General features: G+C 39.2%; 5 protein-coding genes across 6 annotated transcripts; all 5 read right to left on the reverse strand.

Annotated features, from left to right (window-relative positions):
- Nucleotides 1–6,551: 6,551 nt before the first annotated feature.
- Nucleotides 6,552–32,092, reverse strand: LOC121633023 (anthrax toxin receptor 1-like). The gene is made up of 12 exons (XM_041974882.1): nt 32,074–32,092; nt 31,192–31,270; nt 12,986–13,057; nt 11,938–12,009; nt 10,369–10,450; nt 10,242–10,272; nt 10,081–10,154; nt 9,895–9,963; nt 9,446–9,526; nt 8,497–8,557; nt 7,029–7,127; nt 6,552–6,625 (listed from the first exon to the last, which is right to left on the reverse strand). Exons 1-12 carry the CDS (start codon nt 32,090–32,092, stop codon nt 6,552–6,554), a joined length of 813 nt encoding a protein of 270 aa, XP_041830816.1.
- A 4,524-nt stretch (nt 32,093–36,616) lies between these two features.
- On the reverse strand, nt 36,617–39,850 carry rbp3 (retinol binding protein 3). Its single transcript, XM_041973053.1, has 4 exons — nt 38,556–39,850; nt 38,236–38,426; nt 37,963–38,105; nt 36,617–37,450 (listed from the first exon to the last, which is right to left on the reverse strand). The coding sequence occupies exons 1-4, from the start codon at nt 39,747–39,749 to the stop codon at nt 37,125–37,127; spliced, it is 1,854 nt and encodes a 617-aa protein (XP_041828987.1). The 5' UTR covers nt 39,750–39,850; the 3' UTR covers nt 36,617–37,124.
- Nucleotides 39,851–40,935: 1,085 nt separating this feature from the next.
- Nucleotides 40,936–43,602, reverse strand: LOC121633024 (retinol-binding protein 3-like). Its single transcript, XM_041974883.1, has one exon. The coding sequence runs from the start codon at nt 43,600–43,602 to the stop codon at nt 40,936–40,938; it is 2,667 nt and encodes an 888-aa protein (XP_041830817.1).
- Nucleotides 43,603–46,981: 3,379 nt separating this feature from the next.
- On the reverse strand, nt 46,982–49,178 carry gdf2 (growth differentiation factor 2). The gene is made up of 2 exons (XM_041974966.1): nt 48,693–49,178; nt 46,982–48,393 (listed from the first exon to the last, which is right to left on the reverse strand). Exons 1-2 carry the CDS (start codon nt 49,036–49,038, stop codon nt 47,477–47,479), a joined length of 1,263 nt encoding a protein of 420 aa, XP_041830900.1. The 5' UTR covers nt 49,039–49,178; the 3' UTR covers nt 46,982–47,476.
- Nucleotides 49,179–51,164: 1,986 nt separating this feature from the next.
- Nucleotides 51,165–55,501, reverse strand: gdf10b (growth differentiation factor 10b). 2 transcript variants are annotated; one of them, XM_041973051.1, is made up of 4 exons: nt 55,060–55,501; nt 53,133–54,037; nt 52,777–52,926; nt 51,165–52,486 (listed from the first exon to the last, which is right to left on the reverse strand). In XM_041973051.1, the coding sequence occupies exons 1-4, from the start codon at nt 55,346–55,348 to the stop codon at nt 52,484–52,486; spliced, it is 1,347 nt and encodes a 448-aa protein (XP_041828985.1). In that variant the 5' UTR covers nt 55,349–55,501; the 3' UTR covers nt 51,165–52,483. The 2 variants fall into 2 exon arrangements, with proteins under 2 accessions (XP_041828985.1, XP_041828984.1); XM_041973050.1 differs by having other exon boundaries at nt 51,165–52,926.
- Between the last annotated feature and the right edge of the window lie 16,088 nt (nt 55,502–71,589).

The raw sequence follows: 71,589 nt of genomic DNA on the forward strand, positions 1-71,589 counted from the left end.
GACAAGGGTAGTGTGACCGAACTGTGGAGGGGCAAGGAAGCACTATGGTCTAGTTTGACCAAAAGAGCCAAGAGTCCAAGCTAGGTAGCGCTCGGAGACTGAAGCCAAGGATCGGGGGCAAGGGGGGGGGGGGGGGGTGTAGGCAACGTGCTGATGTATCTGAGTACTGCTGGTGTATGAATTGACATGTCGGCCATGTTGGCAGATAATCTGACCAAGGGTTAGCATGTAGATGATAAATAGAATGGCCTAAGAACAGAACCTTGTGGCACACCTTGTTTGATGAAAGCTGGGAGGTGGGGTGGGGGTTCTGTAATCCAACATCCTAAACTCCCATTGCTACAATGTGGTTAAGTTGCATCAAAAATAATTTCAGTTCTTGTATATTTTTTATTAACCTAGCAACTTATTTATCATGGTTGTTTGCATAATGTTTTTACAGAACTGCTGTCGTTAAATGTGTTGTAGCAGACCTGAAATTGAGAGACTGGATAAGTGGTCTTCCCCCTAAAATAAGCCAAATAATCTTGCTTCCTCACTAGGACTTATTACAGAACATTTCTATAGCTGGTTACTGGTTTGTATATTGGCTCAAAATTAGCTGGGCTCTTTCATTAACATAAGGTTAGATGCATTTTCCTTTTTTTTCTAATGTAAAACATGCTTATGTTTTGGACAAAATTAAAATACTTTCTTAAACAATGATGGTTTTATTGCTAAAAAATATTCTTGTTTCAGTACAGACTGATCTAATTCCAGCTTGGCTATAGAATTCATGTTTGGGTCTCAGTCTCAGTGGTCGTGTGATTGCAGAATTTACTCAACTGCCTTTAAGGGAGATGGGTGTCCATGAGCCACGTAGTTTGACTGTTCTCTATCTATCTTGGGGCAAAGATGTGGGGGATTGACTTAGCCGCTGAAAGCTATTTAGAGGAAATGAATGAGTATATGTTCCTATTAACAGGCTGTGGTTGGTTAAAATGATAATGGAACCAGGTGACATGTTTATTTGGTCATCATTGAGCAAACAATGCTACAAATTTCAAGAGTAACCAAATCTGCATCTGTGTGTGTTTCCTCATGCAATATGGGAACATTTAGTGGGCCAGTGTCAGGAACTTGGATGAAGTTTGGGGAGGGGATGCAGGGGTTTGTTGGCTTGTTGGTATTTATTTTCAGCTTTGATCGATTGACTAAAATTCTCATGTTGTTTACAGCACAAGACCTCCCCATCCACAGCTGGAGACTTGTCTTCTTAATCATGGTTTGACTTATTTCTAATGTACATGGTTTGGCTTAGTGGCAAGAGGCAGCTAATTGTAATGGTATGTCAGATTGAGGTCCATATATCATGTTTCTTCATGAATATGACGTCACATGGCCTGAGGGAGAACAGCTTCAAAGAGAATACTTCTTGTTGGTTGGATGGGGCTCTTCTGTGGCTCCACTCCATAAGCTCCATCTTTTATTTGCTTTAGCTGCTCAAAATGAGAGTGAATTACATTCTGACTAAATGTCACACACATTCACACACATCTGGTTCTTTTAAGTTGGAATCATGTTTTAATATTGCCTTTCCCCACACTGAAATTTTATTTTCCTGCATTTTATCTATTTTATTTTAGCATCTTTGTTCCATTTTTATTTCATTAATTACATTTCTTTTAATCTTTTTAATCTTTTTTTAATGCACTTGTATTGCTTTCTGCACCCTGCTAAAATGTTTTATGTAAAGCACTTTGAATTGTCTTGTACATGAAATGTGCTATACAAATAAATTTGCCTTACCTTGCCTTGCCTATTATAAGCTCCGTTGTCTGAGCGAGGCAACGAAAACTCAGAGATAAATGTACTGCGAAAGGATGCTTTTTTTTTTTTTACTTTTACAAGAGATGAAACAAGAGACATCATGGTAGAGAAACTGCCCCTCTAACCAAGCTCTGGGGGATTTAGGGGGTCTTTTTTAGGTGGGAAACTGATCCAATCCCTGTGGTTTGGTTCTTCCAAAAAAGAGGGGGATGATAAATGAGATAAAGGGGGTTGCTTTTCTAAGCAAAACTACAGACTTCTAGGAAAAGAGAGGAGGTTGGAGAAGGCAGAAGAAGGGAGAACAGTGGAAGCCACATATGATAAAAGTAGAAATTGTATTAAAGATAATGAATTGCTGCTGATGAAGGAGAGGCCATCATTCGTGCTCACTTAGAGATAAATCACCCTAAAACAAAACACAGATATGGAGGAAATGTGACAGGATCAGTCTTTGGGTTCAACATTTCAGTCCACACACAGCAAATCCAGATCAGATTATTTAGTCCAAGGATGTCCATCTCTGGTCCTTGAGGGCCACAATCCTGCAGGTTTTTGATGTGTCCCTGCTCCAAAACCACCTGACTCAAATTGACGAGTGATTGCGCAAAACTTAATAGGCTGTTGGATCTATTTCATTTGAGTCAGGTGTGCTGAAACAGGAAACATTGGAAAATCTGCAAGACAGCCCTCCAGGACCGACTTTGGTCACCCCTGATTTAGTCTGAAGCCTTTCCCTCTGAAGTTCAGTTTATTTGATGGGAACAATGTCAGCTTAACCAGGGTTCACACCAAATAACATCACCAAACTGCCTGCAAACTCTGAGGTGTTACTTTAGAAGTGAGGATGTAATTTGAAGCAAGAAGAAACAACCACAAACCACAAGGGATGATGATCAGAAAGGGACAGATTTTCCAGCTCAGAGCCAAGTCACAAAGACCGATGCTCTCATTCAGTTGCTTCTTCTTGGGCTGCAGAATCTGAGTTACTGTTGACCTTCTGAAATCTCCCACCTGACACCTGGCAGCAGGACGTGCTGACAAAAAAAAGTCCACCAGACTGGACATTTAAGCTGCTTTTGGTGAGTTGCAAGACTTCTGGACCCAAATGAGCCAAACAGAAAAGTTTTCCACAGTGATCAAATAGCAGAAACAATAAATCAGTGGGTGTGATTTTGTAACAAACACAGAGGTTGGATGAAGCTGAAGAACCTGAAATGGAAAAAACACAACCTGCCAGTTCAGTGGAGTTTTTTCCCCAGTAAACAACACCATACGTATTGTAGTGTAAGGAACAACAATCTACACATCTTCTTTTCTAAATACACAACCTCGGCTTAAATCAAATCAGTAATTCTTTCTTTGAATGATATTTCCAGCAAAGTCAATAAACCTTCGAGAAAAAAAAAACACACTCATGAAAACAAGCTGCAGTCCATCCTCGATCTCCTCGCGCCCCTCCTTCTCCTCCTCCCTCTGAACACTAAAAAAACAATTCTGGGAATTTCCATTTTATCCCTCATTATCTGTTTTTTGGAGCCTCTTGTGGTTGAGTTCCTAGAAAATGATGATGAAAGGCACACTTGGATGTGAAGGGGGTCGGGTAAATGTAAAGCGGGCTCTCGAACCCATAAATCTGTCTTTAATCTGATGCTCAGACCTGAGTTCAGAGAAGGAGGGCTGAGAAAGAGGAGCACTGGGTTAGTGGATCATCACGATCATGATGTCAACAGGTATCTGGATGAGTTTGGCCCCCAGAGGAAAGGGGAAAAAAACAAACTGGGAAAGGGAAGATGGATGAGATGAAAGGGTCACTGAAGTGAACAAAACAAGACTTCTAGGAAAAGAGAGGAAGGTGGAGAGTTTGGAAAGGAGAAGAAAAAAATCCGACACAAGAAGGAACAGAAAGCTGTAAATGACTCAAACTGACAATGAAATTGTTCAGGATTAAATGAAAATAAACAGACAATTCATTTCAGGCTCAGTGCTGTATGACATGGTGTTTGACATGCACTCGTCTAACACGTCACTCTGTAACATGAACAGTAAAAACAAGCTAATTAAAATGAAAATAAAGTGATTATTTTTCTTCTTGATTGGCAAATTAGATGGAAAACAAGTTCAGTTTCTACTTTCAGCCTAAATAAAATACAGATCATGAATCTAAAATCTAATTACAAGCAGGTCTGATGGTGTTTTGAACTAAATCTCTAAATTCCTCTCATATAAACTTTTTTTTTCCTCTGACATAATATTATCCATGAAGACGTCAGCCTGATCACCACTTCAGTTTAAAGGAAAGTCTGATATTAGGTTCAGTTTATTAAATATTGAACAAACCAAACTAAATAGTTAATTTGTGTATTTAAGGGTTAACACAGATGTGGTTTTCCTGTGAGTTTTTATGGGAGGTGAAGGTGGAAATTAAACTACAGTGGTTATCCTCATCTTGAAGAAAACACCACCAGGTGCCTTCATGTGTCCACCAGAGAAGGAACAGTGAAGGTTAAGAGGAAACTTCAGAAACAAGATTCCCAAGAAGAGGAAGAGGAGACATGTAACCTGTAGATTAGAGGATGTGGAGGAAAAACAAAGTGGTGAAGAGGAAATGTTGAGCACGGTCACAGACAGCTGTTAGGCAAGGAAATGAGACAGACATGAAACACACAGGTTCACACAGTTTCCTGTTGGTTCAAACTGTTTCGTTCTTGCTTTAACTTCTATTTATTGAGGACAGCCTGACATAAATCTTAACCTCAGTTCCCACATGACCTCTGAGCAGAACCAGGACTTCACCAGGTTCTGATAAGGTCAGTGCAGCTGTTACCACCTTCCCAAAAAAGAGAGAAATGTAACGTGATAAAGATAAAAGCTGGATTTTTGCACACTATTATAAAATAATCAAATCTGCAGTCAAACGTTCTGCAGTTTTGTGACTCTAATGGGTTGAAAACCTTCATTAGTTTGGCTCCTGGGCCACTTTAAAACCAGAGCCAGAGGTTTTCACCCTGCTGAGAATCGGGCAGCGAACAAACACACGTGTCCACACAGTTGAAAGAGCAGGCTAGCTGCCGCATCGCTTTGATCAGGAAAAACCAGAAAAGCAGAAGCTGGACGAGAAGAAGGGAATGAACGAAGGAGCACGTGTCAACAGAGAGAAATAAAACAGTCATGCAGAAGAGAATCTGGAGCTGGAAAAGAAGAAAAAAAAAGCAAAAATTAAGACACTAAAATAGAAAATTATGTGTTTATAAGAATTAAGAACACAAAGTTCCCCTAAGTTTCACAATTCTGACAAGATATCAATTAAAGATTTAGAGTTTAAACCATTAGTCCAGGCTGGTTAAATCTTTCCTCACTAGTTAAATCTTTCCCTTACTTCCAGCCAAAATTAGCTACAGCTGTGTTTTACAGCTGCTATGTGAGAGCAAGGACCTGGACGAGGTCAACAATGTATGTGAGGAGAGACTGGCTGACAGGACTTCTTCTGTTTGTCTCTGTGTGTGAAGTCTTCACCACCATCCACTCAACCTCATACTCTGCTACTTTTCTTCCCATGAAGCGTCGGGTCAGAGAGGTTTGTGGGTTGTTGACGTTGGAGCACGGCTGAGCTCCAAAAGGAGAATGCTGCAAGCTGATGAGGAGCGTTCTGGTCACTGCCACGGTGACTGTTGTGTGGTGAATGTTGGAGTAACCTCAGTTATCTCAGAGTTCCAAACCAGTCACCGCCCTTCTGAGCACTGGTAGAAAATGCTGACTCATCTCATTTTTTCACAAACAAATAAACAAACAGATCTTTTTCTGTTTGTCTCAGTACAAAAGTAAGATTTATAAACACAAACAGAAACTTTAAGAGAAGTTACTACAAGAGAAAAAGAATCAACCAGCTGTAAACTCTACAGCTGAGACGGAAGCTGGTGAGATTTTACCATCTACTAGTGCTGCTATAAACAGCAACATTAGTTTGAATCTGAAGTCTCGTTTCCACACAAACAAGATGAAACAGAATATTCTGCCTGCTAATATGTTCACCAACTCATAGCTACATGTGGCTGCAGGTACCATGCAGAGTGCTCTAAAGGTGTTTCTTCCTGTTGTGGCTGGAAATTTCTATGATGTGAGACTGCTTCAAAATCTCTTGCCAAAATTTACCTGTTTGATAATTCTAATATATCACCAACATGAGCCATTTTACCTTTAACATAGTAATTTAATCCTCAGTCAGCATTTGCTTTTAACACTGAAGCTTAACAGTTAAGTTTATGACGTGTAACAACCGGGACTTTCTGGGACTTTCTGCTCGGGGATTCGGTGAGTTGGCGACTCAGTTTCATGAGATTCGTGACTTTCTATCCGTGACTCACCATTTTCTATATGTGCCAGTAAAGAAGTGTCTGCGCTTGTTTTAACAGCTTTCTGTAATTCGGGACAGAAGCAGGGGGAAATGCAGGAAAGCTTCATTTCATGTGCTGGCACAAACACACAGCCTCTTATATTTGGCCGGGATCTAGAACTGAGGAATGTGGTCTTGGGTAGGGATCATAAAAACAGCTAATGTATGGCAGGTTCCTTATGGTCCGTGAACATATGTGCATAAATGCATCCATGTGTTTCTTTGGTTTGAGGCAAAGAATGTGATATATGATGCACATGGATGCCTCTCAGGTTGAAATATAAGCATTTTTCCTTGAAAGGAATCTGACAGCAGATCAATGAGAGTAGAAGAAATCAGAAAAAAGATGCACTTACTTCCCAACTTCATCAATGACAGGAGCTGGACACAGTAAGTAGGTGTTTTCTACATCAGCCGGCTTTTCATCTACAAAAAAAAAAAAACATTTCCTCTCATGTACAGTCATGCAGTTAAACTATTTAATCGTGCGTTCATATGAACTATAGACTTTATCCAGGCAGACAGTGAAGTGTGAAACAGCAGAGATTGATCAGTACCTTAGTGGAGCAGTGTAACACATATTTTTGTACTTATTTTAACAAAAGCTGTTGAACCTGGTTTCACTGGTGCAGTGTATCCTGGACAAAAACAACCACTTGATACTGTGCTAATAAATTTGACCATTTCTCTGCTGGATAAATGATGCGTTTTATCCTTCTTACCATGCATGTTTCTTCCTGCAGTTATACTGTATAGAGAAAGCTAAACGCTATGACATGAACCTCTTTGTTAACATTAAAAGTAAAGGACAAACACAGAGTCTACTCACTGATTGTTATGGTGTCATTGACTTTGAAGCTGCAGAGCACCTGGCTGATGTTTCTTGCATGGAAAAATCCGTTCCCTCTCACCACCACTTGAAAAGACTCTGACACACATATATAAAGACACATTAACATTTTTACATTTTCCACAATTACATGTAACACAATATTATGTGTTGCACAAAAAAGTAATTATCTTATTTGATAAGCAAAGTTACACTTCAACCTCCTTTATTTCTAACCGACTCATTTTAATTTTTACAACCTGTAGCAGAAGGATAACACCCCTATGTCACCCATCATGTGAAAAAGAAAGTGCATCCTCCTTCTTCATGTTTAATTTAACAGGACCTCATTAAAAAAATATTTGGTACTTTAAATGAAGCAAATCCACCATCACATGAACAGCACATGACATATTACACCGTCATTGTTTACTGAGCAGAAACTGAGTCAAAAAGCAAAAGCAGTGTGTATAAAACTAAGTACACCCTTAATCTCTATAGAAGCAGGATTAGCAGTTTGCTGGCCTGCAGCGTTTAGCTGTGTGTAAACACAACGTCAAGGAGGAAAGACATCAGGAACGATCTTAGAAAAGTTAATGTTGCTTCCCATCAATCATTATTTCATTCAACCTGAATAAAATAATGTAGTGGGACCTCAAACCCCAAAGAAAGCAAGTATTTTTCCCTCTAATTTACACTAAATGAGTATTTCGATTTAGTTGTTCTTACATGGTGGAGTATATCCTGTGTTGTTGGTCATCTGAGGTTATATTTATTCTCTTTAAAACCTGTTAAGGACCAGATGTTCCTTATTATGTACAATTTTAGCATTGAAAGGGGGTGCACTTATACTTTTGCACCCGTATATGAGGCTGAACCTTCAAGACTGAACTGTATGGTGCAGCATTGGCTCTGCCTTCAGGTCAGAGAATATTAATCCATGTCAAGTGAAATAGTTTCCCTCCTCCATTTATTGAAGGGTGAAAGTAATTCATTGCTTCATAAAAGACAGAACCAGATGTGAAAAACAGACCAAGCCCTCCTATTTTTGCCAAAAAAATCATCAACTTTCACTTTTATCTGTGAATTTGTACCTTTTATGTCCATTTCATGTGGCTGTCATTCTTTCTTTTGGCGGGACACTAAAAGATGTTTTTAACTTCACATTTAATCTCCAGCTAATCTAAGTGTAGCCGCTCCTTCAGTTTATTGCAGCTATGTAATATTATTCCCACTGAGGTTCCTGGTCCCAGTAGATTTCCTGTAAGTAACCCAGCAGCTCATATGTGGTCCTTTATTCAGTCTGGGATTGTTTTTAACAGAAAAGAGAAAACAAGGAACCCACCAGTACAATGACAACAACACGAGGACAGATGGGATGCTCACATGTGTAGATGACTCAAGACAGACCCGTTTTAATGCATGTGTGTCTTTGTGTGTGTGATTGTGTGTTTTTCTGGCTACCCACCTCCTGCACACACACTGGAGGGCTCGGCCGCCAAAATTTCAATGCAGGATTTCTTGATGATCTTAGAAAGAAAATAAAGACAGCTGTGATAGAGCTTCAGATTTGTACACGTCTGTTGATATTAGCCTGCATGTATCAGGTAAACTTTCCAGTTTTATTAATAATAGAAGAGTTTTTCTAATTATTTTGGAGATCAACAGGAATAAAGTAGATAAAGTAGTCCTTAACAGATAAATTAGAAACTGGTTGTTTCCTAAGCCACTCTGAACTCTGAATGGCAGCTTAGCTGATGTACATAAAAATCCACCATGAGACACACAGAATAAACTATATAGAATTTAGTGAATACTGTGAATGTTAATACTGAATCAGCATTTTTAATACAACTCTTAGAGCTAACATTAGCTTGATTAGCTAGCTGGTTACAGCTGTTAAAATCTGCTATTTCCACCAGAAACATCAGTGGTCAGTGTGTTTGGTTGACACTATCTGAAATAAGAAACCTAAAGTTTCAGAAAATTACAGCAACTGTTTATTTGCTGCATGAGAACAGAAAGTTTGACATCATTACCAGCACTACTTCTCTGTTTGCTGTGAGTTGAAGTGGCTTCTTGGCCCTGAACTGTACTCTGAACTGAAGTGTGTGTGTGTTGCATTAAACCATTACACATAGAAACCTACATTTCTTCCTGCTGCCTGGTAAAACATAGTGAGCAGAAACTGGGATTGAAACGTTTGACTTGTAAAGATCTACTTTAGGGAGTGGACTGACTTGGAAAACAAAGAGGCAGCAATATCTTACAAATGACCCTCTTACTGGGTGACTAGTATAAAGTGGACGCACAGCTTAATAACAAACATGGAGGAAAGAAGGTAAAATGATTTAGAGCTTTAGAGATTCAGCTACAGAGCTAAGGGGCTTTCTCTGGACAGAGAGGAGTTTAATTACCGAATCAATGACACCCCTGAGGGCGTGGAAACCTCCCAGCACAGGAAACACATGCTCTATGGTGTCTGCGATGGTGGCCAGCTATGATGGGAAAGAGGTACAAACAAATACATACAGGAAGAGAGAAGAACAGAAGACTTAATCAACAAAATTATCTTAAAAATTATTCAATTTAAAACTAAAATCTGAGTAATTGGCACCATTTCATCAGTTTATATTTAAGATGACCCAGTTTGGTCTTAATGTAATGGTACAACACAAAAACTCAGTTTAAACTAAAGCAACTGTAGAGTTGAAGTTATAACATCTGAAATCGTCTAATTCCCATTACAGAAGAAGAACCTGAGTCGTAACATTAAAACAAATTTATGCTCCACTTCTCAATGTTTTTCTTCCCAATGTGACAAGCAGCTCAGTTAAAAATGAGCCAAGTGTTAAAACTGCTTCACCTGCGTCTCATTGAAGTCTTTGACACCAACACAGTACACGATAGCTCCCAGAGACCTGGCTCTCTCTGCCTGGTGAAGAAACAAGCAGAACGCTCAGTGAGAATCCCCCAAATACCAATTCAGGATAGTGATGAGAGAGATTCTGACTCTGGATTTCACCTCTGGAGTCAAGTGAGGATTTCTTACCTGTTGCTGTGCGTTGATGAGCTGTTGCTCCAGCAGCTCTCCATCTGTCAGTGCAATAATCACGCTCGCTGTGCCTGGAAAACATACGAGATGGAGCTGTAACTTTAACATGCAGTGTTAGAGAGAAGGGTCTCATACTGCAGTAGCTGTTAGATGCTTACCAAAGTTCTCCCTCACTATCTGCTCGTTTGCCTTTAAATAAACACATGATCTTTGTTAGAGGAGAAGATTCAGCATAGTAAATGGATTAACTTATTTTGTATTTCTGGCATGTTAATGTAAGCTTACACTCTGTAACCCGAGGTGCATGAATGTGTCTCCACCAGGAATCTCTCTTTTGAGAGCGTTCAGACCTTTTCGGATGTTTACTCTGTATAGCAAGAAAAAAAAGTTCTGATGAAAACTTCCATTTTAGTTTGTTTCCACAAGACTTCAGAGGGACAGAATTTATTTCTTGTTGAGCTATATTTTACTATCACTTATGTGAAGCAACTTTTCCCCTGGAAATGACTATTCTATGTTGAAAACAGCCTAAATAAACTGGAATGTTTCATTATACTGAAGCTCTAAGGTGGAATTGGGTGGTGTACCAGTTCATACTGAAGACCACTTTAATTTTTGCCATGAATGCAGCAGAGATGCTGTGTTAACTGATGCTAGAGTTAAACCTGAAGACAAAGAAGGAGCCATATTTATTTTCTGGAGATACTTAAGTACTAAAAGGTTGGGCATGGACCAAATTATTTACTGGAAATGCTGCTGAGCTAAAGCTGACAGTGAAGGCAGTAACAGGAGCAATGTGCTGCACCACCTTAGTGGCAAAGAAGCATCAAAGAAGCTGGAAGACTCGAGTCAGATGCTACTTGTAGACACATTTGCTAGAGGGGCTGCTTGGACGAAAAAGTGGTAGATCAAGATAACACCATCCACACAATTAAAGGCTTGTTCTACTAAGCACTGTGGAGGGAAAATGCACTCAAAGCTATAATCAGGACACTTTGTACAGTTTACAATTATCATGCAAATGGAATTAGCCAATCTAGCCAATCTACTTCAGTAAACCAGTTGGAAATGTGGTTAACACCCAGTCATGCATAGAAGAAAACTATACTCAAATACCGTCAAACCAGTATCATTTTGAAAAATACTGTGATATATAATTTTGGTCATACAGCCAAGCACTAATTCAGCCTTGGGTCTCTACAAGGGACGCTAATAATCACAGGGGACGACACGGAGTTTGTCAGAATCATAATTAAACATTTATTAAATCAGAGCACATTAATGGATTATCAGAGGTTAGGACAAAGGAGTTACTGATAAATACATAAGTATGCAGCAGGAAATAAAAATAACATTCAAAAATACCTCTAACACTGATGTGTTTCTATTATAATGTTATATTTCATGAGTACGTGCACTTTGCAATAAGACCAACAAGCAGATGCAGGATCCCAAACAAACATCATGTGGTGCAAAGAGGCTCTTCATAAGCAAATTAGAGCACAGAGATGGAAAGCCACAGCACTTTTCAGTCAAATTAAACTGACTAGCGGCCAAGATTGCTTGTCTTTATAGTCCAGTTTACCTGATAAAACTTTCATAGTTTTTAAATAAATCACGAGAGCTGGACCTCTACATTGACAGTTAAAAGGGACTTGGAGTGGAAGGGACAGCTTGTCTTTTATTGAGGGGACATCCATGCGGAAAAAAGTGTAAGATTCACTGTTCTAGCTTATAATTAAATAAATACAACATAAAAACGATAAAAACGTGATTTTCACAGGAAGAAAAACAGTGCTCATGCCCTATGTTTTTAACCTCATGACGACTTCTGCTATATTCTACTTAATTTACCTGTTTTCTGTCAGTTTCATGATGGTGGATGATCTGGAGGAGAATGTTATGAAGGACATCCTCAACAAGGGACTGGAACAGAAATAAAAAATATTATTTTATCACTTTACATCACATAAAAAATACACACAAAAATATAAATCTATACCAGTGTGCAAAATCTGAAACCACTTTGTGTCACCATGACAAAATGTTGATCTTGAGAATACATCATTTATTTAGAAGTGGATATTTTTGTTTATTGGTAATTTCCATTTAGAAAGATGTTTAAGTATCTGGAGTTGTGTTGTTTACTAGAGAGGGTAAAGTACAGCAGCTCTTTATGTTTCTCTCCTCTTTGTTGAAACTGAAACTTTGAGGGACTGATTTTAGCTGTGGCTGGATCACAGAGCTCAAAGTATGGCCGCAGTCTTCTTTGCATCCAAGTCACACAAAATCCCACATTATTATAGTACTGGATTTTATCAAAATGTAAATCACATATAAAGAATATAAGGATTTAAATGCATTACACAGGAACAGTGTACTACTAAGTGTACTACTATAAATACACTAAAAGCAGCCAAGTGGATATTTCTCATTTGTAGTCTGGTAGCATTTGTAAGTAACATCTGAAAACAAAAATAGTCTCAACTAGAAACAAGAAGACCATAAAAACAAGAAGACTATATGTCATATACGTTTAGAAACATTTTGAACATTCAAGGTGACCCCCTCTAAAAGTTCCCATACATCAGTATGGCTTCTGCATGCTCAATGCATCATTAGCCTGGATGCTGATGGACCTAGCATATGGTCAGTTGTGGCAGTAGGGACAGTTTTTAGTTTAGCAGGGCTATAGCTGTGTGAAGTGTGTGTTTCTCTTTAATGATCTACATCTCAGGGCTTAAGGAAGTTGAATGCAAGGCAACAAGGCTGTTTGGAGACCTATAACTAGGTTTCCAGACATTTCATGTGTTACAGTGTATAGTCCACTTTTTATGCATCTTAGCTGGATTCATTTAGCTAACATGTATGTTTCCAGACATGTTAGTTAAGTGTCTCTTACCTTTTGAATTTTTCAGCTAAATTCTCCACAAACTCATAAATTTCATTCCAGTGATCCTTCACGCTGCCAGACCTGCAGGACAGACAGAAGAAAAAAAAATTATGCATTGCTTTTGCTATGCTGTGCTTTTAACTAGCATGGTTGATTTAGTACTTACAAAATAATGACAATTACATATCTGTTTAAGTTACATTTGTTTAAGAAGACCTTACTTCACAACAACTCCAAGGTTTAATCTATCTAACAGACACACATTGAACTCCATATGGTAAAGAAGGCAAAAGAGAAAATTACAACCTTGCTAGCCAACAACAGCAGGGGGTCAAAACATTAGCTCCTCAACAAGGAGCACATGCTGTATATGCCAAGTGAAACACAACAATTAAAACTTGTAGTTTTACTTTACTCTTTTACAAATGTTGGCAATAGCCTAATTTGTTTGGTTTTTATTCACCAGAAAGAAAATAGTTTTTACTCCACAGCTGCTATGAGTTGTGTTGAATAGCTTAGCTACATTAGCCAAAGATCATTAAGCTAGTACATCCTGTAACTGTTGCTACTCCTTCAGGAGAAGGATGTTAAATCTGGATTATAGTTAGAAGATGGACATTTAGTTTAATGTGTCACAAACACTACAGTAACTTAAAAAAATAGCCAGCACTGCACTGAGTCCCAGTCTCACTGGTGAGATAAAAGAAGCTGGTGGTGGGGTTGGACGTGTAATTTAGCACCCTCCTGTATCCTGAATGAGGGCCTGGGGGTTATGTTCTGGTCTCCCCAGGGGAACTTATATAAAACTGGATTTATATAAAATAACTCAATCCCTTCATCTCCTCTGGCTTTATCAGCATGGTCACACGCTTGCTAATGAAGCCAAAGTGACTCATTGGAAATGAGCTAACTGACTGTGGTAAAACTGGAGATCTCTTTAGAGTACTAAGAGTGATGCTGATTCAGTACTCTGTGTACTAATTAACTGATGAAATCACAGAATATCACTCACTACAATAAGTTTGTTAAGATGTCAAAGAGAAAATATGTTAAATAACATGCCAAACAAATGTCATGGCATATCTCTATAAATTTTTGGTTTGCACAAGTTTGAAGGGGAAATGGGGAAACATTTTAACATGGGGTTAAATAATTCTGCTACGCAATTTTACATTCTCTACTTTCTATATTGGCTCAGAAAAGCCAAAAGACGCTGAAATCTGTGTGAGAATCTGGTCCAGACATAACAAATAAGGTAAACTAGCACTGATATGTGGGTTTGTCATGCTCTTAGATGGTAATAAAATATTTCACATTTGTTTTTAGTGCTATATATGACTATCATTTGGATTTTTGAATCTATACAAAGAATTGTCTTGAGCTCCTTGAGAAAACAGCACTATAAATGTGTCCAAACTTTAGAAAAAAAATAATTGTGACATTTGTTGGGAAGTGAGTGTCATGTTTATGTGGAATTGTTTAGAAATGGCAAGATAATCATTGAATTTGGCAAGATTTGGGAAAAGACCCAGTCAGAGAATACCAGGGAGTTTCCCCATTATGCATGAGTCATTTAAAGTTGCTGTTTAATAACTCATGTCAAACTTGACCTTAAAATGTGGATAACATGCTCTGTTTAGAAGAGACATGTTCTGTTTCTATGCTGACAGGTATTTTCAGGTTTTTTGTTTGTTTGCTTTTTAGGATTTTGGGGCACTGGTGACTGTTCTTTACAAAACTGCTTGACAAGAAAAGAAGCAGAAACAGACTATATGCAGCTGAAGACCACAGTCTGAGAACTTTGAACTCAGGCCTGGTGCATCAAGGTGCTTTGACCTCTGTACTCTGGGTACTAAACAAACCAGTTAAGCTAAACACACAGTTGACCAACAAGAACGAAGAAGAACATCCATCTCATCGCCTGGCCAGGACAGAAAACAAATTTTTGAAGTCTTGTGGTTTCTACCTTTACTATGGTATTCAAAGAAAATGCGGTTTTCGCCAGAATCCAGTCCAGTATGAAGCAGTGAGTTATCCAACGTTTTGCACTTTGATACATCAAACGTCACTTTCAATCTTTAGTTCACAGGACGGTTAATTTGCATTCACACTGCAAGCAAACTGCAGAAGGGTTCACTTGTGCAACAAATCCAAAACAATTTCAAAGAAAGCAAACAGTGCAAATTGCTAAAAGGAGGTCAGGGTCTTAAACAGGTTGAACACTGGAGCTAAAGAAGCAGGTTTTGGCTCTCCGGGGTCTCCCATGCTGGAAATATATACTGTGAATAGAACAAAGGTTTCCACAATAAAATATACATACTGTGTTATAGAAGTTTCATTGTCATCATGCATCCTGTCCAAACAGTTATAAAGTCCTGTGTAAGCGTTTTTCTCTGTGTTGTTGCTTTTCTGATGACATGAGTAGCTCTTCATCATCCAGACTTACATTCCATTGAGGCTGACTGAGCAGAGACACAGGACAAGACCTTACAAGCTAAACAAAATCCTCCCAACCTTAAAAGAAATCTTGAGGTAGAAGGGGAGAGCGTTTAGTTAACAAAATTTGCAGTGCAATCAAAAATAGTCACAAAAGGACTACACACACACATACACCTACACATGTTCTCTGACCTCAGGGAAAACCAAGAGCCAATGTCTTGTGCAATTTGTTCCATTATAGCAACAGTGGAGGGAAGAGAGGATATAAAATCTGGTGGAGACTGAAGCTAATACTCATTTAGAGGTGTGTGGATCATTTTGAAGTATTTATTTAACATTAGGTGAATCTGAGGACTCACACGTTTGGTTTTCAGCTGCTTATCTTTACTTTTGAACCACAGTGGCTTTTGTTTGCATTGGAACAGTTCAATTGTCTGAGGTGGCTTTCAGTCGTGGGACCAAGACCTAGCTTGCAGTTTCACTCACCTGTCCAAACAATGTTGAAGAGAAGGAGAGAGCCATTTTACTCTGTGATTCTAGATGAAACCATTTCATTCCCCCCTCACAATCCCTTGATCTAATTTTAATGGCCGGACTTCAGGCTTTAAGTTCAGTTTGAGGTTTGGAAGCAGAAAGTAAAGGGGCATCACATTTTACCAACAAAGTTATGGAGCCCAACAGCAGCGTGAGGTTATGTAACAGCAACATCACAGCAGAGTGACAGTATTTCCTCGATTGGAGCCGGATGAAAACCAAATGTCTGGTTGAGTGCCAACTGAGATGTGAACATGTGAGACACAAGAAAAAGGGAAAGAGAGAAGAAGGAAAAGATGAAAAGCTTTATGGGTAAAAATGACAGCAGTGGGAGTAAGATGATATTAAAAATATGTTTGGCATATAACATTCAGAGGAAACTCCCTGGTAATTAAATGAAAACTTCACCCCTTAGGTCAAGTCTCTGGCTTTCTTCAGTCTTTTTCAGCAGCAAACCAGCATCTTAAGATGTAAACAAACGATTAACAGATTCCTGTTTTTACAGAGACTTCACCTTGATCACCATTACTGGTAACATGACGCTGTCTCCAAGTGTCAACACTGACTAAAGAAAAGGGTGAACATAGAGGCACATGGAAGAGCAAACAATTACACTGTAAAAAAGTTGTTAAAACATTGGGTGAATTTTGAAAAGTAAGGCAACCAATTGCAAAGATTTTTTAAGTAAACTCAAGGGATTCTGGTGTTTGGTGAACTTAAATTAAGAGAGTAAATCAAAATAGAATCTAAAATTGAGCAAAGCTAAGACACATATTCAGGTATTTGAGCTGAAACAACTCATGTTAAGTTAAAAATACAAAATAATAGAGACATCTTTTGTTCACAAGTTGCTTCAACTTAATTGTGCAAATAAATCTGAATCGTAGTCTCAAGTTTCTCCAACTTATTATTTCAAGTTTGAATTAGACTTGGGATGAAACAACACAATCTTTATTTGTTGAATTTACTCAAAAATGCTTTGCAGCTCATTGCTTTGATTTAAGTTTTTGTTGGGAAGTCTGTTTTCTATCCATGTTCTACTAATTTATTTAAATACAGGGTGGCAGGACACTGGATCCTGTCCTAACACCTAGTAGGTGAGAGGCAGGATGCAGCCTGGACATGTCACCAGTCCATCACAGGGCCAACAAAACAGTCATTCATGCTCAAACGACACACTGAAAGGCTAAGGGTTGAACCAGGAACGTTTTTGCTGTGAGGCAACAGTGCTAACCTCCACACCACCAAGCAACCTAAGAAGTCTGTATTAAATAATTTAAATATCCTTTAAAAATTCTCTTATTTATTTTAGAAATTTAACATTTCCATATTTCTTTAAGGCTTAAATCTGGTTGTGCAGCAGGTACAGGTTTGCATTGCATATACTCTAAACCTGAACGTTCCAAAGGACTTGAAGTACACTTCCAAGGCACTTCAGAGAGTGTTCATTAAACCTGTACCCATTTATTAAGTAAACTCAATTAATAAAAATCTTGTTGTGTCAACCTAAATTAAGTGTGGAAATATAAATAGAAATATTAAGTTGGACAAGTTTGAGAGTACAGATCTACTCACAGGACATGAGTTGTTTCAGCTCAGAGACACAAGTAGACCTGAATAATTATCCTAACTTAGTTCAATTTAATATTCTGTCTTAATGTTGGTTCCCACACCAGAACCCCTTAGTTGAGTTCAGTCAAAAAAGCTCTGCAGCTGGTTAATTTACTTTTCAAATTTCACTCAACTATTTTTCAGTGTAAATAATAGTTTAAAATCTGCTAATATAAAAATTATAGAGAGTACCTTTGCAGTAGATAGTAGAAGACTTGCAAAATATTGTAAAGTTTAAGTTTTTTGTTTTTATTTGGAGCTCATTAAGAAATTTCCCACAAAAGAACAATAAATGTTGCTGAATAGTATAAAATGTGTTCAAGTCTGGAAACTTCCACTGTTAGACTGGCTGCCAATAAAGCTTTTCTTACTCCGGATAACTAACAGAGTTCGGAAATGTGATAAGAATTTTCCAGCTGGCTGCCATCAGCCAACAACCAGCTTTGGAAGATATATATGGGGGTGTTTGTTCCCATGCTTTGCATCCATTTAAGCAAGCAACCCTAATTCTGAATTTATAGCACCACAGATGGACAGACAAATAAAAATAGGACTTTCTCAACTAAAAAAGTCTCTGCTGTGTCACATTGTAGAAGCTGTATGCTTTTATGATGAATGGCTGTAAGTTATCCAGAACGTGTGAAGATTTGTACAGTTTTAATTCTTCTTCTTTCATTCATTCATTTTTGTTACCACTTATTCCAATTCAGGGTTGTGGGGAAGCCTTTCCCAGCAATTACCAGGCGAGAGGCAAGGCACACCCTGCACAGCTCGCCAGTCCATCGCAGGTCCAACATAGAAAGACAAACAGCCACTCATGCTCACACTCACTCCTGGGGAGAATTTAGGGAGATCCATCAACCTAATATGCCAGAGAGAACCTATGCATACATACGTAGAACATGTAACTCTATACAGAATGGTCCCTGTTCGAAACCCCTCCCTAGCAGAGGCTTGAACCAGTGACCCTCTCGTTGTGAAGCCGCAGTGCTAACAGCTGTGGTTCTTCTTCTTTTGAGAAAAAAAAAAAAAAAACAGGACAAGAATCAAACAAGGACCGTTGTCCATTTTGGACTGAATAAAGTAAATAATAGTAAATCTTTCAGATATGAAGCAATTTGCAGCATCTATCATGGCTTTATGTTTAAGTAAATGTAGATTGTTCATAATGAATTTCTATGTGATGTCGAGTTTCTCTGTCAGATTAAATTTTATGTTAATGTTTCGATATCTTCTAAGTAAAAAACATTAAGATTATATTAAGGCTTATAGAGGGATACAGCTATCCCTCATTAAGCCTTGAAGTGTGTTCAACAAGTCTTAGGCTGCAACCAAGCAGCTTAAGTTAGCCTCTTTATGGTTTTATATTCCAGGTTAAAATTACATTTAAGAACTACGTGCCATCATTTGACAAAAAAGAAATGGAGGATTTGATAAAACAGGATAGAGAAATAATTTGAGGATGAAAAACAAGCTAAAGAAAATACATGCCATGTGTTTTATTTGCTGTATCCTTACTGATAGTTATGCTACAGACACTATATGTGGTTAAAGAGCTGTAGTGGTCTTTTTTATTCTAATTTACCATGTGTACTCTGACTTCATTTTATTTTCAAGCAGTATGAAAATCTCTGTGTTGATGTTTGAGTTATCCCATCTTGACAATCCACCACAGCGTGCCAAGTTTGAAATTATGTCCTTCATTGTTCCGTTACAGTGATGTGAGATGAAGATTAGTTTAAATGACAAACAACCTAATATGACGTAAATCTCCAGTAAATTTAGAATTTACAGTCACGATCAATCAACTTTATCAGGTTGTAGCTTTGTGGAAAATTTTACAATGAGCTCGCTACAACACTAACAGGTTATGATGATTTTAAGATGGTAATATTTAGCATATTGTGTTCAACAAGCTTTGTTCTCACATCACTTTCAAGCTGAGACTGAGCTGACTGACCTCCTCACCTTCATTCCACATCTGTGTCATGTTGCTGATCTGCCTCAGAGCTGGCAATGGAAACAGTCCCAGAGGTTAAACAGTTTGTGTTTGTAAGAGACAGATAGCATAGTGGAATAAACAGCTCTAAACAAAAACACTTTTAAAAATCCTAAGGTAACTTCATCATGCTCGCTGTATACAAGCACACACTGATGTGACGCTGAGCTCCCTCTGTTTGGTAAGAGGAGCAGCGGCAGCTTAAAGAGAACATTTTATTTGTGCTGATGAGGCATATTCACTGTGTGAAAACCGTCTGATAATATTTGCTGTGTCATACGTGAAGAAAAAGACAGCTGTGTTATTAATAAAATAATTAAAGCAGATCTAGTTAATATTCGTATACATGATATTTTCATTTCCTCCTGCAGTTTGCATCACTTTTTTAACTCCATATGATTCGGTGTGGATTCACTTCCTGCAGCTTTAAAGGTTTCATTTAGTCTAATAGTTAGGGGTAATTAATGTAAAAAACAAACAAATTATGTAATTTTTGCATTAACAGGTTGTTCTGCTTCCTTCAAAGTGGCAGTTATGTGAAACTGACTTTAGTAGAAACCAGCTGATGTAAAGATTCTAAAGTAGTCATATGGAAAGCCAGGACATTGTTGAATATGCCTGAGATCCTGGAAAGAAACTACAGCTAAAATGTGTTTGTTAATTGCAAATACTTTTTAAAAACTCTTTTTCTTCTGTAATATTCCCACCAAGTCTCCTAGCAACCCAACTGGCTTTACCCTCCCAGATGGCAACAGGCTGATGGCATGTGGGAAAATATTCTGCTGGTCTGCTTAGCGCTATTCTCACAGGTAAAAGTGTCAGAAAGGGAATTTAAAAAAACCTCTCCTCCTCTGTGGAGGCTGTCTGCTGCTCTAGCTGGGCCTACCCACGCCACCCCAGCCTGTAACCAATGATGATGCTTCAATTTAACTGAGTGGGTACAAGGATTTGCTTGTTTAAAACCACCGACCTACTTTTACAGCAGCTACAGAAATCCACGTCTTTTCTACATAATTACAAAGCTAATGCTCTGCATCTTTTACAAAACCAAAGGAATTGTTGGGTCAGAGCTGCTGGAGATCCATTCCAGATGTGTGAAAACAGGTATTAATTTTTCAGTCTTTATCTGAACATCTGGATGTGTAAGCCACAACACACTTCTTATGTTAGAGAAGCAGAGTCCTCACATGTTAGAGATGAAATGACAACTTTTTAAACCTTTTATTTTTGTTCCTGAGTCCCTCAAAGAGACAGGAGATCATTTCACCGGACATGTCTTCCTGCTGGAAACACAAAAGCAACATGCTGGAAGAGGCCAGTGGACAAAACATAGCAGGGGTGTCATTCCACAGCGAGAGCGTATTCAGACATATCAAAAGTATTTACAGACTGCAGCTGCACTTTGGATTTTTCCACTGACTTGTCTGGATCCAGACGGCATGACTCAAAGTCTCATCAGAGCTTTAACTTGTCAACAACAACAGAAACGTTTAACAAAAATAAAGACAAACATTAAAGTGGCTTTGATTAGAATGAGCCCAGAGATTCAGAGCTTTTAATAGCATCACTAAGCTGTTAACAGTAAGAACGGTGCATTTTTACAACAGTAATGCAGCAAATGATTGTTTTAAAATGATATTTGGGGTTTAAAAATGAAAAGGTTTAATACTTTTTGAGCAGAAATTGATATCTTTACTACAAAATTACCACATGCAACACTGTCTACAAGTCTGTCCAATCAGCCAAAGTAAAGCTGACTAAATGCAGCTTTCATTAAAAAGTAAACTTACACATACGCCACTGTTTTGTAGCCGGATATCTTCATCTGCTATGAACACCCCCAAACCATTCCTCTGGAAACGTGTTTTATATTAAACATCAAGCTGCAGCCAGCCCGCTCTGATTCAGCATAAATGCTTCCTAATATACACTCCTGCAATAATATACAGCTAAAGGTCAGACAGGAAGCCATCACAGACCTTAAAGTCTTGGGGTTTTATCATTTAACAGTTAATCTGATTTATTTATAGTAATAACAAGGCAAGGCAGTTTATTTGTATAGCACATTCCATGTACAGGACAATTCAAAGTGCTTTACATAAAACAAAGGCATTACAGATATTTAGAAATAGCAAAAGGCATCAACACATAATCACAATAAAATAATAAATTACATTAAAATGATTAAAAGTTAAAAAAGTTACAGTGCAGATTTCATGCATAGGTGCATGAAAAAAAAAAAGTTTTTAACCTGGATTTAAAAATGTCTACATTTGGTAAAAATTTAATCTCCACTGGCAGTTTGTTCCACTTGTTTGCAGCATAACAGCTAAATGCTGCTTCTCCATGTTTAGTCTGGACTCTGGTCTGGACTAGTTGACCAGAGTCTTTGGACCTAAGAGCTCTGCTAGGTTTATATTCTCTGAACATATCACAGATGTATTCTGGGCCTAAACCATTCTGGGATTTGTAAACAAGCAGAAGGATTTTAAAATCTATTCTGTGACTGGCTGGAAGCCAGTGTAAAGATTTCAAAACTGGTGTGATGTGTTCAGATCTCTTAGTCCTGGTTAAAACTCTAGCAGCAGCGTTCTGGATGAGCTGCAGATGTTTATTGCTCTTTTTAGGAAGTCCTGTTAAAAGACCATTACAGTAATCCAGCCTACTGGAGATGAATGCATGGATGAGTTTCTCTTGGTCTTTCTGGGAGACTAAACTTTTAATTCTGTTGATGTTTCTGAGCTGGTAAAAAGCTTCTTAGTGACAGCTTCGATGTGGCTGCTGAAAGTCAGGTCTGAGTCTGTCAACACTCCCAGGTTACAAACTTGGTTGGTGATTTTAAGAGCCCGAGTCTCCAGGTGTTTACCAATGCTGACCCTCTTGTCTTTGCTACCAAACAGAATAATCTCAGTTTTATCTTCATTTAATTGTAGGAAATTCTCCTTCATCCAGGTGTTTATTTGCTCCAGACACTGACACAATAAGTCTATTGGGCTGCAGTCATCTGGTGACAAAGACACATAAAGTTGTGTATCATCTGCATAACTTTGATAATTAATACTATAGTTCTCTAATATTTGACCCAAAGGGAGCATATACAAGTTGAACAGAAGAGGTCCAAGGACTGACCCCTGGGGGACTCCACAAGTCATGGCCACTCGCTCGGATTCATAGCTGCCGATCTTAACAAAATAACTCCGGCCTTCTAAATAGGACCTGAACCAGTTAAGAACCGCTCCAGAAAGTCCAACCCAGTTTTCCAGCCTGTGCAACAGGATTCTGTGATCTACAGTATCAAACACAGCACTGAGATCCAACAGAACCAGGACTGATACTTGACCAGAATCAGTATTCAACCTAATGTCATTTAACACTTTGACCAGAGCTGTTTCAGTGCTGTGATGAGGTCGGAAGCCGGGCTCAAATTTATCAAGATTTCCACTTTCATTTAAAAAGTCATTAAGCTGGTGAAATACAACTTTTTCAATAATATTGGAAATAAAAGAGGTTAGAGACAGGTCTATAGTTGTTCATTATAGAGGCGTCTAGAGTCCTTTTCTTTAGGAGTGGCTTAATAGCAGCGATCTTTAGTGAGTTGGGAAAAATGTCTGATGCCAGTGAGCTGTTAACTATCAGTAGGAGATCACTTTCTACTGAGGTAAAAACTGTTTTTAAAAAGTCAGATGGTATCATGTCCAGAGTGCATTGTAATAGCATGGACCCCACAGAGACAGATCACAGGTTAACAGACTTTATTACTGCACCAAGAATACAAGGAACTGGTCTTACAGATACTGCCAGAGTTGGCTGGAGGGACGGCAACCAGGGAAAGAGAAGGGATGGCTCCAGTATGTGCGTAGGTTAATGTCTGACGCGGGAATGACTGTGGTGCTGGGGTAGATAAGGGCTGGTGAGACAATGGGCGGCAGGTGTGACTGGTTGGGCTTGATCGGAGTAAACAGATCAAACACAGGTGTGGAGGACCAGGGGACTGCTGATAGAGAAGTGGCAGGACAGGCTGTGACATGCATGGTGTTGATTTCAAATGCCAAACTGTTTCTTGTAGGATTTTTAAATTGACCATTTTAAATTGCGACATAACATCAGAAATATTTCCGGGTTTTAGACACAGACTAGTTTTCTTGTTTGACTGTGTGGAATTAATATTTTGCCTAATTGTTTTAATTTTTTGGCTAAAAAAGTTGGCAAATTGGTTGCGTTTCTCAGTGGAAAGGAGCTCTGGGCTTATTTGTATAGGAGGATTTGTAAGTTTTTCAATCATAGCAAACAGAGTGCGAGAATTGTTGATGTTCTTGTTAATCATTTCAGATAAATGCAGCTCTCTGGCTTTGCACATCTCATTGTTATAGTTACGCAGGCTTTGTTTGTACAGCTCATAGTGACTTTGAAGTTTATTTTTCTGCCATTTCCGCTCAGTTTTTGTGCATTCTCTTTTTAGGCTGGTAACCATAGTGGTGTTTCTCCATGGTGTTTTCTGTTTGCTCAAGTTGCTCTTGATTCTTATCGGTGCAACAGCATCCATTACATTCAAGACTTTCAGATTGAAATGATCCAGGAGTCCATCAACTGATTCTGCACTGGTTGTTGGTAACATAGCTATGGCAAACTTAGCACTTGTTCTTTCATTAATGTACCTCTTTCTAACGGAGAAGCAGGTTGGTTGAACATTCTGAGTGATCAGAAAATCAAACAAAATACAAAAATTGTCAGACAAGGCCAAGTCAGTGACCACAACAGAAGAATTATCAACACCCTTTTAAATAACCAGGTCCAGAATGTGACCTCGAATGTGGGTTGGTTCTTTTACATGTTGCCACAAACCAAACATGTCCAATATGGATTGGACATAATTGGACATGGATCCAATATGATATAAAATTAGCACAGTGTCCTGGGCGTCTGTAGATTATTAGAAATAGGATTTTAGGAATGCCCCTTAAAATAAAACTAAGATATTCAAAAGAAGTAAAATCACCAATGAAATCTCTTTACACTGGAATGAATCTTTAAATAAGGCAGCAGTTTAGCTCAGGAGGAAATGTGGATTTCTTGGTCTCATTATTCCAGATCAAATATCTCACAGAGATGCTACAGAGATGTGTAGACCCAGACTCATCTGGTTATGTCATGATGACAAGTCAGTCTAACCTGCAGTAAACAGCAGAAAGCTCTCAGTTTGGAGAATCAAAGAGGAATCCTGACGAGCTATCTAGTCTAACAGCTACTCAGAAGTTAACTCAAACCACAAAAACTTCTGACTGGTTTTAGGTAAATACTGTATTTTCATTGTTTTGAGTCGATCATTTTGCTGTTATGATCCATGGTTTGCTTGCTTTCATAATGTTCCCAAGTACTTGTTACTTTCTGTGTACCTCTACTGTATTTCTGTTTTATGTTAATTTTTTATTGTCTCCTTTTTGTCCATTTTTGTACATTCAGTTCGTGTTTACTTCCTCTTCTTGTTTCTTAACTTCTTCTGTTACTGTCATGTAGTTCTTGTGGATTTCTGTTGTCCTTTATTTTCTGGGCTTGTCTTTCTGTTTTTTGTAGAGTTTTTCCCTTGTGTATTGTGTGTAGTGTACTTCCTGTTCTCTGCATCTGCTCATTAACTGTCACAAGAGCTTCTTGTCTGCTATAAGTCCCTCAGTATTTATGCTAATGGTTTTCCTTTGTTCATCACTAGCTCCTTGTGTTGTGTTGCGCTTGTCTCCACTCAGTCCGTGTCCTACCTCCTCACCTCCTGCTACCATGAACTTTACTGGTTCCCACACATTAGGATTTCTGTTTTGTGTTTGGTTTAGTAAGTCATTAAAGTTTGTTTCTGCTGGCTTCCTGCCTTTGAATCCTGACTTTGAATCTTCACCAGGGTCCTCCAGCACTACAAAACTAGACAACTATGTCAACTATGTATGTACTGACAATGGTCAGATGTTCATGTGGTGAAGATACAAAGGAAACATTTGAGGAACTATGGAAAATTTCCTTCTTTCCTAAAATTCTTTTGACACCTTACTGTTGCTTAGTCTTTTTTTATGCCGATGACTTGATGTCAGTCCACTGAGCGCTGACTCAGCCCAGCTTTCATATAGGATCTTGTGCAAAGTTTTACAAAGCATAAAGCATATCAAACTCATGTCTCTCTCCAACACCCTCATTTTCCAAACCCTTTCCAGATGTCCCAAAATCACACTGGCAGCTGAACAACCATTAGCCACCTTCTCTGCCCTTCAGACGTCGGCCAGCCACACATTTGAACAAGCACAGCCCTGAATGTATGAGCCATGACATGACATCATCCTCCCTAATCCACAATAACTGCTTTTGGAGTCCACTTTATGAGCCAAAGCTGCAGTTTCTTCCTACATTACAAACTCTTACTCTCTTTTCTTCACCTACAACACACATTTATAAAGCTATCCATCAAACAGCTTTAACTGTATGTTATGTTTGGTGCTAATTAGAAAATGAGCATACTGACTCTAAACTTAGAAGGCAGCCACAGACATGTGTTAAATACTATCATTTTAACATTGTAAGTTTGTGAGTCAAATTATTACTGTGTCTAAGTAGAGACTTTAGGTTTTATGGTTCAGAATTTGACTTTGAAAATAGAGAAGAAATTGGCCCCAAAACCTGGTTATTGTTTTGATTAAAAAAAAACAAACAATAGTTTTCCAAATATCTTTGGACCCCAGGAAGAATAGCAGCAGCATTAAACTGTAGTTAATGGGTATTCACAATAATAATGGACAATTAATCTGTATTTAAACTGGCTACATCTTTTCACAAATTCCTCTCAATGTTTATGTCCTCCATGTAGATAAAGGAGGTCACAGAGGTCAGATGTGTCCTATAAACCAGCTCAAACCTGAGAAATGGGAATGTGTAATAGTTCTAGGGGTTAGGCTATCATCAGAGCACTTATACAAACCATACTACAGCTAGCAATGGGAGTACATAACTTGCTTGTTGGAAAAACAAAACAAAACAAAACAAAATAAGAAAAAAAAAAAAACAACAACAACAAAAAAACAAAACAAAACTAAAACAAAAAGAAAAAGCAAAAAGAAACAAACAATAAAAACAACTCCAAAAAACAAAAAACATACACACACAAAAACAAACAAACAAACAAACAACAACAGCAAAAAAACAAAATCATATTCAAACATACAACTTTGAAATTACAGTGACTGCCTATGGTTTAGTACCCAACTTCACTGCACTTCAAATACAACTAATTGTTTCAGTTAGTATCATTATATTTTACATAATTTCCTGCTCAGATGCAAGAATGTTATACCAAGGGTGCAACCAGGCTCTTCTGCTGACATCGGTAATGTTATTCAGGTATTTTTAAGGGATCACAGGAAACTACCCACCTTGTCTGAGTGAGCATTATCAGACTGAGAAGAATATTATAGAAAAAACAACATTACAGAGGAAGAAAAAACTGCTCAGCATGTGAACTCTGCTTAGTGAGGTTCCCTGTCAGTGTCATCACATGCCAGATGTCCAGGTGCTTTTCAGCTAGCACCAGCTGATTAGCTTATATGTTCTCCTGCTTTTTTACAAAGGGTAGTACATGCTATCTTTCTTTTTAAGCTTTAAATATTATATGACTGTATTGTTCTGGAAAACACCTATGCTTTTGTCTGAAATGGCATTTTTAAATTATTACTATTTTTTTATCGTGATTTTATGGGTTTAAGTGGCTCAAAACACCATTTACTGGTTAAAACCAGGTTAACTTTTTCACGCTCAAACCTGATGCTTAAGTGTACAGAAGCTGAGAGTGACTGTTATCGGTTATTATTCCTTTTACAATCATCATTTTGAGATAATGAGTTAATTTTCTCATATGTCTCAAAATAACGAGGGCCGATTTCAAAGTTTGTTTTCTTGTGAGAAGATGATTAAGGTGGACTCAAATGTAAGTGTGTGACACCTGATTTCATTTATCAAAACAGACCCCATGACAACTGGGAAGGGCTACAGTAATGGTGTATATGTGTAATTATGTGAAGCTCTGTATGGCTGGGATGCCCTTTGGACCCACCATCTGAGATGCTGGGAGAGAAAAATATATGGCCCACCTCTCTCATCCCCCTCCTGCTAACACTGACAGCCATGCAGAGCCAGATTGCTGCATCCAAAGTGTGAAGGAGCACTTGGAGGAGGTCTGTAATTCTCCCAGTAGACCAAAAACATACTAAATAAAATCCAATATTACTTATTAATGTGTATACTTAATATATCTTATATGCATGTTCTCCCCATGTATGAATAGGTTCTACCCCAGCTTCCTCCCACAGTCCAAAGACATGCATGTTAGGCTGATTTGAGGCTCTAAACTCTCGCTAGGAGTGATTGCAAGTCTGATTGAATGTTTGTCTCTGTGTTGGTTCTGGATAGACCAGGAGTAGCAACTCTTCATTTGAATGATCACTTATCTTGAGAAAGTTGCTTTTTTTTTTCTTGAGAGATTATAAGCTAAATTATAGTGTTATCACGAGAAAACGGTGTAAAAAATGCATGCAACCCTGGCTGCTCTTGACTTCCATAGCGGTGACCTTCATCAAAGGAAAAAATTTAAAAACCTCAACCCCTGCTTGCAGGATACTTTTTGCAGTACAGTTTTTCCAACATTGGAAAAAATTGGAAAAATCCAGGCAACAAAGGTCAGGGGGGCGGCCCGGAGGCCGGACAGACTGGGGCAGGATCTCCGGTGGTCGACCTGGAGGTCGAGATGACTTGGGCCAGGTTTCTGGAGGACGACCCGGAGGACAAGCAGATTGGATCTCATGCGGATGGGCATGCTTGGACCAGAGCTCTGGATGCAGACCCGGACGATAAGCAGACTGGATCTCTGGCGGCTGAGCAGACTGGATCTCCGGAGGCTGGACCTCTGCAGGCTAAGCAGGCTGGACCTCTGCAGGCCAAGCCTCAGTAAGGGGGGCTGACAGGGGCTGGACCTCAGGAAGGCGCACTGACTGGGGCTGACTTTCTGGAGGGCTCAATAGACACCATAACATGACGAGCCCTGGAACCAGAGAACATAGAATAGTCAAATCGTCAACAACCACAGGCGGAGGAGGAAGAGCAACCCCCTTGGCGATGCGGCCCACAGGGGTCAACGAAGGAGCATCTCCACAGTGAACTCCCCCAGGAACAGGAGCAAGAGGAAAGGCGTCCTGACCAGGGACCCCCTCAGGATCAAGGTTGTGAAGTGTCCCCACCACGGACCTCCTCAGGGACAAGGACATGAAGAGAAGCATCCACTCCAGGGACCCCCTCAGGAACAAGAACATTATGAGAAGCGCCCCCCTCAGGGTCCTTCTCAGATGCAAGGACAAGAAGAGGAGCATCCCCTCTAGGGACCCCCTCAGGCACAGGAGGTAGCTGAGGCACTGGACGGATCCTGGGCGCCTGTGTGGAACGTAGCAGCACTAGGCAGGACCTTGGAGCTGGCGTCAGACGCTGCAGTGCTGGGCAGAGCCTTGGGGATGGCGGCAACATGCGTGATGTGGACCTTGGGGCTGGTGGCGACACCCGTGAGGTGGACCACCCAAGTGGTGTTGGATTTATCGCCAGTCTGAACCCCCAGATTGGCGACCTCACTGAATACCCCCGCGGCTCTGGCTCAGTGTTCAAACCAAGGAGCCTTTCCACCAGTTCGCTCGAGGTTATGCTCACGGGGGGCTGCTGCCCCGGGGCCTGGACAGCCTCCTCCATCTGGATCTGGTAGGAGGAGGCTCAGGGTACTCCAGGTCTCGATCCTCTGCAGTTGGGAGGCGTTTAGCCGCCTCATGACTGAAGTATTCAAACAGAGTCATCATACCGTCTGCTTGATCAATGTATGGTCAGATCCTTCTATCAAAAAAGGGGGTGGAGGTGAGGACCCAAATGCAGACAGTAAGGCAGGAGACAGAATGGTGCTGTTGACCAAGGTTTATTCTGAACTCAAATCAGGGACTGAGACACGACATGGGTAAACACAATAAGGATCTAACAAAGACAATTGAAAACCAAGGGGCATATATACACAGAGGGAGAAATGAGGAACAGGTGAAGTCAATGAAAAATCAGACCAGGTGACCTAACAAGCCAGGAACAGAAAACAGAGCACATGAGGGCAAAACTACAAACTGAACTAAACATGACAAAACCCAAAAATCCAAACCATGATCTTAAAATAGAAACGAAACATGACAAAAATCTAAAACTATAAACCAAAATCATAACTAAAAAATACATACATGATCATGAGGCAAACACAGCCCATGATCATGACAGTCTATGGTGCAGATGGCTTCACTTCCTGAGTCTGGTTCTGCTAGAGGTTTTTCTTCCTAATAAAATTAAGTTTTTATCTCTCCTATTCACAATTACCCACCTCTCTGTGAATGCTCAGAATTAAGGATTAAATTAAAGATTAAAGATTTGTTACAATGTTTTGTTTCCTTGGCTGAGCAATTATTTTTTAATTGGCTCATATGAACAAAGTTATTATAAACTGGACTAATGCGGATTCTGTAATTCATTTGTTTTAATTGGGTTATATTTTGACTACAGTGAATTGTAGTAAATTGGACTGAATCTGTAAAGGTACCTTAAGATGACTTTGTGTATTGGTGCTATGTAAATTAAGCTAAATTGAATTAAAATGTTTTTAATGAATGCTAATGCTAATTTTACAGCACTCCAGTTTATTGTTCTTAGATTTCTCTAACTATGCAGAGTATGATCTGTGACATTAAATGTGGATTTTGTATGAGATAAGTGAAATCCACTTTTAAAGATACAGTGTGTAACACTTTAATATTTAAGGTGGGTAAAGCACTGACTATAAATACCAAGCACGTTTGCGAATGGACGGTGGTTGTCAATGGCCAAAATTCTGCTGGACAAAATGTTTTCCTCTGTGAGTGGATCCAGTGGCCTTGGGTGCTGCAATGATTGAACTACAGGTATTGTATACATGTGTTCTGTCTTCTTCTATGTGCCTTTTAAAGCATTGCTTATCCTAATTGATGCTTTCATGATGCTTAATCAAACAAAGCCAGTACAGCCAATAAAGCTCAGAGGATTCTCAAATCACATAACACAGAATTGTTTGTCCATTCAGAGACACCATTGTAAAAATAGTGGCACAAATGTTGCAGCTGCCTTGTACGTGGACCCTTGAAAAGTAGTTTTAAACGGCTCATTCTAAGAGAAAAAAAATCACAACAGATATTTTTGTAAAATCATTAAATAACTATAGAAACACATATTTTAATTATATATAAAATAGTTGTCAGTGGCCTGTGATTTTTTTATTTGCTGTATCTTAAAATCAAAATTTGCCATTAAATTCTTTGAGTAACATTTTAGGAACTTTGAATGGAAAACTAACTTCTGCAAGTATGACATTAACAATCTTTGAATAGTCAGGGGAACTTTTATCATTTACCTTAAACAAACAAATACGTAAATAAATTTTAAAAAGTTTTCCCTCCATTAAAGCATGACACACACCAAATAAAATTTAAGTCCCTATCCAAAGCCCAAAGAAACTGAATTAGTGTAACCTCTAAGAGATATTGCTGTACGTCTATATGTCACTTACTTATCGAGCACAAAATACAGGTCAAAAGCGCCTTGACAAGAGCTCTCCTCCCCTTCTCCATCCTGTACCTCCGGCTCTGCTGGTGTAGATGGAGAAGAGAGCAAAAATAATCCGAACAAAACCAGAACAAGATGCATTTTCACAAAAAGTCTTGCCATAATTTCTTCTCAGGAAAAGACAAAGAAAGAGAGAAGAGTCTCCCGTTAGTCTCAAAAACTGGTTTAGTCATGGGTTTTGAAGAGCAGGAGGAACTGGGAGCTCGGGGCACAGAATTGAAAAAAGTGGACCAGGTTTCATATTTCATCCTGAGGAGGAGAGACAGCCTAAAAAATGGGTCAGGAACCCATTTTGCACCTCCTTCAGATGCCAGACTGGCGTCTTTACAAGGAATGGGTCAAACAGGGTGAGATGACCATTATGGCTGTATAAACATCAGTACCACTGATCAGTCCTGCACCCAGACTAATAATTATAACACAGATGTGTCAGTTATCTACCATTTTAATTTTCTATTTTGCACTTTTTCCCATCACATGTTTCCTTTCCCTGTGTTAAGTGTACACAGCACCATCATTTTTATTCTAGCTTCATAAAGAAAAGGCTGCAACAAGTACATTTGCAGGGGAAAACATAGAGAGTTCAGATAGAATGAGATTTTTTTTTATAGTTTTAATAAAAGACGGTTGTTTTAAATGTTCCTAAAGGGACAACCACAGAAATATGGAGTTATATTATAATGAGGCACCTAACAGATGCATGAAAAGAAAAAGAGAGAATAAGTATAAAGGCAATACGAATAAAAATAAAGAAACGTGAGTTATGGAGGGTACACCGGCTTTGTACTGGTGGAAACAAACAAATATTTAACCACCTGAGACCTACCGTTCTCATACGAGGACATCACATATTTGGTTGTTTGCACCATAACATATTTATATCTACATCATATATAATAAAATATGTAAAATCATAAAATCCTAATTATTGGTTACTTCAACCCCAAATAGGTAGAAGAAAACTTTAACGGAAGTCAAACTAAAGATGGAGTCTCAGGAGGATAAACAAGGTACAAATGGTTCCCAGATCTTATAAAAGCCAGACTGGAGCCCAGAAACCAATAAAAAAAAAAAAAAAAAAAAAAAAAAAATTAAAAATTAATATTTCTAGATAAATTGGAGACATCCCATGTAACATTTTTTTGTTTTGTTTTTTCACTACAAATACATGTTATATCAGTTTCTTTCATCCTGAAGAGGCCAGCCACTGTCCAACTCAATACACTCATTCTTTAGCAGGAATAAGCAAGGCTCTGAAAGCTGTGTTTAAACACCAAATGCTCATTTTCTGAACCTTACAAAGCACTTTTGTTATCAAGTCTTAGCCCAGTATAAATGGAGATTTGAAACTGAATTTAAAATTTAAAACAGTGGTGTCCAAAGTGAAACAACAAAGATTACCAACAGGATTTAATTGGAAATGTTCCAGACAAGGTCTAGTGAGTCATACACACCATCCTTCTGTTTATCTGCTTGTTTGTCTCCTCTACCAGGGTGGTTGAGATTACCTACCCAGTGTTTCTTTGTAGAATGATATTTTTCTCTGGTGATGGGGGTTAGTTTTTAAGCTGAAGTATAAAATAGGACATTATGCTACTATTTCTAAGTAGTAGCATAACTTTCTTCCAACTGATGACTATCAGATATCTGGCAAGAAAGGTGAACAATGCTACAGCCTCATAGCAAGTTGTTATTAGTGGCTCCTGTGGGAGTACTAACAACACAGGCAGAAGCTTGGAGTCTAAAACAACATTACAAAGCTGTAAAAATTCATTCTTACTCCAAATGAATTTTTCTTCATCAAAACTTAACATTTAAAAATCCTTTTACATGAATTTGATCCAGATAGGCTTTATGGGCTCTTTATTACTTAATCTGCAAGCATTTTTGATAAGATGCAATATTTAGAAACAGCTGGAAGCTGCCCAGTTCTTACAATGCAAACTAATCTTAAAGCATTACATATCTCCTACTACTGTTCTTGGACTGAAATTGCTGCAGTTGTTATTCCTGAAAAATTGTCATTTGGAGTTTATATCACTTGTACATCATCCTACAGTGAAAAAAAATTATTTGATAAATAATTAGCAGATCTCTAAAGTGCTTTGCTAGGAGTGTAGACATCCTTGGTTCAAGAACAAAGACAGCAGTAGATTGTAGATGTTGTGGATTTAAATAAAGCAGCTTCCAGCTCCTTGATTTTAAGTTGTAATAACTGCAGGATTGCATTTACTTTTTCATGAAACTGTTTAATTTATTCATGTATTTGACTTCTGAAGACAACTACAAGAATTTATAAGCCAAATTAACAGAAGCTCCAGTGTTTACTTGTTCAGATGTGTTAAAAAGTCAACATTATTATATCAATCTATTCTCATGACTGTAATTTTTTTGTACTCTTTATTTTCAGCCTCTTTTCATTGAAATGTTTTTACTGGAAGAAAAAAACTGGTTCAGGTCCTATTTAGAAGGCCGGAGTTATTTTGTTACGATCGGCAGCTATGAATCCGAGCGAGTGGCCATGACTTGTGGAGTCCCCCAGGGGTCAGTCCTTCGACCTCTTCTGTTCGACTTGTATGTTCCCTTTGGGTCAAATATTACAGAATTTAGCATCAATTATCACAGTTATGCAGATGATACACAACTTTATGCGTCACCAGACAACTTTTTTAACAAATAAATGAAGACAAAACTGAGATTATTCTGTTTGGTAGCAAAGAGAAGAGGGTCAGCATTAGCAAACACCTGGAGACTCGGGCTCTTAAAATCGCCGACCAAGAGTTTTAACCAGGTTTAAGAGATCTGAACACATCACACCAGTTTTGAAATCTTTACACTGGCTTCGAGTCAGTCACAGAATAGATTTTAAAACCCTTCTGATCGTTTACAAATCCCAGAATGGTTTAGGCCCAGAATACATCTGTGATATGTTCAGAGAATATAAACCTAGCAGAGCTCTTAGATCCAAAGACTCTGGTCAACTAGTCCAGACAAGAGTCCAGACTAAACATGGAGAAACAGCATTTAGCTGTTATGCTGCAAACAAGTGGAACAAACTGCCAGTGGAAATTAAACTTTCACCATATGTAGACATTTTTAAATCCAGGTTAAAATCATTTCTTTTCTCATGCGCCTATAACTCATCTTGCTTTTAATCATTTTAATGTAATTTATTATTTTATTGTGATTCTTGCTATTTGTTGCTGCCTTTTACAATTTCTTAATATCTGTAATGCCTTTAATGTTTTATGTAAAGCATTTTGAATTGTCCTGTACATGAAATGTGCTATACAAATAAACTGCCTTGCCTTGCCTAAACATTTTTGTTAGCTTCACCATCTTAAGCCTCCTCTTCCTCTTGTCAGCTTTCCTCTGAGAAGTATTTATCTAACTGAACTGTAATCTGCTACTTTGTCCTTCATTCACCAACGAGCCAGACAAGCAGCTTCTGTAAAGGTCAGTATCCTCACGCCTTCACACGGACAATCCCATGAAGACGGATTTACACCCACCACCCACTATTCCTGTTGACTCACTGGCCACATTTAACACATCAGCTTATCCCTCACTTGCTTAACTGATCTGTTCTGGTCCTGTTGTTTATGTCTGCTTTTTAAAGCCTTGGTGTCTCACATTTCCTCTTGATTATTGATAAATTAAACTTTCAAGCCAAAATATTTGACTCACAATTAGTACAATGCAGCAGCTTAAGATTTATAACACTGAGTCCTGTGTCAGTGCTTCTTAATGCTGAGACTTCTCTGATATCTGTTGTCAACGAGAACAGAAAATCAGTCCAACAGAAATGTTTATTTTATTAATGATTCAGGTCTTATACCAGATTATTTGACCATGTTGTAATAAGTAATAGCTTTAAGGAGAAGCATGGAAAGTCTTCAGCTATTGGTTGGATCTTGTTAAAAAATAAATTTAGTTCACTGAAATATACTTTATTTATTCCAAGAGAAAATGAGAATGTTATAGCAGGATTTTTATTTATTTTTTTTGTAAGAAATAATAATAGTCAAACAACAATCAATCAGAGGCTAGCAGGAACAATCTATTTTAGAAACACGTGTCTGTCTTTAATAAAATTACTGAATAACTGGAGATAAAATCAATTAAGATTAAGATTGTTTGGCTTCCTGAGCCCCGAATATGAACAAGTCTAAAATTGAAAGCTGCCATCCTTATAAAACTTGTGCTCCTGCAGTGCTTCACATAATTTTTCTTAAACGCTAAACAATCTTTTAAGAAGCATTACCACTGAAAACTACATTTTAAATCTGTGTAACTTTTCTTTTATCAGATGTTTACATGTCCACAATTTTACTTGTTTGCTGATGAATTATAATGCTGATGGCAATAATTTATCTGTACATTGAAAGGAAGAGTATTTGGGCTCCCTTTTTCAAATTTTTGTAAAAAAAAATTCAAGAAAGGAAATGTGTGTTATGACAAAATGAACAGGAAATGTAGAACTACAGACCTATTCGCATAGAAATCGGCATTTTACAAAATTCTGAAATTAGTCTCAACCTCAACTCTTACAAAAAAGCATTTTTAGATTATATAATGTGTTATTTCATGTAAAATAAAAAAAAGTATAATGAATATTAAAGAAAAGTTGGAAAAGGAGGCAGAAATCAGCCTTTCTGAAGAGACTTGGAAGGGAATTAGCAGAACATTGATGAATGTTGAAAGATATTCTAAGAGAACAAAGACAAGAAAAATATAAGAACACAAACTCAGATTGTTCAAACTTGGATGCTGTGGCTCCACGGAGACAACAATTATATATTTCAGGGTTGTCCCAACTGCATTTATAACCCCTACTAAAGCAAACTTTATATGATTTTCTATTTAGTCTTATGTCACCTTCTTTTTTATCGTTTTGGTGAAAAAAACTAAATCATTTTCTCTTCTTTTAAATGTATATAGTTGACGTTTTAAGAATGCGAGACAAATGAAGTAGAAAACTGTTTAGACAAGTTGATTGTGTTGTGGGTAAAACAGGGAGTTTTTGGGTTTGTGGGTGTATGGGATAATCCTGTGTGCATGGAGTTATGTTGAGGAAGATGGACATGCTTACTAGGAAGTAAATATAGATAGTCTTTAAGATAATCTTTCATCATAAACTGTGATATTAGTAAAAAAAAAAAAAAAAAAAAACTTTATTCACTTCTTTGCACAAATGGTGAAAAGAAAGAAAAAACTGGAAAAAGATTAATTCTTTTTTTCTGTTGTATTAGGCTTCTATTGAAATGCCTTTTCCCAAAAAAAAATAATAATTAAAAAAAAGTTTATAACTAAACTTTTATTTGTGTAACACCTTTTCAGATAAATGATCAGACTTAAACACACTTATTTGTGTCCTGAAGTTGTTTTTTATTATTTCTCTCCACTGGAATTGATACAACCCAAGTAGGTCCACATAATGTCACGGGCATACAGCTCTTTCCATCCACAAAAAGAACATCTTATGTGATGATACCAGATTAACAAACTTATTTCTTCTCAAATATTCACACTATCCACAAAATCAAAGGAAAAGCAAACTTTTTAGAGTATCATGTATTTTCATAAGTTGCTTTGCTTATGTTTGACACAGACATGGTCATACTCTCTTCACAAAAGACTTGCATTGGCTTTTCAGAGCCACACGTTCCTAACCATCATGAGTCAGAATAACTGCTGAACCTTTGCTCTACATTACAATTACACTAAGAAGGCTCAGGTTTGGGAGAATTAATAACAGATTATGTTTTGTACAGACCTACATTGTTCACCTCTTAAACAAGCTTAGATTCATGAGACCTTCTGACTGCCAAAGCAAAAGTAAAAAAGGCGTCTCTCCTGGTTTGTTCAGGACATGGTTTACTGCTGGCCGGCAAAGTGCTTGTTGAGGATGCTCTTGGCCGTGTCAAGGGCAGCGTCAGCAGGGACGGGAATGTGAGGTGCAACGCCAGCTCCCTCCCAGGCTGGCCCAGCTGTTGTGTCTGAGTGGACTGTGGGAATGCTGAGGAAGATGCCGCTGTCTCCGACAGGGAAGATCTTTGGTGGGTGGGAACCCCCAGCAGTGGTCTCTCCAATAATCATAGCACGGCCTAGCTTTTTCATGATGTAAACAAACTCTTCTGCAGCACCTGAAGTAGCTCCACTGGTCAGGATGACAAGACTTTTCTTGGATCCGTACCTTGTGCCTAAACAAGATGGTGGAAATAAGGGGTTGAAAGAATGTCTGATAATTGAAGTGGAGAAGTGGCTTGTGGATAGCATTAAGGCTTGCGTAAAGGTATACTCAAGAAACTGGATTATTCATAGGAAAAGATAAATGGTAGGGTGCTGCTGAGGAATAAATCTAAACAAAAGAGAAAGAATAGCAGTGGGGAAACTTTAAAACTACATGCAAATTACATTCAAATATCTTTTAGCTCAGGGTCAGCTGAGCTTTTTTTTTATGTCTGCTCTGGTATACCTGAATGCATTTGATGTTTGGAAGCTATTGAGCAATACAACATATTTTATTTTCAAACACATCATAGTGGAAGGAGACTTCAATCAGTGCAATGCACATCTTTGGACTATAATTCTGCAGAAAGAAGCGAGCACTGTGTCAGCATCTCACCAGCTGTTGCTAGCCTACATGTTAAAGGAAATCAAAGTAGTAATACAAAATGAAAATAAGAAAAAAGAAAAAATTTAAAATTGTTACCTGTGAGCTCAGAAAGGGTTAGGAGCTCTATGGTGGAACCAGATGGTCTGTCATATAGCTTGTCCAGCAGAATCTGCTTGTCTGCATCAAAGAAATAGGAGCAGAAACCTGCAATGGCAGTTGTTGGGCCACCAAGGTTGTTCCTGCAAAACAGTAATAACAGAAAGGCTTTAACTATAGTTGAAAATGTATAATTTGGGGACAATTACTCTACATCAGGAATGGACTAATGAGCTTGAGCAGATTTGCTGAATGATTTATAGAGTTACCTACCTAAGGTCAATGATCAGAGCATCTGTATTGATAACTTTGTTCCAGACGTGTTCAACAATGACCTGGGCGATGGGCTTGACCTCTTCAAAGTCTCCAAACATGTCAAAGCGCAGGTATCCGATGTTATTTTCAAGCACATCAGTGTGGAAGGAGACTTTAATCAGTGCAATATACATCTCCGGACTATAATCCTGCAGACAGAGTCAGCGTTTGTATGATCAGCACAGCAAATATGTGCTTGTGAAAAAGAAAGAAATAGCATGGGCAAATATCTCTGCAAATAAAAAGTAATTATTTCATTGTGTCAGCAGGGGTCTTACCACAGGTGGTAGAGCTGGGGTGTTGCTGGTGGTTTTGAGGCTTGCATCTCCAGAGAGAGCCTTTAGGTCAGCTGTCAGCTTTGTCTCCAGACCGGTCTTGGAGAGAACCATGCCAAACTCACCATTTCCCAGGTGCTCTTTCAGCTTTTCCGCAACATCTACCCCAACACTTTCGAAGGCGTAGTTGTTTGCAATCAGAGCTGCTGCTTCCTCAATTATGGCTGGAACTTGGGCGCGGAGGTTGATGATCTTGATACCGGTGGCGAGGGCATCCTCTGCATTGACTTCCACATCTGGGGTCATACCTGTGATTTCCCAGGTAGAGCCTGTGATGGGGTTGATGGACTTTGCAGTTGGCACAGTAACATAGAAATCAGTGTCGCCAACTTTTAGTTTATCAATTTTAACGGAGCCTCCAGCAGTCTTCTCACCCACGACGGTGGCTCTCTTCAGGTTCTGGAGGCAGTAGGCAACATCTTCAGCAACGCCCTTTGTGTTTTTGCTGGTAAGGATGATTAGGGGCTTGGTTGTGCCATATCTCTGCCCCAGCAGTGTTGACATAGAAAACAGCTTTGTGGTGGTGTTGGAGGGACGGTCATAAACAGTGTCAATGTGAATCAGTGGCTCAGCTTCAGTGAAGTAAGACACAATGTAGGGGATGCCTGTGATGTCCCCGCTGCCAGTGTATCGTAAGTCAAAGATCAGAGCTGAGGTGGGCAAGATTTTATTCCAGACTACATCTAAAAGCAAAGGGCCAACCTTCTCAGCGACCTCCTCTCCAAGGATGTTATCAATCCTCATGTAACCAATGTTGCCTTCCAGGATGTCCAGTTTGATGGAGGTCTGGAGGACGGCAATGAGCTGCTCAGGGGGCAGAGGAGGCATCTGCGGGGGAGCCACAGGAACGTAGTTGGGCTCAAAGGAGACCTTCAGGCGTGGATCGTTGAGTGTGGTCTGGAAACCATTGCTTAGAACACTGGCCAGTGAATCCCCGTCTGGGATGCTGAGGACATCTGTGTTGCTGCCAGACGTTTCAATAGCTTCTTTCATCCCAACCAGCTTTTCTGGTGTGCAGTAATTGTCCATGACAATGCTTGCTAGATCTTTGATAAGGCTGAGGGAGAAAGAGGCATGCATAAAGGAAACATTTCCCAAAACTAGCAGAAATGCCAGCAGAAAACCAATCTTTTCCATTTTCGTCAGTTGTGTCCGACAGAGCGTTGAGCAGACTGGAAATGGAAGTTAGCGAGCAGAACCTCCTTCTCCAAAGAGGTTCTCCCACAACTGGCACTGTTTTGGCGGCAAGGTTTCTGTTAACACACTCATAAGAGGATTTAGCCCACAATAAACCTTTAATCGTATTATCCTGAGTGCTTCTGTAAGACAATAACAGCCTAGCAATGTAGGTGTAATAACAAGTGGGTGTTGGCAAAGATTCTGGTCTTCGATTTACACAAAGTAGTCTGGACAACTATTTAAAGCTGCCTGTGTTAAATACGGTCAGTTTTATAACTGAGAAATATTTAGACAGACACCACAAGTGTGGTGACAATATTTTTTCCTCCTGGGTAAGTCAATTATTTTCAGAGATTCTCTGTGTTACTGTGTAATTCTTGAAATTGTTATGCTAAATTACTCTCCTTAAGCTGTTTTGAAGATGAATTCAGAAGAAAATGTTAAAAAAAAGAGGGAAAAAAGCTTAAACTGAGCCCACGTGTGCTTCACTCAATGATTCATTTACAGTCTCGGAAAATTATTGATGCTGATAAATAAACACTGAACTCTTGTTTCAGGTGTGGTACACATTTATTAGCAGTGGTTCAACATAGCAGTGAGGTGAACAGGCTGATCCATATGAGTTTTGTTTGGGTCTTGCTCCCTCTGCTGGTAAATTATGTTTCTGTGGTACAGAAAAGCTTTGCCATCATGAACATAGCCTGAACAGATAGCGACTCAAAAAACACAACAAGGGTTTTACATGACACAGCAAACACAAACATTGCCTTCTAATATGTAGTTTTTAACAGAAAATCACCAAAACAACCAAAAAAAATAAAAAAATAAAAAATAAATAAATAATAAAAAATAAAAAATAAAAAAATAAATAAAAAAAATAAAATAAAATAAAAAAAATATAATAATTAAAAAAAACAACAAAGAAAAAGAGTTGACTGATTGTGAATAAAACATGGAGGTGTAAGATTGCATGAAGTATTATCCGTTATATGTTTGTTTAAGCAAATTTCAATGTGGATTGGAAAAATAATCATGAAATGCCATCTCTGCATTACAAAGGCCGCACACACTGTAATATTTGACACTGGACTGGTGGCTAAACACAAGACAAATGATCAGTTTTACTTGAAATTTTAACTGCATATTACTCTTTCTTCAGTCGTCCTGCTATGATCTTCTGTGCTACTTGAAGAGCTTCATTTGCCTGGGCAATAACATTAGGCTCCACCCCTGAAAAACTCCACACTTTCCCAGTTTTAGCACTTAAAACAACCTGGTTAGGGATGGACGCGTACAAGATGCTGTCCCCGATTTGATAGGTTCCACTAGACAAAGACCCTCCAATTGTCGGCTCCCCAATAACTGTGGCCCGATTCAGGTCTTTCATGGTGCGAGTGAATACTTCAGCTGCTGACCCAGTCATATGACTTGTAAGGATGAAGAGACCTTTGGATGACCCGTATCTTTGACCCCTTATGTGAGGCAATGTCATGACTTCAGTCATGGTGTTGGTTGTGCGGTCGAAAACTGTGTAAAGATGCTGAAGAGGCTCAGCATCAAAGAAATAACTGCACAAGAGAGGAATTGCTGTTGAATAACCACCAGTGTTGTATCTCATGTCTATAATTAGGGCATCAGTGTTTACTATCTTGTTCCACACTAATTTTATAAGCTGAGGCCCGATGGCTTTAACCACCGCTATGTCCGCCATCATGTCAAACCTCAGATAGCCAACATTCCTCGGCAACACCTCAATTTTGAACAGAGCATCGATAATAAATCCAGCCTCTTCTGCTGTAGGAATCTTAGGAAAGTCATGAGGTGACTCAGGCTCAACATCGCAGTAGAAGACATGAAGACGGTGATCACCTGAACTATCATGTAGATCTGCTGTTAACTGTGATGCCAGAGACTCAAAGTCAACCACTGATCGGTATAATCCCTCAGCCCATTTACTTAACAGCACTTTACCAACTTGTAGGCCAACTTCATGGATGGCGTAATGTTTTTCTAACAGCTCCCCAACCTCCTCTATGAGAGATTGGAGACCTTTGTGAAACTCTGCAATTTCATAAACATGATTCACAGCTTCCTCAGCCAGCACAATGGCATCAGGGACCACACCGCCTCCCAGCCAGCATTCCCCATTGTTGTCTATAAAGTTTATAAAAGGGACGGTTATGGCGATTTCTGTTCCTTCTATTTGAAAGGTCTTTGAGTGCATCAGGTAACCAGATGTAATTTCCCCAATCACTGTGCCACGATGTAAGGACTGTATCAGGTAAGCGAGCTCTTCCCCAGTGCTTGCAGTGAAGTAGCTGGTTAAGACGTAAACACAACGCTTGGAACCGTAACTTGGACCCGTGATTTTGTCCAGAGAGTCATGTTCGGTTGTTGTGTTCTGAATTCGGTCATATATAGTGAAAAAATAATGGTTCTGGGAAAGGTCGTGTAGATAAGACAGTACCAGTGCAAGAGAGTTGGAGGATCCACCTGTGTTATAGCGCAGATCGATAATGAGGTTATTAGTATCTTTGAGGGGTTCCCACACCTTCTGAGCCATAAGCTCTTCTAGTTTAGCCATTGCAAGTGTTTCTACTAGCACGTCAAAGCGGACATAACCAATATTACCTGGGAGAATTTCCACTTTAAACTCTTTATCAATGTGGGCCTTCAGTAAGTCCAGACTGCCTGGTACTTTGTAAAGCTTAGAATCCTCTTCTACAATGGCAGCATTGTCATGCATGTATCTGATGATCAGTCGTGGATCTTCAGTAACAGTTTGAAGGTTCTGGTTGAGTCTGAATGCTAGGTCCTCCTCAGATACTACAGAAAATAAATCTGTTTCTTCCAAATGTTGTAGAAGTGCCGGAACTCTGTCAGTGAAAGCATAAAACCTCTTGATTATGTCAGAGATGCTTTGCACAACTTTTGGAATAGCTTTCCTGACAGCCAGAAGCGACTTGGCTTTTGCAACAGCTTCCTTGGCAATGGTGTTGACTGTTGGGGAAACGCCACTCACTTCCCAGCTTTGGCCTGTGATTGGATTGACAGATCTTGCAACAGGAACTGTTATGTAAAAGTCTGACTGAGCAATTCTAATCTTTTGGACTTTTACTGACCCACCAGCAGACCTTTCTCCCACTGTTATGGTCCTCTTAAGATTTTTCATTGTATATGCCACCGCCTCAGCAGCTCCAATGGTGCGCCTGCTGGTTAAAATAATAACATCCTTCTTCTTTCCATATCGGTCTCCTGTTATTGAAAGCATAGTCCACAGCTCCTTGGTTGTGTTTGAGGGTCTGTCATATACCGTGTCAATATGAATAAGGGGCTCAGGATCTGAGAAATAGGAGATTATGAAAGGAACGCCAGATAACTCTCCAGCTGTGCTGTACCTCAGGTCAAAGATTAGTGAGGATGTTTGAGCAATTTTGTCCCAGATGACATCCCGCCACAGAGATCCCAGCTTTGCTGCTGTCTTTTCCCCAATGATCTGATCCATCCGCAAATAGCCAACGTTGTTTTCCAAAATATCTACTTTAACAGAGTTTCTCACCAGCCGGATCAGTTGTTCTTTCGGAAGCGATGGGAGCATCGGTGGCATGACTTGAACGTAATTGGGCTCGTATGACACAGTCAGTCGTGGATCATTCAGGGCTCCTTGTACTCCCACTGTGAGCACAGCCGCCAGGGTCTTCCTGTCTGAAATCTGCAGGATTTCTCCACTGTTGATAGCTTGCTGGATGGCTTCTTGCATCCCAACCAGGTTCTCAGGGAGACAGTAGTTTTCCAAAAGAATCTTGGCCATTTCTATGACCAGAGCTGGCTGGAACGATCCGCTGACAGATAGAAAACATAAAAGAAGCAGCCATGGCAGTGAGGAGGTGTTTTGCGCCATCATTACAGTCCTCTTCCACACTTAGGAGAAGAAAATCACACAACCTTCCTTTTCACCAGATTTCATTTGTCTGTGCTAAGAGAGGCAGGATTTTCATTGGGGGGAAAATATTGTCATAGATTTTTGGACAGCAATGTCAGCATAAGAGGCTTTTGTCCCCAATAAACCTTTAATCGCATTATTTTTATGTTCCAACCAACAGACTACAGCAGAAAGAATAAAAATTTGTAAATGGGAGGTGCAGCTTCTTATCTTTTATCCAGATGATACATGCTTTGATTGATTTGACGTCTGAATCATTTTTCAGATGTGTTGTGTACCATTTCAACTGTTCTTTAGGGTTGAGCACATTTGGTGAACGGAAAAGAAATGCTGCTGGACTGATCAGAAACTCTCACTCTCCTCCCTCCTCCTTATCAATCTCGCTCGCTTGTCTGTTACAGGAGGCTTATGTTGGTGTATTTTGGTGCTGCTGGTAGCTTTAGAGGTCATGTCTGGGTCGCTCCGTGGGTGACATGATTACACAGTTTGTGGAAATACAGCAAAGCCTTCTTAAAATACATACAGGATGAGATTTGGGTGAAAAAGGGAGATGCTCACTTTCTCCCTTTGTCTTAGTTTTTGCCTTCTGGATATTTGCTTACGTATTTGAGCAGGTCCACATACTGATGGAAGAGGTCATTTTAGCTGATGAGGACCTTGACAGACCCTAATCCAGGCAATTATGTAGCATGTAGCAGCTTCCTAATACATAATGCTCAGTTAATCTTAGCGTCTTAACTTTTAATACCACTTCACAGTTTACATAATATAATCCTCTCTTTGCCAACTTCCAGGATAGTAACTAAGAGCTTTGAAACACTGAAATCTATCAAACTTTGTCCTTTTGTGTCGACTGTAAAAACTATAACAGTACTGTCGATAGTATAATCACAGCGAGTCCTAAATCAAATATACACTAAACATGTAAACATGTAGATTTACAGTCATGTTGAATGAATAAGTTCAGCAACTTACAGGAGACTTTTAATTTTCCCTTGTGGAGCTTTAATCCTTGGGTGGATTATTACCCAATGTCTCCTGGGCACAGAATTGTTCACAGCTCCTTCTTTCCAACACACAGGCAAACTCTCAAAATAAGATGGGGACAAATAATGTAAATTTTAGATGATTTTAAGTCTTAGTGCTTAATTTGAACAATTTTGAGTCTCTTTGTGGTTATTTGAGTTTATTTAAAGGTGTGCGGAGTAAATTTGCATCCCCCTTGATATGGTTTTGTGCCTCTTTCTTTTGCCTTAGAGATCAGTCCAACTTGATATCTAAATATAAATGTTCTGTTTTAGGTTGTAATGACCTGGGTCTAAAAAACCACGACTCACAATAAAGAGGGCTATATTTACAATTTTATACCTTTCTGTAGTCCATTCCAAGTGAATAGTGAAATTTTTTTTATATGGAATCCATCAAAAAACAGGGAAAAACATGCATTTAAAGGTAATAGGTAGTTGTGTCCTTGACTTTTGACTGGTACTGTACCTTAAATTATGCAAAAAAGTATCCCACAATGCATAGTGAGGCATAGTCTGGGCCCAGGCTAGGACTCAAACCTCGCTGTACTGAGGAGCTGTAGCCTTTATACTAGGGGCGGCTGCCCAACCAGTTGAACTATACACTCTGCACCCTGTAAAATTTTATTTTTCTCCATGTTTCACACCTGTATTCATTTGCTAATTGCCACACATCTGTACTCTTTTTCCTCTTCTCTTTCTGAAGGACCTCTTCGGAACTCATCCCGAGGGCGCACAGCATTCTGAGGGACTGTACTCACCCAGGACACCGGGTGTTTGACCTGCTGCCCTCAGGTTGTAGAGACAGAGTCGGATACAGAGAGATCACACATTAACAGACTCAGAGACAATTTTTACAACAATGCAACAACGCTGATCAATGCCTCGCTTCTTTGAAGTGGACCATGAACAAAGTGAAATATGCTAAATATGTTTTTTTTCTCTGTTTTATGGCTGCACTATTTATACTCTGTTTATCTTATTCTGTACATAGTTTTTGATACAGCATTTCTCATTTCACCTAATGTGGGTCAGCAGACCAGTCTTGTACTGCACATTGTACTTTAGTATAAAGATAATAAAGATTTTGTCTTATCGATCTTATCTTAAACACCCCTTCAACATATATATAGTACAGTTTATTTTGATCTGTGCCAATTTTTTATCAATTTTTGGCACGTGTTTTTTAAAGTTAAAACTTCACTCTGCTCAGTTTTTTTTTATTTTATTTATTCATTTATTTATTTTTTGGAATCTTTGTCAGTGGACACAGAGCTTTTGTTTAATAGTAGTTTGTTATTATCTTGTCCACTTGCTTTGTTACATGACAACTTCAAACTAATTCTGGAGGCCTCCAGACCCTTTACCAAAATCTTTTATGTTCAATATCAGGGATGAAAATGAAAATGACACAAAAGCAGCTTATGCTGAAACTATTTTTGCACTGTTTATCAGTAAAGTTTTAAATAAAGGCTAAAGTAAAATGAGTCCTTTTTTCTTGGACTGTTGACAGACATTAAAATGGGATTGGCTTGTCTTGGTAGTGGTGCTATTTTAGGAAAGAACTATTTGAGTTGACACTTACAGGATGTTCAGGCGTTTGCACAATCTTCTTTCCCTCATTGGTCTTGAAGGTTCAGCTCTGATAAGCTAGTGTCACTGACTTCAGATATTTACAAAGCTGACAGAAAGTACTACTACACAATGAGAACTGAAAATAAGCAAAATTACTTAAAGGACATTAAAATAATTGTTTTTTTCTTTCTCTCTCTGTTATGTCATAGTAAACCACCACATATTTCTGATGTATAATCTGAATGTCATCACACTCTTAAAATAATGGCCAAAGTAATTTTTTCAAGTTTCCCTAAAACACACACACACACACACACACACACACACACACACACACACACACACACACACACACACACACACACACACACACACACACACAAATCCTTTACTTATTGGGTTCCGTTTGTTGTGTTTTTCAAAAAACTTGAAAAAAGAGGTAGACAATGTGTTATCTTTTATCAGAAGAGCAATGAAAAGGGATTTGGCACAGTTTGGATGAGGAACAAGGGACTGTAGACCTTTCCACTCACCACCAGCAGGGGGCGCCAGCGAGATCCAGTTTGAAGTGGATTGAGTGATAGGTCAAAGGTAAGGGCCTGGGGGAACAAGAGGGTCTTGAGATCTGTGATAACATTGCTTCCCTGTCGACCTGGTCTCAGCTAAGCAGTTAAAAGATGAATGAATGGATGTTTACAACTAATAGTGGAAAAAGACTTTACTTCTTTTTTTAGTAGACAAAAATCCACAGAGTAGCAACAAATTTAAATATTTTATTCAGTCTTCTTGTCTCCACCGCTAGCTTTGCTTCAATCAAACAATCACTGTTAAGCTGCTTTAGCTTTTATACATAATAGTAATCTGATTGTGTATAATACATAAAATACATACACAGAACATTATATACTTTAATAACATTTGTCTTGTTACAGATGTGAAATTTGTTGGTGCTCATTGTTTATATGTATATAAAAAAATCTTGTAGGTGTTCATATTTCTTCCTAAATATTAACTGCTTATTTCAGAGTACTTCAGACCTTAGAAGTTGTTATATAGTCCGTCACCTTTATATATTGAATTGAATTTAAAAGAAATATAAACATTTGAACCACTTTTAAAAATAATATAACCACCCTCTCCGACTACCTGCAGCCACACTCTGCCACCTTCATCTCTTCATAAAGGTATCTTATGGTGATCCGTCCATTCTCTTGATACATGACTGTGATAGGGGCCAGTTTTATGGGGACGCAGCACGCCATGTTGGCTTTCTTGGGGTCCCTGATGTTCATCAGTGTCTGGATGAGTGCATGCTTTGATGGGCTTGATTCATCTGTCAGCGGGTGGTAACACAGACCTCGGCATTCAAAGGCATCGTATTCTGGAGGCGCCACGATCCAGCTGTCCCAGCCGATGTCTTTAAACCTCACTTTGAGCGAGGTTCTCCGGCAGTGTTCCCTCTCTGCCCTTCTTTTCGTTCTCCGCGGGTGCTGAGCATTAGGAATCTCATTTGGAAGTTGATCTCCTCGGTTCCAGTCGGCCCCTGAGTGCAGGAGGATTTCTTCCTCATGAAGGATCATGTCACTTAGCTCCTTCTTTGCCTCCCTCCTCCTGCTACCAAAGTCATCTGAGAAGACTATTAAAGCAGCTGAAGTATTTTCTCCAACAGACATGCTCACATTTAAACAGCTGGCTGCCTCCTCTTCATTATCAGAGGCGCCGCAGTCCCTTCTGTCCACCACTACATCAAAAACAGTTGCTCCTTGACACGACTTCATCCCTCTCTGTATTACTGTAGTCACATCAAACGTTGTCCATGTGCTCTGCGAGCCTGTCACCTCTCTGCTAACATGCAGTTGCTTTGGGGACATGAAGTTACTGTCAACTTCGTAGATTTTAACTGTGGCTTCGAAACTCTGGGAGGTGACCTTCGACCTGGCATCTGGAAAGAAGAGGAGCTGTAGTTGAGCAGTGATGATCTTTTCATGGCTGGGGACGCTGATGTTGAACTGAAGCCTATACTTTAACTTTGTTCCATTTGTCACAAATGGAGTGACATCTGTTGGAGAAACAAGAAAAGATCTGATTCATTTCTCATTTTTAAGAGTTTTGAAGGTTGATATGGTGGTAAGCTTTGATAAGTTTAGAAATCTGTATGTTAATGTGGGAAGGCTGTAGCCAAGGAGGTAGACAGGTTGTCTTGTTTGAAACATCACTTGTTCAGTTCAATTGAAAGTAAAGTAATTCACAAACACTCCTATGTATCAGGGCAGCAAATGTGCCAGGAAAACCATCTCATCAGCTACACAGATTATTTCACTACTTCCCTAAATTCTAGCTAAAAACGTTTTCCTGTACCTTGGACGGTGAAGCTTCGTATGACATCAGATTGAGGGACCGCCGACCTATTTGAGGCGTACTTGTTGTACAGCTCCACCATGAACTGAGGCGGCGAGATCTTGGCATGCTCCTGTGGAACATCTGACAGGTTGAGTTGCCTCAGAAAACCCTCCTTCATGGTTCCCAGCAAGTTCTCCATTCTTGACTCTGAGTCTTCTTCCTCCAGAAGATCCTCTGACAGCTGAGAGTATATTTCCTCTAGGTCCTCACTTTGGATGTCATTGTCAAGAGGTTTACAGGTGCAGCCAATGCAAACCACCAAAATCATACAAAACTTGAACAGGAAGGTTTTCCAGTTTCTCATCTTGAAATGAAGTTTGTATACAACAGAGAGGGTTTAAAACAGACTTTGCGGTGGCAAGGTTTGAAAATGGAGATCTCTAGTGCTAGAACCACAGTCCTGATGTCTGCTCCCATGCTCCCAGAGTAAACATGGGGACATGTGTCATCCAAAATAGTAGCTTGGCCATGCTTATCACTGCTATTTGTGTTTTTTTCAAAGCTTTGTTATCATTAGAAGATTGGCTGCTAATGAAGACACTGTAAACACTTGACAGCGATAATGAGGAAGGCACTGGAAAATGTAAGATTGCTGACAAGTAGACATTTCTGCCTTGTAGCCACACCAGCAGGAAACTCTATCATCTTAGTGAAATATCAGCATAAAGATTGAGCTGACAGATTTGTTCTAAAAAACATCTGTAGCTCAAAGCAGAAACATGTGCTTTGCAGCAGGTGACACTAAGAGTTTCAGAAGGGTAAATGTTGCAGTGACCAAACAATAATATGCTACTGTCTACTTCATTTAGTCACATCACATGGCTGAGCACAGCTAGTTTTGGCTTTTAATATCTTCTAATTACATAAAGAAGAATATTTAATTTCCTGTGCATTTCAGGATTCTTCTTAAAAAAAAAAACACCATATAGAGTTCTGAAAATGGAAGAATATTAAAAAAGTATTTTTTTGTTGTGGGACTCTATAAAATCTGAGAGCAGAGATAATTTTGCACCACCGGCAAATGGAACAAAGACCTGAGGGAGATAGATCACTCTTAATTCCTGTGGAAGTTTTTGAGGCCAGACCACAAGTCAGCATATCTGGGGTTGCTAGATTTTGTGTCCTTCATTCAAACAGCGACTTAGTCTTCCATTTATGCTGGATTTTATTAGGAGTTAGGAGTTCCTCTCCATCGAGCAATTCAGTCATGAAACAGGCAACAAGATGGAGTGATTAATCCAACAAATAATGTGGTCAGTTAGGAGACAAACACAAAGGAAAACTAACATATTGTCTGTATCGAAACTTTAGTCCTGAAATTATCCAGGTTAGATACACGAAGCAAAAATGTATTAGCATTTAACTGTTTGTGTGTCTATCAGAGTAACAGTTTTTATAGTCCCAAGTGTTGGGATTAAAACCAAATTTTAGTTTCTTTTGTTTGTTAGTTCTTATTTGTGTTTTTATTCACTTGGAGCAGAAGAACAACATGAAGGAGCACATACTGTTGATACTGCTAACATGCTGTTGCTACTATGGATTAGCTAACAAGCAGACGTCACCAATGTGCATTGTCCTCCTGTATGGTGCTGTCAAGGATATGTAAATTGGGATTATCTTTGTTTTAACAGCTGCAGTGAGAGGAAACAGGATAACATTAAACCAAAAAAACAAACTAACAAATATATATATATATATATATATATATATATATATATATATATATATATATATATATATATAAACAACAACAACAAAACAGTTAGCTAAAACATACTGAAACACTACAGAAGCTCTATTCCTCACTAAGATTACCTAATCTGATGCAGTCTCAATATATAGCTACAGCAGAAATTAGTTTTTGTACAGTTTATTTATTTTTTTCCATTTTACTAGTTTTGTATAGCATATATAAGTACTCAGTGTGAATTAGCAGCCAGAATGCTCTCAGTTGGAGAATCAAGGAGGATTTTTGATGTGTCAAGCTAACTGCTTCCCAGACCAAGCTAGCGCCATCAGAATGAATGTTCTCCATTGAAAACAACTCTTTTTTTTTTTTTAAAAAAAAGAAAGGTCAGAGAAATTTGAGTAAATGTCATTAATGTCAATTTAGACAACATATTCCATCACAGTTACACAGGGCATGGACCTGTTGCAGTACAGTAATGCACTACAGCAGTGATAGCTGCTAATGGCTAACTGATGCAAAAGTATGGTTTAAAATTACAGTAAAGTTAATTCACACTGCTTCAAACATCTTTTTAAAAGAGGTTTAGATGTTTGATTGTGCAAAAATAGCTCTGGTGCCCCTCTTCTGACCAGCATTTCTTATTTTTAATTTGTCTTTCCTAATTCTTTCCTCTATTCCCAAGAGCACTCTGAATATTGGGATTTCATCACACATCACACTTGAATAATAACATATTCTTTCATCCAACTTTATTTTAAAAAACAAACTTTATTAACCATTTACATAAAAAGGTCATTTTTGTTAAAATAATATTACAATTTTAAAATACTTTGTAGCCTGGTAAACCATAGCCAGCTTTATGATTTTTGTGCTTATATGACCTGAAAAATTTATCACTGTCCAGTAAAAGAAAATGTAAATTATTCTAGTCAATTTTAAGGCAAAAATTTGACCGATTGCATTTATAAAGCTGAATAACTGCTGATACAGAAATTTGGCCAATATCTGTTCATCCCTACTTACTGGTCAAGTACTTCAAATCAAATCATGATTATGATCCTAATCATACACCAACAAACATATTATTGTCACTTTTTTGCTTTTTCTATCTTTGAATGTATATACAATTCAGCTTTTTCCATACTAAGTATACAATCCGTTAAAACGAATATCCCAGCACAGTTTAAGTACACTTTATAGTCATTTGGTTATTAGAGCAGATAAACACATACATGTCCCTTTTTAGTTACTATAGAAATCCAGTAGTATTACTGTACATATCACTAACTGTACAAGCCATTTTGACAAGCTATATTTATTCACTAAAGGGAAATATTGAATAACCACAGGTACAATATGCCTTTCATACAACGTTCTTCAGCACCTTCGAGTTTCAGAAAACGCCCAGCAGGTGGCAGCAGCGCACTGTTTTTAACCCTGTCATACAGCAGCCTTCCCACGTAAAGTTTGACATGCTTTAACACTCAGTGAGCAATAAAATACACTCTTTATATACAAGATATAAACAGATATCTACTGAAATTAGTTTGAGGAGAATAAGACCTCCCATGCATGATATAATGCCACCACATAGTTTGCATTACACAATATTTACATAAAAAGGGGTGGGTAATTTGTTGGAAAGAAAAGAGACTGCAGCCTCTATTTAAAAAAATATTCATAAGGATCAGGGTTTTCATTATGACAAACACTCAGTTTGAAAAAGAAATGCTGAAGAAAACAGAAGTGAAAAACAGTTTAAACCCAGCTCAGCTAAAAAGTCTGAAAACATTCCTGAAAAGGCCATTTTTTGAGGAGTCCAGTGAAATCTTAAAATCCGCTTGAGTCTGCGTCTATTCTGACACCAAATATAAAAAATGGAAATGTCACTTTATAAATTGTTTCAAATGTAAAACAGAAACAGAAAAGGACTGACAAAGCTTTTTAACATTCAAGGGAAATGTGATCTACCTGCAGAGGCTCTGTACTCACAGAGAATTACTAACACAGGTTTCTTTAAGGGCACTTCCTCAGTCATGCTTTGAAGGAGGGGAGAAAATCACTGAAAAGTAATAAAACACATCTATATAAATTGTTAGAACAGCAGGAGAAACTTAAGGCAGCGTCCAGACATGTCAGAAACCAAACAAGTCCAATAATCCAGAAAAAAAAAAAATCATACTTCATCAGTTGTCCTTGTAGGATTCAACTTCAACAGCTCTGCTTTCTGACATGTGCCACCTCTTAAGCCTTTATTATAGTCTATGTCACAGTCTCTCATCATCACGCATCAGAATTTCCTAGGTGGCCCTACCGACAGGCGCACGTGTCCACAGACATGCCGGGGTATACCTTCAGCACCATGTTCCTGTCTGGGTCCAGGAAAAGGACACTGAGGGGGCTCATCTTGTCTGGAACGCAGCATGGTTCAGGGATACCAGGAACGATTCCCACAGCTCTGACGATGCTCTGGATGGTGGCATGATTGGAGGGACGCGCCACCTGAAATAACAAATGCAAAAAAAATGCAATTAGTACTTGTATCTGAAATCCTTTCTTCTGTATTCATTCTTTATAGGCTACATTAGTAAAAATGATAAAATAGCTTCCCTACATCTCACTCTACCCCATCGCCCAACATATTATTATACATAAAAAAACAACTCTCTAGAAAGAATAAGGTAAATTAATAAGTTTCTTTGGCTCACTTTTGGTATGGGGAATCCACAGGTCCCGGCGCAGTAGTAGGCATCAAAGGACTTTGGTGCCAACACCCACTCGCTCCAGCCAATATCAGCGAAATCTACCCTAAGGTAGCGCCTAGAGCAAACTCTCGGCTCACTCCACTGTCTCCTTCTCGCCTTCTTCATTGTCCTCTCATCAAAGCTCAGCACCTGGGGCTTATTAATACCGTCACTGCTCACCTGCTTTCTTCCACCCTTGACTGAAGCTTTGGCTTTATCTGGGAAATACGTACTCTGCCACAGTTCGTGGTTTTTTAAGGTGCTGAAATGGACCTCAGGGATGTTGTTGGTTTGGATCTGGAGATGAAGTTCTCTCCTAATCCTTAAAGGTGAGGTTGAAGTGGACAGGTCCTCCCCAACAGGAAAAGGTCCATACCTCTGAAGTGACATGGCCACACTATTTGGCTCATCTATAGCTTTATCGTCAGCATAGACCAAGATGTATGGCAAGCTGTTTGAGGAGAGGCGCTCTTGGCCACAAGCACTTCTCTGCTGCAACCTTGCTTCCTCAGACCCAATATCACACTCGACCGTGATCACGAGCTCCTTGACAACCCTGGCGTGTTTCACCACTGCAGTTACATCCCGTGTTTGCCAAGAGCCTCTCTTGAAAGATGTAAGGGTTATGTTTCCAAGCGGAGTTGCAAAAGCATTGTTTGGCAAGGATCCATAGAAAAGGAGATGCGAGGAGGGAGGATGGGAATGCTGTAGGCCGCTGGAAGAGTGGCGGGGCCTTCTGAAATGCCACTCTTTCTGGTGGTGGCGGCGGGGACGCTTGTAGAGGAAGTGAAAAGAGGCAGAGAGGATGATCTCGGAGGTTTGGATGGAGGACAGGTTGAACTGGAACACATCTTTACCTTGTGAGACTCCTAAAAGGAATGGAAAGATAAATGAAAAAGCTGAGAAGGAAAAGATGTCTAGGCTTTATAAAGGTATATTTTACTAAACAGATTATGAAAAAAGGAAAATCACATAAGCTCTTCCCCCTTATCATATCATTCATTTCACTGAAATGAGAAACACCATCCAGTATATCATGCATAACTTGTTGCTCAACAAATCTGACCAACCAGGCAGCAGCAGAATGGAAAATATTAAGTGCTGCATGGTTAAGTAGCTGCCTCATGCATGACTAAAAACCTCATCCCAGATAGGAATACTCTTGAAGTCCAGCCTGGTCTCCCGCACTTCCACCACAGCCTGAAAGACAAACACCGGGTTGGTCCAGTAGGTCTGTTGCAGCCATATGGAAGTGCTTAAAGGAGAAAGAGCTCCTCTGAGGCTTTTTTCCTTTCTTTTTTTTCTTTCTTTTTTTTTCTGTGCAGCCGGTGTCTGGCTGTGATAATAGGCTCTTGTCTAACACCTAAGCTGTTACAGCTACTGGGGAACTAACAGTGTTTGACTGTTAAGTCCCCCGATTCCGTAAATCACAACACTGACGGAGCACGGAGGTAAAGACGTTTGGCTCAAGGGGAAGCACTGGCTGCAGCGTGATTGACAAAACACCTGCGCTTACGATGTTTAGGGTGATGAAATAATAAAGATCAGACCTGTTTCATTTAGGTGTTATATTTTAGCTTTAAAGTTAGTATTTAAAGTCTCCAAAAGTTGATTTGTGGCTGAAATGTGCAGAAAATTAGCACTAATGATGCGCAAAGCTGTGCAGGTTAATAATAATAATAAAAAAAATAGATATTTAGAAGATAAATAATAAAAATCACTATCTGAAATCTGTAAAATTTTCTGATTGCTTCTAGAAATAAGTTGTTTTAATAGTATAATATATATTGTGTTGGTTACATGAATCATTTAAGTAATTTTGACTTCATTTTCCAAAACTGTCAATTACAAAGAATTCAATCACATATCAAATGTGCGCGTGGTCACTCACTTGGGGCAGCTTTAAAACTTCTCACGGTGTTTCCCTCCTTTTGGCTCTGCGTCTCTTTACTGTACTTCTCGTACACTTTGAACATACTGACGGAGACCATGTCCCGGTTCGCGCTTTCCTGCGCAAAGGCGCGCTGATCCTCAGCTGGCGGAGGGTCGGCGCCTTGACGCACGGCTCCGTCAAGACTCTCAGATGCGAGGTGAGCCCAGCTGGACTCAAGTATCATCAACAAATTCAGAATGTGAAAAAGTCGGCTCGTCATGACTGATGATCTGGAGGATGCTTCCATTAAAGAGTGAAATAGAGAAATAGAAGTCCGGTAAAAAGAGGAAAAGGGATCGTTTCTTTCTTTCTTGTTTTGTTTGTTTGTCTCGTTAAGACTGGTGCCCACCCAGCTTCAGGCCGGTATCCAGGTAGTAAGACCTCCACGGTTCAAGGTCTACAGCTGTCTCTACAATGGGAGGAGACCCCGGGGTAGACGCACGCATGAAGCGATGCTGCTGGATGACAGATGGTGACGCGTCAGAGCGCACAGCCAACGAGAGGCAGGCAGCCCATTAGGTGAACTGCTTATTGACTGGCTGCAAAGTTTAAGCGTCTCAAGACAGTAACAACGTCTGCTGAGAAAACATTTACAGTAAACGTTACTGTTTACTGTAAATTATTATAAATAGATTATCTTCCCATCTTCATTTGGCTCCGTCATTATGAGTTAATGCAAAAGCGTCATTGTGGCTCTGCTGAACCCATCAAGACCAAATGTTAGGGGTTTCAAAAATAATAAACACACATTATTTTTTAGGCCTATACATCTTTGTCCTTGTTTACCAGACTTGCTTTAGGTGGAGCAGCTGACGGTAAAGCTTGGTTAGACAATCAATAAAAAGAGCGAGTTTGTTGGGGAGACAGTGACTGTGCTTGTCTAATGCAGGGGTGGCCAACGTCGGTCCCCGAGAGCCACAATCCTGCAGGTTTCCCATGCATCCCTGCACCGACACACCTGACTTAAACAAATGAGTCATTGTGCAGATCCTTATAGGTTGTTGGATCCATTTAATTTGAGGTGCAGGGATGCATGGAAAACCTGCAGGATTGTGGCTCTTGAGGACCGACGTTGGCCACCCTGGACTACAGTATAACATTAGTAACTGTAAGATTTTTTACTGCACCTTTTCATTGCACCCATCAACAACTTTGAATGAATTTATAAAGGTTGATATATAATTTTAGCATGTAATATCCACTCACTGGGCATTTATTAGAAACATCTTGTCAGCATTGAGTTGGACTCTCCTTTCTGAACTGCCTTAATTCTGTATGGCATGGATTCAACAAGGTGTTGGAAACAGAGATGTTGCCCTATATTGACACAATAGCATCACACATTTTTCTGCAGATTTTTCAGCTGCACGTCTCCCGTTCCACCACATCCCCAAGGTGCTCTAATGGATTGAGATCTGGTGACTGGAGGCCATTGGAGTACATAGTCAGTACACAGTAATTTGGAGTAAATTGTCATGTTCAAGAAACCATTTGGAGTTGATTTGAACTTTGCGCTGTTAGGTAGTTGCTACCCAAACAAGAAACACAATCCCAGGTTGCAGTGTTCACAAAAAACAAAGCAAAATTAAAAACATATTCATGTAAATGCTGATAAAATTTTACCAGCTTTACTTTTGCCTTCTTTGGCTTTTGACCCTGAGTTATCAGCAGTGTCACCTCTACTCTTCAACAGTGCTTCAAGTTTTCATACTACCAAACGACTGACATGTCATCTTATTTGGTACAAGCCAGAATGTGTCAAAACCCCTGGTATGTAGGGGGCCTGGGTTTGTTACAATGAATTAAGGAACATTCACACCAGTCGTTTGGACTGGAATCCTAGTTCGTTTTAATTTAATCATAGTTTCGTTGTAATTTTGTTGTACTTGTTGCAATGACAATTAAGTTCTATTCTGTTGTTTGCTAGGAAAGTCCAATAAGATTGGGAAGGTGCGAATGCACAAACAAACTGATTCAGATCAAAGAAGCAAACTCTAGTCCACCTATAAAGTAGATCTTGGTCCGCTTTATGTGAACCAAATACAGAAACCGAACTACAAAGCAAAGGAGATGGTGGGTACAGCACAGGGTATTGTGGGTAAACATACACACATGTAGGACGATAGCCAGAAGAAATGACTCGTAAGATGTGGAAGAATGTGGTAAGAGTTCTGAGAGAAACAAGGCCGAACAAAGACTGCTAGGATCTGATGCAGGTCCTTGTTTTGCTCTTATGTGATAGAAAAAGAAGTTGTACCAAGTCTAGCAGACTGTCAGGTGTGAATGCATCTTTATCCCAAAAGAGCCCTACATGACATATATGTTACAAACAGTTTCTGAGACATTTTGCTTTAATTTATAGTATAAACTTTGCTCAAAATCCTGTTGAACACAATCTGATACTTGTCTTCTGTCCCCTAATAGATACCCAGAAGCGGAAAATCAAATTATAATATTTTTAATGTATCACATGGTAATAAATGGTGGATATCACTCCCAACAAATGTTAATTTTTTTGTTAAATTTTGTTAAAGGGCCAACTAAAGACCTCATATTAAAAAAAAAAATTTACTTTTTCTTACCATTTTTTCATGGACCGGGCCTTAATGGGTTAAATTAAATACTGAATCTAAATTTCAGTTTATAAATTTACATTTATAGTTCTCTGAAATAGTTATCACACTTTTATTACATTTGCACTTTTTGTTATTTCTTTTATTTTTTCATGTACTGCCTGGAGTGTGTACTCCAAGATGTTTGTATACGCCCATTTGAGAAACAGTAGAGAACTAAGGAAGAAAAATGTTGCTATTGTGCCATTTTTTAAAGTCTTTTTGTGTATTTTTCTGTGGATCACCCTATGTATTTAACAGTCTGACTTGTCATCAAGATGACAATATGTATTTGAAGGTAAAACATTGTTGAGTCTCATGAGAATCCTGCTTCAAGCTGAAACATTTTCTAAAAGAACAAGCCGAATTCTACTTTCTGTTTCTGATGTAGCACAATGGTTTCCCTGTGAGAGACATGGCAGCAGGCTACTGCCACCATGGATCAGAGAGCCATTAAAATACCTCCTACTGGTCCAGATTGGGATCACAAGGCGCTCTTTGACACCACTGTGTCCTACATCAGAGATAAAGGACTCTGCTGGGACTGGGATCCCCTTCAGTAAAACAGTGGCTTGTTAAGAGGTCATCCTGTTTCAACAAAAGAGCCAGATAACATCAGTCTCCTCCCAGGGAGTAATCAGAAGCTGTTATCACTCAGCGTTGGGTTGTCTAATTGATTTTAATGGGATAAGACAAACAAACATTGCTCTTGTGAGATTTCTTTTGATGCTGTCGTGTTTTTTTTTGTTCACAGTTTCAAAGTATATTGATGTGACATTGGAGAAGCCTTGTGACACATTAAATGCCTCTCAGTCTGCTTTTGCCCTCACCAGAAAAACACAAACGCATCAATCATCAGATCAGCCACTTTAAACAAGCAAAGTCCTGTGGTCACATGAATGAAGACTCTTTTCTGTCCGAAGCTACTCTGAAAGTAGCCATGGCTGGATTTGGTACCACCAAAGTAACCTAATGTTATTATGATGCCACAAAACTTCTGAAGAAAGAGGTCAACGAAGATGAATGGGGGCACAAAGGGCTTGACTCTGATACTGGGGACTCACATCTGATCTGTTACCAACAGCTGGATTGTGGTTTCTTTTACAAATGACTTCAACCCTTTTCTTAACATGATCTTTTGGCTGTAGTTGCTTTTAGAAAAATGTAGCCTGACAAAAATACCACACTAGTGAACTCTGGATGGTAATTTATCATCACTGGCCAATTTATTAGGTCCACCTTGTTAGTGTCAGATTGGACTTTCTTTTTCCTTCAGAACAGCTTTATTTTTTCATAGCACAGATTATTGTGGTGGTATTCGGCATACCTTGCTTGGTACTAGTAATTGTTTGAGTTATTATTAGCATTCCACCATTTCCAGCCTCTCATCTAACATTGAGAAGACATTTTGGTCCAGACAACTGCTGCTAATTGGATATTTTCAGACCATCATCTGTAAACCCTAGAGATGTGTGTGTGTGTGTGTGTGTGTGTGTGTGTGTGTGTGAATATCCCAGTAGATCAGCAGTTTCTGAAATATTTAGACCAACAACCATGTTACGTTCAATAACATTTGTGTAACATTTTCTGTTGTTTACTGGCCAAAATCATTGTCTGCATATATATATGTGTAATCTTTGGTGTATTATTACCTCCGCTAATGATCCGACACATTCTCATAAGTGAAGAATTTCAGATTTTTTTATACATATGGTGGGTAAGCTGGCAGGGAAATGCGATGACAGTCTCCCATCTTGAAACTACAGCTGCCGGCAAGTGACAAATAGCACCAACGAGGAATCCCCGTGAGCCAGCGCACAGGGATTCAGGATGCAGGAGGAGAAGATAAACGAGAGGCTTGCTACCCCGGCAAGCTGGAAAATCTGTTCCTTTGTTTCTAACAAAAATGCCATGAACCATGCAGCAGCAGCAGCAGCACGGGAGCCCTTTTCACTACCGCAAAGAAAGTGAAAAAGGGCACTTAAAAGCTAGCCTGACCAGACGATACAAAACAGAGGATCAAAATCGGGCTAGCCTTCCTTGGGTGGAAGGAACTCAAGAAGAAGAGAGATTTTAAAAGAGATGCTGAAGTTGCCAGCTTTCTCCTTGACAAGTAAGTCAATGGCATTGCCTAAATTAGCCTAAAGCTAACTTTTTTCGTCCTGTTTTGTTAGACAGTGTTGCTCGTTACTGTAGGCAGCATAACAGCAGATCCTGCTAAAATACACCAGGCTCGTTGGTACAGAAGTGTATGTTTATGTGGTTTCAGTAACTTTCATAGTCATGGTAAATGTCGGCTTTAAGTTGCGGTAAAGCTGGACTTAAAGCTGATGAGAAGCCTTTTTTTACTGTGACAAAAAGCTGGTGCTTTGTAGAGGCCAGTTTCCCTATGGAGATCTGTTCCCCCTGTGAGAACCGTTCTTCCTTTAAACACAGAGGAACAATATCTAGCAGTTTGATGGATGCAGCTACTGTTGTTGTTATACGTGTTTGAGAAAGTGAGGCCTTAGAATGCAGTATACGTTAGAAAGTGATACACGATTCCAACATTAGATGGAAGTAATTCTAACCACTCTTGCCAACTCCTCAATAAGATAAGTAGCTATTGGCTGTCCTAAAAGTTGCTAGAAGTCGCTAAATGACATCATCACATAATCTGCATAATAAACCTGGACATTTAGTTGCAATGGAAGCTGCTGTGGAGAGGAATGTGGTGGGAAAGGTCAAAATTGAAACACAACCTAAAAATGTTCAGAACAGAAAAAAAAAGTAAAATTAAAATCTTTGGTTATTATTTTTTTGTTTTTAAGTTCAGTTTTATTTATTTAGGTGTAGTATGTTTTTTATTTAGAAGTTTGCAACATGTCAAAGCACTTTTTTAAAAAAAAAAAGTTTTCATCCACACTCTTCATTAATAGACATTACTCTCTGACGGTAAACCAGCGCGGGATCAGCCAGCAGCTGGTTTGCGCATTTTACTTTCAGCCTGGTCATGAACCAGGTGATCATCTCCTGGTCTGACTGCAGCTGAGAGCTGTGTGCTGCTGCTGTCTGAGGACCAAGCCTCGTCTGAGTGCTTTTCGACAGGGGAGGGGTCTGCCAGCACCGACCCCACATTGAAAAGAGTAAACTATAATTCTTTCACGTCAGTCTCCAAAAGTCTCCAATAACACCAGAAAAAGTTGCTAGATTTGTCGCTAGTCGCTTTTGTGAAAAAAAACTTGCTAGAGGGTTCTGAAAACTTGCTAAATATAGCGACAAAGTCACTAGGTTGGCAACACTGATTCTAACATGTCCCTTTAATGCCCCTTTCCTCCTCATTCTGATGCTCAGTTTGAACTTCAGAAAATCGTCTTGACTAAATGCATTGAATTGCTGCCATGTGATTGTCTGATTAGCTATTTGTGTTAACAAGCAGTTAAAAAGGTGTCTCTAATAGTGTCTGGTCAGTGTAGGAGGATGCATATTTAGATTTTTAGGTAGGAGAACTTCAAGTAATTTATTGATAATGCTTCCTTATAGTAAAAACATCACCTACATGTAGAAGTGGCATAACATTAGTTAAGTAGACTGCCATTAGCTTACAATCACTTTACAACCTTTTCAATTTAGCTGTTCATTTCTTAATCAAGTACAATAACATTAAGAGACAAAACTGTATTCTGGCATCTAAGTTCTGCAGTATGAATGACCTCGATCTTCCCCCTCGTAATCACACAATCTAATCATTCTGCTTTTGAGCTCATGATCTATTCCTCTGTGCATAAAACACAAGGTTAACATTGTCTTACTCTGTTTTTACTGCTGGTAGAAAGTGAGAGAAACCTTTACTCATTTCCTCTGACCATTTGTCATGGATGTTATGACATCTTCTATAATCAAATTCTACTGCCAGCCCAAAGAATGAAGCTTCACATTGGCTCCTCACCACTGAGCCTGCACTTCAATGATTAGCCACCACTTCAAAGGTAATTTTAACCCCCATGAGTATTTGTCACACCTGCTGCAAACTTTGTAAAAACATCTCACTTAACAGCTTGCCAAGCACAATAGAAACAGAGGGAAATGGCATTTAGAGGGACACCACTCATAATTTATTGAATGGAAAACTTTTACATCCAATGAGCGTAAATTCTCAGTGATCATCAAATCGCCTCATTATTGTGGATTTGCTTCCAAGCATCAAAGGATCATGTCCAGACGTTGTTACTACACACGTTAGCCCAGTTAGCAGCAAAGCCACCCAACTAAGATAAGAGTGGTTAATGAGAAGTGTTTAAACATTATTATTAAATTAATTGAGGTTTAATATTCAGGATTTTTTCTAATGAATGAACAGCTTCAACAAAAACGATGAGATACAAGAGCTGAGTTTTGCTAATTAAAACTAATGATGATGATTGCAGGCTTTTTTATACAAAGTCTGCATTAGACACACAATATTGTGCAAGTTTTAAACTGAAATCATTTCTGAACTCTGAATCTGAAGCTTATGTTTGCCTTTGACCTTTGAAAGTTTTTTTTATGATCACTTAAAGTTGCCTTACAGAAGAAAAATGACATGACATCTGACAGCTGATTGAGTTTATTTCCCAGCATGTGAAGAATGAAGTGTGAGTAGGATCATAAAAAAGGTGGACTTCTTTTAAGCTTGTGGTTCCAGTATTTCCAACAAAGTATCAAACTAAGCTGCTTACATCCTAAAATACAGCTGGAGATGATCAGGCTAGTTCCACAGCTCTTATATCAGCTGATAAAACTCCTTGCTCTTCACACCACATTCAAAGGAACCTTTATTTAGCTTTAGTGGAGATTTTTTTCTTTATTTTACTGTGACAAAGTGACTGCTTAATGCTTCCATTTTGCTTTGATTTGCAAATATCCAGAACAGAAAGGTTAGTATAAACAAATTGGACTTGGTGTGTAAATGTTCCTGTGATGATGAATGCAGGATTAAAAACAACACATTTAATAGATGTGTTTAAATCCATGTTTCAGGTGAAGATGATATTTAATGACTGACTTTGCTGACTTGCCAAGTTAAGCTGGTTAGCTTAGTTTAGTTTAAAGATCTCTGGCAAAGAGGACCCTGGCAGTGACAAAATCAAGTAATCAATACTACAAAAATCAAAACTATGTAAGTTTCTAAAAATTTGCTTCTGACTTACTTGGTGCCAACCTGGCCTGGGTTATTTTCAACCTGGAGAAACACATGACGGCTCTGTTTAGCTTTACAGCACCACACACACACTGAAAAACTCGCTGAAAACTCAAACCCAACACTCTGTGCTCATTTCCCAGATTTACCATAGAAAGTGTAAAGCCCCCAGATTCTTTTTACAGTGTTTCTTTTCATCTAAAGGTTTTACATTTTAAAAAGTTGTGAAATTACTTTTGTACAGGCTAAACATGTTATTACCTGTTACTGATCAGATGTGATTTTTTTTTTTAACCCTGTCCTGTCCAGCATCCTAACATATAGAACTGTGGTCTGTGTGCCATATTTTGCTTGACAGATTTGCTCTACCAAGGGAGACATGTTATATACATGTCTCCCTTGGTATTTTTATTATTTTTATTGTAATCTTATTTTCTTTATTCTTTATATGTCAATGTCGAACCTGACAGGGAGATAGAGAAAGAGGGAAAAAAGGGAGAAAATGACAGGATTAAAATGTGGAAATAACAGTTGTCTAGGCTGCCTAAAACACATCACAAAAAAAACAATATAAACTACCACAGTACTACATGATACATAAAGAAAATAGGATAATGATGATATGAAAAAGTACAGTAGTCATCAAACGTACCTGCAGAGAAACGTACCAACACACAAACATCAGCAACATCTAGTCAGAAGCAGATGGAGAGACGAGCACGTTTGTGTGTGTGGCCATGCAACAAGGAAGAAATGTATGCTTGCAAGGGGGCCATGCTTGCAAGGGGGCCATGATCACGCCGCACCCTGAAGCGTCAGCGGGGGACAGGGAGAGCCCGAAGCCCCAAAGCCCAGCAGGTCCACAGAGCACCAAGCCCGGGACAGCCAAAGCAGACAGAGCAGCAGCCCACTCAGACCAGAGCAGAGGGGCCCCCAGACTGGAGCCCCCAGCGCGACGGGGCAGGGGCACCGGGCATCCCAGGGCGACGGTTAGTAGGCCCAGTGGGCGCTGGGTGCCGCATGGACACCACAGGTCCAAGGGCCACACATTTCCCCCAGCAGAGCCCCGACCACCCCAGGCAAAACCACCGCGGGCCACGCCAACCCAACACCAAGGCTAGGCACCCCAGAGACAAGAACATGTCCACAGCCCCCCCACCCCATCCCCTTTACTCTCCCCTAAAAACTCCTCTTTACCCCAGCCCCAGACCCGACCCACTCCACATACACACACCCACACAACCACATACATTCTCCCTGAGGTCTCACCAGCCTCACGATGCAGCACAGAGGGTGGCCCCCAGGGCAAAGCAGCACCCCGCACAGAATTACACATTTTTCATTGCATGACATAATGAATTAATCACCCCTCTGCCACCCTCTTCTTCCTCTTCTCCTTCGCAGGGTAAAATGGAAGTGTAGCTCCCCAAATATGCTCTCATTCACAGAATATTTGCCTGGGGTCCTCACCAGGACAGGGGAGTAGGACAGACGAGCCCACCATGTTTCTTTTGGCATGGGCCCGCATCCTTCATCCTCCCCCTTTTCCTCCTTTTGACTTGTTTTCATTTTGCTGGCTGCAGCTGAATGACCATTCATGCTCACTGATGCTGGATGTTTGTGTTTGAGTGTGTGAGAGTCTGAGGGGCATGACATCCCTTCATTTCATGTCTGCCAATACACACATGCACGCATACACACACACACACACACACACACACATATTTATATAAATCAGTATGTATATACACTTTGCATGGCTGAATCCAGGCTGGATTCTGGGCCTTACCTCTCTCATGCATGTATATATACCAGTAATTCCATTTCAGCTCAAAACAACATCCCTCAAACAAGAATGACAAGTCCACACATGCACACACATTTGCACATCCCTGTGGGTCTCTCCGGGAGATATCCGGTTGTCTTGTTGCAAGTAGCTGCAGCAGTGCCAGCTGAAAGAAGAATGTCTGCTGGAGTCTGAGGGGAAACTTGCCCATAACAAATTTATGACTTTCAAATCGCTGCAATTTGCCAGACTTCACGGTGAAAAAAGTAACTGCTGACATATGAGGGGGGATTAGGCAGCATTTATTCATTCTTGCAGCACCTGGACAGCTGGCTGACAGAAGAGTCATCACCACCGTGTGTGTGTGATGGATACATAGGAAGTGTGTGTGTCTTCCAGTTATAAATAATAGCCAGAATGGCACAATGGTTTTGTTCAGACGTCCAGCCCAAATCTGGATTTTCAGTTTTTCCATATTGCAGCCCAGTTGATTGTGGGCAATTTAGTCATCCCCAGAAAAAAATGAACCTCTCTTAATCATCATTATCAGCTACATCTGAAGGAAAATCCATGGGCTGAACTGAATGCCACGCTAACTAACGTATGGCTAACCTCTAGTGTTGGTCAACTGCATTGTGTTCTTGGTTTTTTGGAATTCCTTCATGTGGTTTTATGTCACATGAGTGTTTCAGAAATTGAGGATATTGACTGTTAAAGTGTGCAGGACTCATTTTTGTTAGGAAAAAAGAATGTTCTCCTGCAAATAATCGCCAGTCTCATACAATTTCCGTGAAAAAACATGGCTTTCATTGTAGAGCATCCACAGATGCATTGCTGTTTTTGATTCACATTTGCAAGATCTGAATAAAAAAAGTTTAGTAAATACAATATGCTAGCTTGTGGTGGTTTTAGTCCCCTTTAAGAAGACTTTGAGCATATTAGGGGTAATGAAAACATTACACATTATACCTGAACTGGAAAATAATAAAATAAAGTGACTCATCCCCTCATTAGCAATTAGGTCTGTTACAGTTTTAACTGAAGTACAACCACTAGCATTATAACTCATACCACCACCCTCTGGTTGCTACATTTTATTGGCTGCACATCCATGATTATTATCTCCCGTTCCAACACATCCCAAAGCTGCTCTACTGGATCCGGTGACTGTGGAGGCCATTGGAGTCCAGTGAACTAATTGTCATGTTTCAGAAAGCAGTTGGAGATGATTTAAACTTTGTGACATGGTGCATTATCCTGCTGGAAGAAGCCATCAGAAGATGCTACACTGTGGTCATAAAGGGATGGAAATGGTCAGCAACAATACTCAGGTAGGCTGTGGTGGTTAAATGATGCTCATTTGGAAAAATATCCCCCACACCATTTCACCTTCAGCTTGAACCAATGATACAAGACAGGATGGATCCATGTTTTCATGTTGTTTTCTCCAAGTTCTGATCCTACCATCTAAATGTTGCTGCTGAAATGGAGACTCATCAGACCAGCAACGTTTTTTCATCTTCTATTGTCCAGTTTTGGTGAGTCTGTGTGAACTGTAGCCTCAGACAGGAGTGGCACTTGGTGTGGTCTTCTGCTGCTCTAAGGTTGAACGTGTTGTGTGTTTAGACATGGTAGTCTGCATACCTTGGTTGGAACCAGTGAATATCTGAGTTACTGTTGTTATATTTCAGAGAATTCTGTAAATCTGAGAGATTAATGTGTGTGAAAATCCCTGTAAACCAGCAGTTTCTTAAATGCTCAGACCAGCCTGTCTGGTACCAACAACCATGCCACGTTCAAAGTCACTTACATCCCCTTTCTTCACTATTATAATGTTTGGTTTGAACTTCAGCAAGTCATTTTGACCTTGTCTCCATTAATAAATGCATTGATTTGATGATCAGATATTTGTATCAACAAGCAGCTGAACAGCTGTACCTTATAAGGTGGACGGTGAGCATACACTACTAACAGCTTAGCGACCTTTTCCCAGTTAATGTAAATAGTTTAAACAAGTAACTGACAGAAAAAAAGAAAATCAAATGTTTTCATAAAGCTCTGGCTACATGTCGGACCTCCATGCTGTCCGAACTATGCGATAAATGTCAGCTTGACCCTGCGCCACAGGGCTGTCAGAGCCACACATGAGGACCTGCTCATTTATCATCCGGCTGCAGACAACAAGGCTGATGACTAAGCGCAATAATGAGTCGCTTTCGGCAGCGCGAGGGCTTCTCTCATGAGATCCAGCTAGCATGTGTTGAATCCAAAACCACAAGAACCCCAACAAACCCCACACAGCACCACCCCCATGTGGCTGAGCGCAGACAAGGCCAGCAATCAGTGTGATGGATTTCAGTCCTGACACTTTTTTCCTACAATGGGCCAATTAGGAAAGTGCTTTTGTGGGTTGTTTTTTCTTTCCTTAACAAAGCTCAGCTCCCATTGTGTCTTTCTGTCTGATCCTGTGGTTGTTGTCCTTCACTGGAGGCCAGAAGACAGCTTGACTTAAAAGGGGAAATCTTGTTTCATTATGGTTAGGAATAAAGAGTCGGGGAAATCCCTTTGCACAAAAGGAAAGTGAGAAATAAGATCTTATACTAGGTGCTGAGCTCAAAAACCACAGACAGACAAGCGCAAAAAGGCTTAAAAGGATGCAGACAGGCTAACATGAACTTCTGAAAAATGAGATTGCTTTTGTATATAACAGCAGATTTCCACTGAAGAGTGAGAGACTCACTCAGACCTACTCTCACGAATCATGAAAAAAGTTTTTATAACCAAGATGTTAAACTTAGAGACTTTGTCTAAACCCAGTGTCACTTTCTTACGGATGAAACCGAATGTCTCCCTCGAGAAGAGGGTTCATTAGTAAATGATGATCACTCTCCTCCAGCGTTGTCAGAGCTGCAATTTTCTCTAGGCAAGTTGTTTTGGCACATCCTCTTCCTGTCTGAGAACAATCATCCAAGATGTGTTTGTCAGTTGCTTGAAAAATAGACATTGATCTCAAATTGCACCTATTATTCAAATCTTGGGCTTCTGGACCAGCTTTATTTTAAAGGCCAGCCATGATTGCACAGCTCTCTCTGCCAGGAGGACTGGTTTGCAGCACCAGTTTTCCAACAGATTTCCCACTCATACTTGGCCTCACCTTGTTAACCACTATGTTGTGGTCTGGAGACTGAGGTAGGTGAGGTTAAAAGTAAGAAAATCAGCTTTAGATGCATCATTCAAATAAAATCACAATGTGCACACATTAAAATATATATTTGTTGACTTATTAAAAAAAAGCAGGACTTGTGATATACACACATGGTTTTGTAATCTGAAGCAGACCATCAATGTTTTAGTCAACAAAATGTATAATAATGTGAAAGAAAACAGCAAATGTTTGCACACAAATGTCTAACTAGGCACTTGTTTCTAGCTACTTTTTTTTAAATCCAAGAAGTTGTTTTGTTGATTTCTTGCATCACATAAATCTTAACACTAATTTTATCAAGAATAGATCAAATTCATCATTGGAGGCAAAATTTCCACCTGGTCTGACATTAAATCCATGAAAGACACACAATCTCTCTCTTTTTTCAACATATTGTGTTTCATGACTACGTAATCTGTTGAAATAGCATGCTAGCGCCATGGAAACCATGACAATAATAACTCAGGAAAGTTGTTATACTGTTGTGAAGTTTGTACTGGACACAGATTCCATCATTAAAATGATGGAATATAAAGACACACAAAGTCCACTTTACATGAAAGGGGTGGACATTGTTATGAAGTGTATTTAAAACTTTATTTCCGTAGGACTGGAGTTCATTTCGTTCAATTGAAACATGCGCTTGTTGCTATGGATACTGTCTTCTTCAGTAAACTTGGTTAAGTTCAAGCAAAAGGAAAGTGCATATGGTTTTGAGAAGCCCAAAAAGATCAACAGTGGTGCTTGTTTTAAGTTCGAACCGATAAGACTGACTCTCCAACACTTTTATGGTTGTCAAAACTGCTGAAGGGGCCGTTGTCGCCCTGGTAACCTTGTTTAAAAATGAGCAGCCACTGAACTTACCTGTCACCCACCTGCAAGCTATTTGCTTATAATTCCACCTGCAAAGACCCCAGCCCACCTACGATGGAAACCTTTGCCAGTCCATCCATCCATCATCCATACCGCTTTGTCCATTAAGACTCGGAGGGAAGCTGGAGCCTAACCCAGCATTTAGCAGGTGGGAGGCAGGGTACATCCTGGACAGGTCACTAGTCCATCGCAGGGCATCTTTGCCTGTCATGAATCTGAGTAAATATGTTTAAACTCATCTTCAGATGTCAGTCCAAGGGTCCTACTTGGTCAGATTCTAATGTAACCATAGACTGCATACCTTTAGACTCATAGCATAATTGTTTAAGTCATATTTTGGCCAAATTGTAATATCTGCCTGACTCTTCTCTGCTAACATTGCAGACTCACTGTACATCATTGCCTATAAAACTTTAAACTATGACTTCAGCCAGCTATATATAAAAAAAAGGTAGTCTCTGGATCTGAAAAGTGAAGTCAGTGGGGAATTTCCATTAAATAAGCACATGGCTACTATTCCTGAGACTGATTCTGTTTTTTTTTCTTTCTGTTAAAAGGGAGTTTTTCTTCTCCACTGTCAATGGCCGCCCGTAAAGATGCCAACAAATCATCAAAGAGATGGTTTCCATGGCTGGGCTTTTTTTTTCTTCCCTTTTTTTAATGAACTGGCTTTATGTAAAAACCCATTATAAATACAACTACGGTGGATTATATATTTAGATTTGATTTGACTATCTTTAAAGTGTCTTGGGATGAACTGGTGCTACACAACAGAAGCTGAACTGACAAGACAGAGTCTCCTCTAGTCAAGGAGAAATTAACCTGCAGTACACTAAATGTGTTTGTTTATTTATTTATTTTAACTTTAATAAAGGTACAACTCCAAATCTAAATTTGGATGCTGTGCAAAATGTAAATGATCAGGATGTAACGATTGCCACGGAAACCAAGAGCAGCTGCTTGAGGACATTTTAACATAATTTCCATGATCACAATGATTATTAACAAATGTTGGAAGCAAATTTGTTTTTTTTATGGTTTAATTCTTAAAAAGTAAAATAAAATGAATGCCTTTCTTTGTTAGGGTTCAAGGAGTCATTGTGAGGAAGAAAAGAAGCAAACCAAGCATGCATGCCTTAACTTACAGATCCTGACCAGTTGCAACAATTAAATTAAGCTAATAACTAATTTTAGAGCTCACCATGGAACATATAAACCTATTTTCTTGTAGTTCCAGTAAAGTTAATCTCAAAAGGCTACTTCTTTAGATAATGAGAAATCAAAATGAGCTGTGATCTTGAGACAACGGAATAATTAACTTGTGATCTCAGTGTTGCATGAATGGCCATTATCAGGTTTTGTAAATTGTAGTGCTCATAAACAAATACTTTGTTCAACATGAGTTTTTATTCCATAAATGTCTCAGCTGTTAAATTATTAGGATTATAGGGAGGAAAAGGAGGGAATTGTGTTTATTCTGCAAACTACTGAGTTTCTGCTCGTTGTAAAACTCAGACCCACCTCTGTCGGTAACATATTGTCTCAAACAATAAAATGACACCTCCACTTGAAAAGCGATGAACAACATCATGGAACAATTAATCTTTAACATCCAAACCCTGTTTTGTTTTTTTAATGTTAAAAATAAAGCTTTGCTCCACTGATTGCTCTAAAAATTTCACATTAGCTGCAGATGATATAGATGCAGTATAAGCTAATTTGCATTAATTATTCGGCTATAACAACTGGCTTTTTAGTAAAACTGCAGCCAGTTGGAGCAGGTGGGCAATATTTGTAAAACGAAAAATAAAGAATGCTGTGTGAGAATCTAACATGCCAGGCTTGTAGCTAACAATCAGCCTCTTTCACTGGTGGCCGAGTGAAGGTTTTACAGAAAGTGTATCAGCATTGATTGGCTCTGTGGTTTCTCTTGTTTTGAAAATCCTTCCCTTTCTCTGCAACAGTTAGATGACTTTCCAGATGTTTCTGTGAAACAAATCAGTCAGTGCATGAAGTTATGGGAAAAGTACTCATGTTCACCCTCATTGCATCCATTATTATCCTGTATTAGTAATGTAGCACGCTTGTACACAATATGTCACTGATCAAGCATTTATCTACTAATGCTGCTGCATTAGTGCTTGATCTGCGTTACTAGCCTGCCCCGAGTCTGCATCAATGCAGATGAGGAAGAGCTTTGCACATCAAACTGAAACAGGAGCTTAATTCAAAGATGTTACAAAGCAAATGTAGTTTTCAGATGAAATCATGTTCATATGCTTGTTTTTGGTTTGCTGCTATGTTATAAAAGGGCCCTCACTTTACAGAAAGTCCTGTTGTTTATGTTGGTGATGAGTTGTGGAAGATGGAGCGCTGTGTCCTGTCCTCACTGCCATACATCACTTCAAGGACTACCCTACAAGAAGGGGCCATTTTCCCATCATCCCTCAGTCAGTGAGGCCGTTACTCTTCACATTAATGGACCAAATGGACTGACGACTGGCACCAGCCTCTCTCCATCTTCCTCTTCCCCCTCATTTTATTAATCTTTGTATACATTCTTTTTCTTTCCTTTACTGCTTATGCCTCTCTCACTTTCTCTCCATCCTTTTTTCAGCATTTTTGGCTCTGCTGTCCATAAATCACTTGTCATATCCCTGTGACGTACGCTGGCCCTGCTGAGGCGGCCTGCGGTGTGATTTAGCCTCAAGCTGATTTTCGTGCAGAGTGATACTTTGTATGTCAGTGCCTCTGTCAGTCGTACACAATTCGGACACAGTGAGTTATGCAGCCAGCTCAAAACTTTTTATTCTCTTTTCATGCGAAAGAATGGAATTAAGACAGCGCATTACTG

The sequence above is a fragment of the Melanotaenia boesemani genome, chromosome 21, assembly GCF_017639745.1.
Source record: "Melanotaenia boesemani isolate fMelBoe1 chromosome 21, fMelBoe1.pri, whole genome shotgun sequence".
In the NCBI taxonomy this organism is placed as follows: domain Eukaryota; kingdom Metazoa; phylum Chordata; class Actinopteri; order Atheriniformes; family Melanotaeniidae; genus Melanotaenia; species Melanotaenia boesemani.

Bases quoted from the DNA above. Each gene is read 5' to 3' on its own strand.
- LOC121633023 (XM_041974882.1), bottom strand. The intron at 12,010-12,985 runs GTAAGAGACACT...TTTCTGTTCCAG, and splicing joins TTAGCTGAAAAATTCAAAAG to TCCCTTGTTGAGGATGTCCT. The intron at 9,964-10,080 runs GTAAGAAATCCT...TTTCTTCACCAG, and splicing joins TCATCAACGCACAGCAACAG to GCAGAGAGAGCCAGGTCTCT.
- rbp3 (XM_041973053.1), bottom strand. From the start codon at position 39,749: ATGGAAAAGATTGGTTTTCTGCTGGCATTTCTGCTAGTTTTGGGAAAT. The intron at 38,427-38,555 runs GTAAGACCCCTG...CTCTGTCTGCAG, and splicing joins CCCCAGCTCTACCACCTGTG to GATTATAGTCCGGAGATGTA. The intron at 37,451-37,962 runs GTAACAATTTTA...CATCTTGTTTAG, and splicing joins AACCCTTTCTGAGCTCACAG to GCACAAGGTACGGATCCAAG.
- LOC121633024 (XM_041974883.1), bottom strand. From the start codon at position 43,602: ATGGCCAAGATTCTTTTGGAAAACTACTGTCTCCCTGAGAACCTGGTT.
- gdf2 (XM_041974966.1), bottom strand. From the start codon at position 49,038: ATGAGAAACTGGAAAACCTTCCTGTTCAAGTTTTGTATGATTTTGGTG. The intron at 48,394-48,692 runs GTACAGGAAAAC...TTTCTCCAACAG, and splicing joins ACGAAGCTTCACCGTCCAAG to ATGTCACTCCATTTGTGACA.
- gdf10b (XM_041973050.1), bottom strand. From the start codon at position 55,348: ATGGAAGCATCCTCCAGATCATCAGTCATGACGAGCCGACTTTTTCAC. The intron at 54,038-55,059 runs GTGAGTGACCAC...CATTCCTTTTAG, and splicing joins AAGTTTTAAAGCTGCCCCAA to GAGTCTCACAAGGTAAAGAT. The intron at 52,927-53,132 runs GTGAGCCAAAGA...TTGTTATTTCAG, and splicing joins GTGGATTCCCCATACCAAAA to GTGGCGCGTCCCTCCAATCA.